The sequence below is a fragment of the Phascolarctos cinereus genome, unplaced genomic scaffold, assembly GCF_003287225.1.
Source record: "Phascolarctos cinereus isolate Bilbo 61053 unplaced genomic scaffold, phaCin_HiC Scaffold_5;HRSCAF=322, whole genome shotgun sequence".
NCBI lineage: Eukaryota > Metazoa > Chordata > Mammalia > Diprotodontia > Phascolarctidae > Phascolarctos > Phascolarctos cinereus.
The window spans coordinates 188,691,908-188,763,996 of record NW_027555958.1 but is presented as its reverse complement, the minus strand read 5'-3'; the positions used below and the strand labels follow the sequence as shown (position 1 = coordinate 188,763,996).

Here is a 72,089-nt window from a genome sequence, read left to right as displayed (position 1 = left end):
ATGTGGCCATTTACCAGCCCCTGCAATATGAAGTCACCATGAGCAGAGGTGTTTGTATACGCATGGCAGAATTCTGGCTCACAGGAGGTCTTTTGAGGTCCTTGTACTCAGGTAGTATGTTCCTTTTGCCCTTCCATGGCTCCAAAGAGATCCACTAGCTTTTTTGTTTTGTTTTGTTTTGCTTTTGTGATGTCTCTTCCTTATTCAGAATCTCTTGCTCCAATATATAGATTGCAGTTGCTGTGACTATGGATATGGTGACTGGTTTAGGAATATTCTGTTGTATTTCCATAGCAATTTATTATGATCACATCTTCTCAACTGTGCTGAATTTGACAACCACAGAAGTCAATCAAAAAACTTCTCCACTTGTTTCACCCACTTAATTGTTCTCATGGTTTTTCTTACAACCAGGATCAAGGCTTATCTAAAGCCACCTTAGGACTCTGACTCAGTTCTGGATCTATTGTTGTCTGTGTTCTATATAATGGCGACTCTAACCCTAATCCTCACCATCTATAGCCTGAGGAATAATGACATAAAAACTTCTTCGAAAAAGTTAATAGCCTAGAAACATTTCTTAGGACACTTAATACTTTTTTCATGATGTATATGTTGGTATGCATATGTGTGTGCTTACATAAGTATATGTGTATAACGTGTGTATATGTGTGTTCACATATATATCAGTTCTACTCTTCATGTGTTTATTGACTTAAATTTCTTGCTTATGTGTTTATGTCAGCCTCATGAGTTTTAAAATGCTGACTACCATAGTACCTTCAGTATACTAATAAACATCATTTTAAAAGTCTCCACCAAAAGTACATTATATGTCCATAGTACTTTCTAATTTCAGTATTAAATTTCTTCAATAACTTAAAGGAGTAATTTTTTAGTTAAGGAAACTAAACTTTATCAAGATCATCAATAAATGGTGGAGTCCTGACTCAATGTTTAATCTGTTCTTAAGTCAGATTACTTTTTCTATTATGCCATGTGGTCAATTCTTAAGTAAACAGTAGACATAAATTAATGGAAGAACTTTCAAATATACTATTTTCAAAAAAGTGCTTTCCTTTCCAAAAAAAGCGGTAGACTCTTGATTTTATCTTTAAATATGAAATAAAATTACAAAAATTTGCTATTGGGAGGGATATTAAAGGTCATCTAATTTTACCTGTACTGGAATTTCATAGACATCTAAAATATCCAAAATTCACGATCATTCAAACTTTATATAAGGACTTTCAGTGAAGCAGAGTAACCTCATGCATTCCATATTTGTGGGACATCTAGATGACACAATGCATAGAGTGCTGGGCCTGTAGTCAGGAGTATCTGAGTTCAAATCCAGCCTCAGACACTTGTTAGCTGTGTGATCCTGGGTAAGTCACTTAACCCCATTTGCCTCAGTTCCTCATCTATAAAATGAACTGAAAAAGGAAATAACAAACCACTCTAGTATCTTACTAAAAAAAATGGAGTCATAAAGAGTCAGACATGACTAATAGACTAACCAACAACATTTCCACATTTGCAAAGTTCTAATTGTTGGGATTTTTTCCTTTCATTCACCAAACATTGGCTATGTGCAACTTCTGCCCACTGCTCCTATATTTCACCAGACTTTCGACTACCTTAAGATGTAGTTCATTTGGGTTTCTACTACTGGGGTGTAAATTATACACAGATGAATGACCAAGTCAGTTGATTTTTATGATCAGAAAAATTTAAGATACATTTGATATGCAGAACCCCAATTTAAATGTAAGACAGTAACGAACCCGACCACTGTGACTTGATGTCTATGTGATGTAATGGTAAAAGAAAAAAAAACATTCTTCTGCTCCACTAGTTTGTTTCCTAGAGATTACAGCCTCATGTACATATTAGCAGAAAGTATACATGCCAGGCCATGCTTGATGTTGTTCAGCTGAGTCCAGGTGTTGAAATAAGTGCTCAAATAAATATGTGTCTTTGGGAGGGGCATATTTTAACTAAGAAAAATTATATTTATTTGTATTAGGTTGTCAATGTTCCAGTATATACATACCTGCCTATTATCTATTCCTTATATTATGCATAATACTATGTTAATTTATGGTAAATATTATTACGTATGAATCTATAATTTATATAATAATATTATATTATCTACGATGTAAAAGAGTGATAACCAGATAGATATAAGATTCTTTCTTTATAAATGTTTAGTAACATCTTTGTTGTTGTAGTTGTATTTTCTTACGTTATTGAGCTGATGTAATGACACTCCTTGACTAGGCTTCCAGTTACAAAAACAGTGATGGATTTATGGAAAACAGTCAACTATAGAAGTAGTATTGGATAGACATAGTGGTCCTCTAAGAATGGCAATGTACAAAATATCAAAGGGTGGAATTGAGAAACAAGGCAATAGATAAGCCCTTGTCTCATGACCAGATAAGTTAAACACTAGAAATATTAAAGCAGAAATTTGGGGAAGATGGGAAAAATGCAAAGTATCATTAAAGCAAATGGTAGATTAAAAGATCAGAAATGGACAATCAAATACATACTGCCTTCCCTTGAATTGATCCATAAAGATGAATTAGTGAAGTTGTGGTGGAGAAAGTTGCTGTGAAATACTTCATGCACCTGAACAAGAGTATGTCACTTATCAGAAAGAATACAAGGTGGGGTTTGAGGTGGGGAAAGACTTCACAGTATTTTTAACTCTCACTATTTATCTGAGACCCAGTCACATATACCAGTCTTCTTCACCTAACTTCACTAGGATGTGTGAATGTTGCATTGAGCTATCTTTTTGCTTTCCTAGTATTGTTCTGTGTTTGATACATATAAATTTGAATAATGGTGATAAAACACGAGACGCTGGTAACCTCTCTGACCCCAGGTTATTAGCCACTGACTAAAAATAGTTGTTAACTTGAGTTCATGAAAGGAAAATAGAGGATTCCTTATATCACTCCTACAAAATCCCTTCTCGCAAGGGGCTCATCTTCTAATAAGGGATTATAACATATCATAAAGGTACTTGCTGTAAGAAAAATTGGAATGCCCAGCAATCCTCAAGATGAGATAGCAAACTGATGGCAAAGTATGCTTTAATTCTATTTCCAATGATAAAACCATATCCATTTCTGATATTACATAATTTGACACCACAGATGACTTTCTTTGCTAAGTCATCTATAGCTAAGGCTAATGAAGAGGTAGTAGTTGCAGTTGTAAGATCAGATTTTAACAAGTCATCCAGTTATTCCCTAAAGGGTGACTATAGGAGGTGGGCTGGAAGCTGGAGTGATGCTCTATTATTAGCTATTATTTGTAAAGCTCTTAGGTTCACCTTAGTCCAGGTTCTCATCACCCTTGCCTGGATTGTGCCTCTGCCCTGAAAGAAATGCTACCTTCCCTCTTAAGCAAAGAACAGAATGAAGGAGCAGAGAATGGGAGATAATAAGCTTTAAAAAAAAGTTGAAAAGAAGTAGCTCATTAAGAGTGACTAGTATTTTCTAAATGGAGAATGAAATTAAGTCTTCAGTCAAATAAGTGGTGGGAGGGATACTGTGGAAAGTTAAGGAGAGAAAGAAAGATTGGGAACAGCCAACGTGAAAAGTAGGTAGAAAATCAATCTGAGAGGAGTAAAAGGACTGTCTTGATGACAGTCATCTGGGCAGCTAGGTGGCACAGAGGATAGAGTGCAAGGCCTGAAATCAGGAAAACTCATCTTCCTGGGTTCGAATCTGGCCTCAGACATTTACTAGCTGTGTGACTCTGGGCAAGTCACTTAACTCTGTTTGCCTTAGTCCCTCATTTATTGTTATTATCATTTGTCCTTTGTTCTTGAAGAGGACCAATGATATCAACAGAGTGATGTGGACTTGCAAGTGAATTGGATTTAAGTGAAGCAGGGCTGTGCAAAGTCATCAGCCTCACTCTCTCCTCCAGAATCTTCAGCATCCAGTAGCAAGACATAAGTCAGGATGGCTGGCAACGGCCCCAGAGGCAATGTGGCCTTGGCTTTCTCAGATCTAAGTTTGCCTGAGGCAACACCTATTCAGTGATTAAAGCCTAGATGGGAATTAAGGCAAAAGATGGCCTAGTTTGCCTTCACAAAAGAATCAGTATGGAGTGGAAGAACCTCAGAGTTTCTGGCCAGAACAGAAACAATTGCTGTTTATATTCCCCCTTATCTATAAAATGAGCTAAAGAAGTAAATGGCAAGTCACTCCAGCATTTTCGCCAAGCAAACCCTAAATGGGGTCAGGAAGAGTTAGATATGACTGAAATCACTGAATAACAATAACAAAAACACAAATCCAGTTTGCAATTACCATTCTTGAAGAATGGGAAGATAATCATTTGTTCATTGGAGGAGGTTTCAGGTCAGCCTTGGAATTAGGAGCCAAGGTTAATATCTTTGTGTAACCACTAGAAAGTAACATTTCTCTGAGTCTCAGCACCTTTTTTTTATAAAATTGTAATCATTCTACTTGAACTTCCTACCTCACATATTCTTGTAATGAATAATTGATATAATCCATGAAAGGTTGAAAGATATTGCTATTATAATAATAGTTTTCAAAGTAATGATATTATTCAGAAATTCACAGATCCTTTGAGATCTAGAACATCCTTTAAAGATTATCTACTTCAGTAAATCTGAAATTTTTTTGTGTAATGAGCCCCTTGGGCAGCGTGGTAAAACCTGTGAACTCCTCACAACCACTTTATTAAGTGCATAAAAATACATAGGATTGCAAAGGAAACCAAATATACAAAAATGCAATCATCAAAAAATTTATTAACAACTTTGTGAAACTCATGTTAAGATTCTCTGATCTAGATCAGCTCCTTCATTTGACAAATGAGATAACTGAAAGAGACAGAGGGATTTTGATTTACCCAATTTCATACAGTGGGCCTGACTTAAGGTCTCTTGACACCTAGCACACTTGGCTAGATCATTTGGCATCTGTTTCTTTTCTCTGAACAGACAGTTAAGAGAACCCCCCAGCATGGCCCACCTCACCATAGTAACAAGATTCCTCTTCATGGACTTTTTCAACATCTTCGAGATTCAAGCTTTACATGCCATGTTCTTCTTATTAATCTGATGGCTTTGAAGGGGAGCCTGCTCAATTTCACCTTCATCACCATAGATGGACACCTCCATACCCTCGTGTACTTCTCCCTGAACAACCTGTCCTTTTCAGATCTTTGCTATAGCTTCTCAATCTCTTTCTTAGGGTGTATATTATAGCTTCTTTTAGTAATTTTCTTTTCAGTATCAAAAATTTTCTCCTCACATCATTGTCATATGACAACTATTTGGCCATCTGCCAGCCCTGAACATGAAGACCTCATGATGAGAGCTATGTGTGAGAATGGCAGCTGATTCTTGGTTCAGGGAAATTGTGATTGGGGCTACATAAGGACTGTAAATTCTCTTTGCTTTTCTATGGCTCAAAGGATATCCACAAGTTCTTTTGTAATGTCCCTTCTACTCAGGATCTTGTGTGTGTGTGTGTGTGTGTGTGTGTGTGTGTTTAATGCAGTTGATATGATCATGACTACTGTAACTATTTTTTAATATTATACTTTATTTTCATGGCAAATATTTTCACATCATCTCAACTGTGCTACAGATTACAACTGCAGAGGTTCAAAACAAAAGCTTTCTCTACTTGTCTACCTCACCTCTTCATTTTCATGGTTTTTATGATAACCTCTGTCATTACTTATCTAAAGCCAACTTGGGACTCTGACTCAGTTCTAGATCTGTTGTTGCCTATGTTCTATATAGTAGTGCCCCAAATTCTGAACCCTGTCGTCTATAACCTGATGAGCAAGTATATAAAGACTTCTCTGAAGAAGCTCATATACAAGAAACCCTTTTAAGAGGGATTAAAAACCAAGTTGCTCCAATGATCATAAAATAGAGTAGATAGATTCTTGTGTGTATGCATGTATATATGTATATAAATAACAGAGTGAAGCTTTTTCAAAGGAATATTTCCTTCCAAATATATGTTTACAAATATATAATTAACAAATATACAAACTTATTCCTAAATACATGGGAGGCATAATCCCCCTGTACCTTCACCACTACTTCGATCTCTGTGGAATAGGAGAGGTTTTTTAGGTTCATGACTTAGCTCATTTCCCGTAGAGCACAACCCCATTTCCAAGGCCAAAACTACCCTCAAGCTCAAGTATTGGTACCCTGGATTCTCAAGGTTTCCATGCTGACAGGGTTAGTGAGACTATCTCACCTGTAATCCTGGCTTCAAGGTCACCAAGGCTCAAACTCCCTGATCTATGGGGATTGCCTCCAGCACATGAAACTGAGGAGAACACAGAACAGAAACAAACACCTCCCAGACCCATTCCTAGGAGCTGGAATATAACAGAGAGAAAAAGAGAGGGGATACCACACTAGGCACATCAGATAAGTTGCTGAAAGAGCATAGCAGAAAAGATGGGGAAAGAGTATAGCTGAAAAGAGAGCAAACTGCTCAGTCTCTCCAGTTTTAAGGATTCAGGCAGCCAATCAAAGGAGGTGAGCATAGCAGAAAAGATGGGGAAAGAGTATAGCTGAAAAGAGAGCAAACTGCTCAGTCTCTCCAGTTTTAAGGATTCAGGCAGCCAATCAAAGGAGGTGACCAAATCAGCATGGTAGGAGGATACAGTGAGCTCCACTGAAGCAAAGCATGCTCAAGAAAAGCCTGGGCTACACACACGCACACACAAATGTGTATTATTTTTATATGTGTTGGTGTGTATATACACATATATGTGGTTTATACGCATATATAATATAAAATATTCTATTATTATACACATATTTTAATACTTATCTACATGTGTGTATGTGATATCAAATGCCAAAGTGTATTGCTATTTAAAATTCTGACTTTCAGAGGATCCAGATCATACTAATAAATACAATTTTTGAAATACATATACCTGGAAAAGTGGCCAAAGGCACTTTACATGGCTACATGCTTTACCATAGTTAGAGTATTTTTGCATTCCTATATTTGATCTCAATAATCCTAATAGAAGTTAGGAAAGGTATTATTACTGCCATTTCATAATTAAGAAAACCAAACTTTTTCAAGTTCTACAATAAGTAGAAGAGTCAACTCAAATACTGTGTCAGATTAATTTTTCTATTATTCCATGAATCCCATAAATTAATAGAAGAAATGTCAAATATGTTATTTCCAAATAAATACTTTTTTTTTCAAAAGGGTTATGGTCTCTTGACTTTACGTTCAAACTTAAAACAAAAGCACAGAAACTCAATATTGAGATAGATGTCAATAACCTTCATTTGAACTTGAACTACATCTAAAATATCCACAATCAATGGTCATCCAATTTTCACTTGAGGAATTTCAGTGAGGCAAAATACGCTGATGCAAAAAACAACCCATTCCACATTTGCAAAGTTCTAGTTTTCCTTACATTGAACCAAACTGTAACGTCTGCTCATCACTCCTTTTTCTAATAATCCTTTCATTACCCTGAGATATATGGTTCATTTGTTCTTATATTGGGGGCAAAATGCAGTCATACGGTGATTAAGTCAGATATGTGACATGCTCATACGAATTTAAGAAACATTTTATTGTAGAACCCTATTTTGGAGAGTAAGAATAAGAACTGAACAAGAAAACTGTTCTCACCTCATAACATGATTAACAGTATGCTGTAACTACATTTAGAAAAGACATTCTTTTGCTTGCTAGTTTATTCTTGTTTTTCTCCATAGATAGTGCAGCCCTATATCCACAGTGGCAGAAAGTAGATACCTACGCAGAAGCATGCTTAAAGTTATTCAGCTAAGTCCCTGTGAACAAAAGGTGTTTAAAATCATGGGAGGATATACCTACATAAAGGAGATTTTAAAATAGAGGTATTTATATCAAATTGCCCAATTTCAAGTGTGTATAAATATAACATATCTTTCTACTATTACAAATAATATATTTTATTAATTTATATTATATAAATCATATGATACACCTACATAAAGGAGATTTTAAAATAGAGGTATTTATATCAAATTGCCCAATTTCAAGTGTGTATAAATATAACATATCTTTCTACTATTACAAATAATATATTTTATTAATTTATATTATATAATTATATATGAATATACAATTTCTATTATGTTATATAACAGTACAAATAGGAATGTTGCTTTCTTTTTATAAGTTTAATCTAATTTTTCAGTTATAATCCTGTTATTTTAAAAGCGATTTTTTTACTAGACTTCCCATTATCAAAAAAAAAAGTTATGGGTATAGAGAAAACAGCTACCTGCAAGGCCAGTCATAGACTCACACAGTGACCCTCAATAATTGCAATGTCCAAAATATCCAAGTATTTGTGAATGGAGGAAACAGATAATGCATTCTATTAAAGCACAAGTTTATTTCTGCATATCCTTAATGAGAGCAATGGGTCTTTCATGAATTTCTTTTGATGTATTTTGTGAGTATATGAGCATAGATAATAATAATGACTAACATTTATATAGCACTTGCTATGAGCTAAGCTAAACTGCTAAGCATTTTATAAGTATTATCCCATTTGATCTTCACAACAATTCTGGGAAGTAGGTGCTATTATTATCCCCATTTTACAGATGAGAAATTGAAGCAAACAGATGTTGAATGAATTACCCAGGGTCACACAGCTAGTAAGGGTCTGAGGTCAAATTTGAACTCAGATCTTTCTGACTCCAGGCCTGGGACTCTATAAATTATACCCCCATATCCATTGTACCATTTAGCTGCCTGGAGACAGATGGGTATTTTTACTTATGCAAGATTAATCAGAATCCAGAAGGGAGTTATTCTCCATTCTTCCTTCTTCATAAAAAGGTAGTAAAACAGACCATAAGAAACAGAGGTTATTTGAGAGTTAGTTCTCCAGTTGACAATAAATTTGCATTTCAAAATGGCTGTTCTGAGTTACTGGTGGCATAGTCTTAATTCAAGTGGAAAATTTGGCTTCATATATATATAATTGAAATTTTATGGAACAAATCCCAATACAAGAATATAGATAGAGAGCAACATTATTCAGAGAATTAAAAAAAAAGCAGAGGAATAAAAGGGTTGGCACATGAAGGAATAGTACATCAAGGATGCAAAGGGAAAAGTAGTTTAGAGTACATAGGGAAAGATAATGGAGAAAAGCATTTTGTGTGAAAAGTGTTCTATGAATAATCCAGCAAAAAGAAAAGTAACAAGGAGTTTAGGGAATTGATACAGCTGCATGACATGGTATTCATGAGGGTATTTCATTTAGTAAAACATCTGTAAGAGCTTTCCATCTGACTGTCAAAAGAAATGAAGTTGATGATATCATGACTCCTTTCTATGACATGATAAGTGTGTACTATATACCAGGAACTGGGGATGCAAAGACAACAAATGTGTCAACTAATTGAAGTTAAAAAAAACTATGTCTTTCTTTTGACAAATTAAAAATTATAAACAATAACAATATATGTATGGTATCAGTAACAATCATTCTTCTCTGTAAACTTTCCTAACACTTACAAAGGTATGCATTTTGTTCCTGGGATTATTTCTTTTTATGGGAGTGGGCAATTAATTAGTAATTTTCCATGGAACATGAATTTGAGGGGTTTGGCAAGGAATAAAATGAATTTTAAATTTAATCAAATAAACATTTGGATATTTATGGTTTTTTATCAACATGAGGCCTAGGATCTAGGGATGATTGAATCCTAAAATATTCCACACTCACCAGGAGTCATACAAATAAGCTGGCAGTAGGTTCAGGAGCTTGAGCTACTTGGGGACTTAGGGCCCATGACACAGAATGGCTGTAGGAACACTCTAGAGAACTCCAGCTCTTTCATCCTCTGAGGATGCCCAAAAAGTACAGGTCTTACACCCCTAAAGGAAAATAAAATGATGCAAGCGTATGGCAAGTATTTCAACATCAGAAGAACTGAGTGGGTTCTAAGAAACTTGATTATTTACAGATACTTTAAATGCTACAACCAAAGTGGAAAAAAAAAGTATTAATCATACCTAAGACACTAAGGCTATGTACTCCAGCAAACTTATAGTGAGTCTAGGAAATGGTGGGGTCATACTGGGACAAGAAATTAGAGAAAGGGTCAGCAGAATTTTTTGTTTCCGCTTAGTGTAACAATTGGGTATATGAATCTCCTCCAATTTTGAAGAATTATTCCACCTCCACATAATCATATTGGATAATGTATGGAGATCTCATGGTCTGACCCTTAAGCAATGGATTGAAGAAATAAATGGATTACAAGGTATGAACTTCCATTTTCTCTTGTGAAACTATATATGCAACAGTATCTTTATGACTAAGATTATAAAAAGTCAGTCTGCCATCGATCTGAAATGACAAGAAATATGAAAGACCATATGAGTAAATGTAGAGAGTAATATGACAACTTATATTGTGATTGTAAACAAGGTCTCAGGCTTCAAAATAGGGCAAAGTGTAAGAAATATTGAAGAGAAGGTGAAGAGGACTGATTTAGAGATCTTCCCACTTCCAATTTATTCTCTCCTAAATTTTAGCACCTTCTCTTCTCTACCCTCTAATAGTACAAATCCCTTATGTTGCTCCCTTGCTACCTGGTCAGACTTCAGAATTGGCTCCATTCCCCCCATTTATCACTCTACCCACTTAGGACTAACTTTATTCATGCTGTCTCCACTTTCAAAGTTATACAGCCTTTCTCAATTCCTTCAAAATATTCATTCTGACACCTGATCTCAACCAGTGCAAAAAAAAAAAAAAAATTAAAAACCACAATCCAACTTAGCTATCTTTAAAGAGGTAGGAAAATTTCAGGTACTCTAAAACAGTAAAATTAATCATTTCAGGAAGTTTGGGATTATATGATGGGGCACTCTAACTATTCCAAATGCCCCTTAAGGCCTTTTACTGAAAAAAATCACTTAAAGGCTGACTCCAATCAATCAACAAGTATTATTCAAGTTCTTATTTTAGATCAATCATTGTTCTAGGGATACAAAGACAAAACTCAAAACAATCCTTGCCTTCAAATACCTTATAGGCTATTTTAGGGGGAAGGGAGCAGGATATACATATATAAATATATAAAAATCAATATCTAACAGATACCAGGCAATTTCAGAGGAAAAAGCAAGGAGATGGTTAAATTGAGAAAGAGCTTACAGGGTTATGCATTGGGGATTATTCTGTTTTGGCAGAGGTGGGCAATTAATTCACAATTCTAGATGGAACATAAATTTGGGGGCCTTTGAGGTAGAAGAAAAATGAATTTTAAATTTAATCGAATGGATACCAGAATATTTGTTTTTCTCAAAATGAGTCACAGGTCTACTAGCAGGATTAAATCCTGAAGTGTCACAAAAACCCCCAGCAATTGTGCTAATAAGCTGGCAGTAGGTTCTCAATGGGGGACTTTAGATAAGACTTGAAAAATTGGGAACTCTACTCTACTGAACTGAGGAGGAAATGCATGCCAGGCATTGAGAAGAGCAGTGCAATGTCCCAGAGAGGGGATATGATATGCCATGTAAGAGGAAGGGTAAGAAGGCATTTGGGGCTTGACTGTGGGGGCCTAGAGAAGAGTGATGTGCAACATGGCTGAGAAGAAAATTTGAGTCCTGATTCACCAAACGTTGCCAAACAGAGCAGTTTGTATTTGATCCTGGAAGTATTGGGGAGCCCTTGAAGTCTGGTGAGTAGGGTAATGTCACGCTCACATTTTGCTTTAGAAAAGCCAGTTTGGCAGTTATGTGAAGAATAGATTGTAGTTGGGATAGACCTAAGACTGGGACCCCAGTTAAGAGGTTATTTAAAGAGTCTACTGCTAGGTAATCAGAGACTAATTAGGTGGTAGCTGACAAAATGGAAGGAATAGAGACAATGTGGATGGTAGATAGAGATGTGATGATAAAAGGCACAAGATGTGGAAACTTATTGGATTTCTGTTGTAGGTGAAAGTGAGGGAACAAGAATATCAGTAATGTTCTGAATCTGGGTGATATAAAGAATGAATGCTACCTTGATAGCAGAAACTTCAGAAGCAGAGGGCTCTTTTGGGATAATGGATGGGAAGGTGAAAGTGATAGCGATAATGATTTCTCTTTTGAACATGTTAAGTTTGAGCTATCTATAGGATATCTACTTTCAAATGTCCAACGGTTTATGGTTCAGCATTGGTGCTCAGGAAAAAAACTAGGTCAGAAATATAAATGTGGGACTGGTCATCACAGAGAAGATTAACAAACTCGTATTAACTGATAACATCACAGAGATAGAGGATACTGAGAGCTTAAAAGAGAGCTTCAAACAAAAGCTTGGCAACAACCCACAATTAGAAAAATATATTGTGAGGATTACCTAGCAAGGAAAAGTACCAGTGAGTCACAAAATGGGTGGAAAGAGAACCAAGAGAGGGCATAGTCAGGAAAACTCAGAGAAGAAAGACTAGGAGAAGAAAGTATTAAATAGTTTCAAGGACTGCACATGGATAAAGAAGAATGATGACTGAGGAAATGTCATCAGATCTATCAATTAATAAACTATTAGCGACTTAGGAAAAGATAGCTTCATGTGACTAATGAAGTCATAAAGCAGATCATAGAGGGTTTAGGAAATGTTAGCATATAAACAGTGGAGTCCAAAGTGTAGACAAAATAGTTCTAGGACTTAATTTGAGAAAGGGAAGGGATATATGGGAAGATAGTTTGTTAAGGATTGTCAGATCTGATGAGGGTCTTTTAAGGTTGGGAAATTTTTAGGTATGTTTAGGAAGCAGGGAAGGAACTGATAGAGAAAAAATAGAGGGGGGGAAAATGGAGTCATTGTAGTCAGGAGGGGAAATGTTCAAGAGAATCATTGTTTCACCTTTGTCACAAGAAGGGCCTCCTGACATCTTCACCTTCATCAGAGAAGAGTAAAGGGGGAAAGAATAGAGGATAATATCAAGGAACTATGAGTGAAAATGGAGAGAAGAGGCATCTCACCAAAGATAGCCTCTTTTCCTAAATGAAGGGTGAAATGAACATTTCACTTATTTTTTGCAAGGAAAGAAGATAAATTGAGGAGATGGTGGAAAGTGTGATCAAAAATCAATTTGAGAAGTAAAGGAGATTGACTTGCTAAAGTGAGGAACCAGTTTAGGTAAGATAACTAAAATTGGTAGTGGACCCAGTTAGAACAATTTTAACTTTCATCAGTTCCATCCCACAGGACCTAGGAATGATCAGAGGAGGCGGATGGTAGGAATAATCAAGTTTGGTTTTGTTGGGTGTAATCTATTAGCCAAAGGAGAAAACTGTTAAAAAGAAGAGGAAATTGGTTAAATGTAAGGTCACAATTAGGAAGGTAAGAAAGGTCACAATAGGGGTGACTGCTAAGGAAAGTAGTAAAGGATGTAAGGACTGGGAGGACCAGGGAAGACAAAGAATAGGTTCATGAAGAATGATGCATGCAAAAATTGGGCATTTTACTAAGAATATCAGAATTTCAGTCAAAAGTACACTTTTAAAATCAATACTTCAGATTTTAAAAGGCCTATAGGTTGAGAAAATAGAAAATCCCTCTTCCTGTCCATTCCTCCTTCTCTGTATCTCTTACCAATAAATATGGAGTATCTCCTTCAACAACCTAAATATTTCTGCCTGAAGAAATCCAACCCACTGTCTAAACAACCTTGCGCTTTCTTACACAAACCACCCACATTAGCACATGAAATGGAGACAGAAATACATATGTATGTATGTGTGTATACAAAGCTCCATATAGCATGAAGCTGTCCCTGATCCTGTCTGAAGTAAACTCTCAATCTCACATCTCCCTGGACTCTGTTACGATCTTAAGAATTTATTTCATTCCAATTTGTATTGAAATTCTTTGGATATCTTTCTTGGCACCTGAGAGACTAGAAGTGCCTAAAGGCCTAGGACTGGACATTGTTCCTCTTTTAGACTAGACAGGTCTAGAAGAAATTTTTATACACAGAAGATGACTGATAAAACTTCATTGAAAAGTGTTTCAAAAACACACTTATCAGTAATTCCTTTTGTTTGTGTAATAAAGCACAGATTGGTTTCTGCATATTCTTCATGAGATCAGTAGTTCCTTTGGATATACCTTTTGATGTAATTCATGAGTTTCTAGAGATAAATAACAATAACAATAATAGCTAACATTTATTTAGCTGCTTACTATGTTCCAGGCTCTTTGCTAAGAGCTTCATCATTATTATCTCATTTTACCTTCACAACAATCCTGGGAGGTAGGTATTATTATTCCTGTTTTACAGATGAGGCAACTGAAACAAGCAGAAATTAAATGATTTATCCAGGGTCCCACAGCTAGTAAGTATCTGAGCCCAGATTTAAACTCAGGACTTTTAGATTCCAGTTCTGGCAGTCTATCCACTACACCACTAAGCTTCCTCTAAATACATGGGTATTTTAACTCAGGCAAGACAACTCAGAATCCAGAGGGATAGTTATTCCACCAAAGATGGTAGGACACCACAGACAGAGGTGGTTTGGGAGTTAGCTCTCCACTTGACAACAGATTTGCAAATCAAGATGGCTGTTCTGAGTTACTGGTGGCACAGTAACTCCCTTTTGCTAAGCGAGAGCATAAAATTAAATGGCCCAGGTTGGTGTCAAATCCACTGCCTTTCTTTGGTGTAATGAGGCTATCAATATGACAAATCTTGGTTGGGTGAACTATCCTGGGCAGTGGACATCATTTAAAATTGTTAGAGAATCTACATCACCTTTATTCTTGATAGAATAGGAAGAAAGCTATTTGTTCATGAAAAGAAAGTCCAGGTTTGCCTCAGTATAGGAACCTGGAGGAGCTTTCAAGTTGGAATCAGAAGCCCATGTTAGCATCCAAGTTTCTCCTATGACCACAAGAAAGTCACAATACTTCTCAGAGTATTAAGTGTCTTATGTTCAAAATGGCAATAAACTATTTGAAAAATCTACCTCACTAGGTACTTGGAATAAAAAGTTGCTCAGATCCTTAAAAATCATACAATTTAGAGAGGTACTACTATTGTCAAGTTTTTAAGTTCTTTTTTTTTTCCTTTTTAGGCAATTGTGGTTAAGTGACTTGCCCAGGGTTACGCAGCTAGTAAGCGTGTAGTGTTTCATCTGAGGCTGGATTTGAACTCAGGTCCTCCTGACTTCAGGGCAGGTGCTCTATCCACTGCCCCACCTAGCTGCCCTTGTTTTTAAAGGTAAGGATATTATTCCTAAAAACATAGGTCCTTTAGAAGGTAATAGAGCCCTTAAAATCATTTAGTTAAGAAGTTCTTAACCTGTTCTGTGTCTTGGGCCCCTTCTGGTAAAGCTAATGGAGCCATCTTCAGAATAAGATCGTTAAATACAAAAAATAAAAGAGATTTCAAAAGAAACCTTCTTTAAGTGTTATTATTAAATTTTGTTTTTAAATCTAAATTAATGGACCTAAAGTTAATATATTTTGATATAGTTTCATCTACTCATTTAGCAAATGACCAAGCCAAAGTAGACAAAGGGACTCTGATTTACACAAGGTCACAGTGTAGGCCTGAACTAAGATATGCTACTCAGCACACTGATTGTTCTCATCATTTGATAGCTGCTTCTTTTCTCTGTGCAGACAGTCAAGAGAACTCTCGGAGCATGGCCAACTTCACCATGGTGACAGGATTTCTCCTCATGGGCTTTTCCAATATTTGGGAGCTTCGGGTCTTACATGCCATGCTCTTCTTGCTGATCTACCTGGTGGCTCTCATAGGGAACCTGCTCATCTTCACCCTCATCTCTCTTGATATGCACCTCCACTCCCCCATGTACTTTTTCCTGAAGAACTTGTACTTTTTAGATTTTTGTCTAATTTCTGCCACAGTCCCTAAATCCATTGCAAATTCCCTGAGCCACAGCTATTTCATCTCTCTGTTGGAATGTATAATACAGCTTTTTTTAGTTATTTTCTTTGCATCATCAGAGCTTTTTCTCCTAACAGTAATGTCCTATGACCGTTATGTGGCCATCTGCCAGCCCCTGAACTATGAAGTCATCATGAACAAAGGGGCTTGTGTAAAGATGGCAGCTGCTTCCTGGCTCATTGGAGGTTTGTTTGGGGTCCTATACACAGTTAGCACATTCATTTTGCCTTTCTGTAGCTCCAATGAGATACATCAGTTCTTCTGTGATGTCCCTTCCTTACTCAGAATCTCTTGCTCTGATGTACATGTGGCACTTGACGTCACTATAGGTATTGGCTTCAGTTTAGGGATTCTCTGCTGCATCTCCATTACTATCTCTTATGGTCCCATTTTTTCAACTGTGCTGAAGATTCCAACTGCAGAGGGTAGGTCAAAAGCCTTTTCTACTTGCCTACCTCACCTCTTTGTTCTCATGCTTTTTATTACAACTGCAGCCATGTCTTATCTAAGCCCACCTTTGGACACTGACTCAATTCTGGATCTATTGTTGTCTGTGTTCTATATAGTGGTGCCCCCAACCCTGAACCCTGTCATCTATTGCTTGAGGAACAAGGATGTGAAGACTGCCCTAAAGAAGCTCATAGCCTGAAAACACTCTTCAGCGAATTTTACCCCAAAGCCTTTTCCATGATTATGTATATGCTTTTTTTACAGTTATTTTTACTTTTATTTATTTTATTTTTAATTTATGAAATAAAACAAGTGTTTCTATAACACAGTAGAGCAAAAATAAAAGATCATTGCACATAAAACTGCAAATCTATTATGTACTTGCTATTCTTTTTAAATATACAAAGTTATCATGTAAATTTTTGTTTCTTTCCTATTTTTTCTTGCCTCTCCCACCCTGGAGATGGCTACCATTAGATGCAAATATGTATGTGTGTGTATACACACACAAGTACATACATACATACACACACACACATACACATATGGAAAATCATTCTATACATACTTCTATTTATCTGTTCTTTCTCTGAATGCAGATAGTGTCTTTTTTGTAAATCCTTTGTGGTTAATTTAGGTATTTATAATAATCAAAATTACTTATTCATTCAAAGTTGTTCTTAAAATGATATTGCTGTTACTACTACACAATATTCTCTTGGTTCTCCTCATTTTTGCTCTTCATTATTTCATACAAGTCTATCCATGTTTTTCTAAAATCATTTCTTATGGTACACTAGTGCAGCATCATGATCATATGCCATAACTTGTTCAGTCATTCCCCAATTGACAGGGCATCCCTGCAGTTCCTACTTCTTTGCCACCACAAAGATAGCTGACATAAATATTTTAGAAAATAAAGATTTTTTTTCCTTTTTATTTAATCACCTTTGGAAACACACCTAGTAGTGGTATTGCTGGGTCAAAGGGTATAGGCAGTTTAATAACTCTTCAGGCATATTTCCAGTTTGCTCTTCAAAATGGTTGGATCAGTTCACAGTGCCACTAACAGTGAATTATGGTCCCAATTTTTTGACATCCCCTCCAACATTTGTCACTTTCCTCTTCAATCATTTTAGCCAATCTGATACGGATAAAATGGAATCTCAAGGTTGTTTTAATTTGTGTTTCTTTAATCAATAATGATTTAGAGCTTTTTTTATATATGACTATAAATTGTTTTGATTTCTTCATTGGAAAATAGCTTAAATCCTTTAACCATTAATAAATTAGGGAGTGATTAATATTCTTATATATTTGACAAAGTTCTTTATATATTTGAGATGGGACCTTTATCTGAGAAACTACGTATAAAAAGTGTTTTACCAATTTTCTGCTTTCCTTCTGATATTGATGACATTTGGTTTATTTGTACAAAAACTTAATCGAATGTAATCAAAATTATCTATTTTTCACCTCACTCTGATCTGTTTCTTATTTATTTATAAATTATTCTTTTATCCATGTCTGATAACAGTATGTTTCATGTTCTTCAAATTTTCTTATAACATCTCTCTTTATATCTATTTCACGTGTCCATTTTGACCTTATCTTGGCACATGGTGTAAGATATATTGGTCTATGCCTAGTTTCTGCCACACTGCTTTCCAGTTTATTCAACAATTTTTACCAAATGATGAATTTTTATCCCAAAACCATGTCTTTACATTTGTCAAATACAAGATTACTTTGTTCATTTGCTGCTGCAAATTGTCTGCTCTGTTCCACTGATACCTTTCAATTTCTTAGCCAGTTATCACATAGTTTTGATAATAACTGCTTATAGAATAGTTTAAGATCTAATACTGCTAAACCCTCTTCCTTTACATTTTTATTAGTTCCTTTGATATTCTTGAGTTTTTTGTTCTTCCAAATGAATTTTGTTATTTTGTTTTCTAATTCAGTAAAATATTCTTTGGTAATTGAATTGGGATTGCATTGAATATATAAATTATTTTGGATAAAATTGTCATTTTTATTATGTTGGCCCTGCCTACTCATGAACAATTACCATTTCTCTAATTATTTAAATCTGATTTTATTTGTAAAAAAGCTTTTTAAAATTTTGTTTATATGATTCCTGGGTTTGTTTTAGAATATGTATGCCCAGGTATTCCAAACATGTTCTATACACACACATGCTTTGGGAAGAAAGAAAGAAAAAAAGAAAAGAAAAGAAAGGAAAAAAAGAAGAAAAAAGAAAAAAGGAAGGAAGATCAGTAGTTTCTGTTATATGCTTACTGACAAACTCTAGCCTTATGTCTATGTCAAGGTCATTAACTATAAAATGTTGTCTCTTACATGACCTATGAATTGTTAATAAATTGTTTTCAAAGTATATACATTCACATAAGTAACCAAAATTATACCAAAATTGTACATTTCTATAGGCCTTTATATTTTTGGAAGGGCTTCAACAACTTAATATCTCATTCCTATACTAATCATAAGAAATGCTATTTTACTATTAAGGAAATTGGATCTCCCAAAGGTTAAGTGCCTTGCTCAACCACACGAAGTCAGAGTCATGACTAGAAAACATGTTTTCTGTTTCAAAGACAATTTTCTTTCCCCCAGTAAATCATATCATGAAGACAAGGGTTAAGCAAAAAGCTCTGGATAGGCTTTTGTTTCTTTGGCCCAAACTCAAGGTAACTCCCAGTGAGGAATCTATTAATGTAGTCTTAGAAAACTAATTTGGGAGGTGAGAGCTTAAGTAACTTGCCAAGGGTCACACAATTAGTGTCTGTTAAAAACAGGACTTGAATCATTAAGTGGGCTAACTCACTATTCACAGTTTTTATGGTCTACATAACTAGCTGTTGGTAGGAATGATTAAAGCCTGCAGATATAAACATGGCTTGACCTTTCCCTTTAAGGAACAGTGACAACAAAGACAGTTTCGATCTAAAGAATTATTCCCAGTAGAGCAGCATCCCTCACAGCCGTGGAGACGTTGATGCCCAAGAAGAACCGAATTGCCATCCCTTTTAAGGAGGGAGTAATGGTAGCCAAGAAGGATTTCCACATACCAAAGAACCCTGAGCTGGCAGACCAGAATGTGCACAATCTCCATGTCATGAAGGCCATGCAGTCTCTAAAGTCTCATGGCTATGCTAAGAGCAGTTTGCACGGAGGCATTTCAACTGGTACCTCACCAAAAAGGGCATTCAGTACCTCTGAGATTACCTTCACCTGCCTCCCTAGATAGTGCCTGCCATGCTCCACAGAAGTAGTCCTGAGACAGGAAGGCCAAGGCCCAAAGGTCTGGAGGGTGAGCGACCTGCCAGGCTTACTTGAGGTGAAACTGACAGAGACACATATAGACAAAGTGCTGCTCCCCCTGGTGCTGACAAGAAGGCTGAGGCTGGGGATGAGTCAGCAACAGAATTCCAATTTACAGGTGCATTTGGTCGTGGACATTGTCAACCTCCTCAATATAACTGTAGAGATATGTTTCATATAGGATAAAATTTGGGGAAAAAAATTATTCCCCTAGACCAGCATCTTGGGGGTGGGTAGAGGAACAAAAATAGATAAAATTCTACTTCAGTACCCTTCTATCTCAGAGAAAAAAAAAAGAGTGCCCAGTTTCATATCCCCTTTTCCTTTTCCCCTCAAGGCAAGAAGCAAAATTCCCTTTAGAGGAATATGGGCAAGACTTATACTGACATAAAAAAAAGGAATGGCTGTCTTACTCTAGTGACCCTAACAGAAGTTCATAATTAACTAATCAAAAGGCTTTAAAACAAAAAGTATGATGGAAAGAGAAAATTTCACATGAATATCCACAAAGTATGACCAAACAAGAGAAAGATAGGACCATGGGAAGTAAAATGGATAATTTTGATTACATTAAATTAAAAACAAGTTTTGCACAAACAAAACTAATGCAGCCAAGATTAGAAAGAAAGCAGAAAACTGGAGGGGGGAATTTTAAAGCAAGTTTCTCTGATAAAGGCTTCATTTCTCAAATAGATAGACAATTGAATCAAATTTATAAAATGTGAGTCATTCTCCAATTTCTAGTCAAAGGATATGAATAGGCAGTTTTCAGAAGAGCTATATATACTCATATGAAAAGACTCAAAATCACTACTGATCACAGAAATGCAAATTAAAACAAAGCTGAAGTACCACCTCACACCTATCAGATTTACTGACATGATAAAAAAGGAAAATACCAAATGCAGGAGGGGATGTGGAGAATGGTGACACTAGCACATTGTAAACTAGTCCAATCACTGTAGAAAACAATTTGGAACTATACCCAAAGAGCTATCAAACTATGCATATCTTTTGACCCAGGAATACTAGGTCCAAATCTCAAAGAGACCAAAGAAAAAGGAAAAATACCTCTATGTACACAAACATTTGTAGCAACTCTTTTTGAGGTGGCTGAGATTAAGATTGACCCTGTATCATTTTCTTATTGATCCTATTTACAGTTAACTGATTTTGTCCTGTAACAGCTTTTGTCCCATAACTGCTTAAGTCATTTAAGTTCTTTGTCTCTGAACTTAGCTCAGAGTTCAGCTGTCCTATAATGGGTTAAGTTTAAAATCTAGCTTTCTTGCTTCAAGGAATTTTGCTAAACTTGGGGAATGTGTATGAACAGAAAGTGAATTGGGCCTGATATCTTTACTCCACCAAGCTAGCCTTCAGGGATCTCTGTTTTCTGTTCAAACATCAGAGCTACTTTCTTGCACCTGTACTCAAACAATGAGCACTTCTTAGTTTCATGAGAGAAGTGGGATCATTGCTGTCCTCTAACTATTAAACTTTCAACCAATCATGTTGTTCCCTTTGCCTCAGTTCTGTAACCAATTATGTTGTGCTTAATTCCATGATATCATCTTCTCTTTTATTCTGTACTCACCAAAACCTATATGATGGGAACTGTCCTCTTGCTCAGGATCTTTGGCATTAATAGAGGCAATACACTGACCCATTTATTGATGGGTAGAATGCCTCTGCTAATAAATGTTGTCGTGTTCAAAGATCTATCTCAGTTTACTCTCTTATTAAAATTCAATCACAACATGGCAAAGAATTGGAAATTGAGGGAATACCCATAAATTGGGAAATGACTGAAGAAGTTATGGTATGTGATTGCTATGGAATACTATTATGTTGTAAGAGGTGGGGGGGAGAGAAAAAAAGAAATTTACATGATTTTGTTGTATATTTGGAAGGAATAGCAAGTTGTGCATTGGACTTGCAGTTTTGTGTACAATCATCTATTTTGTTGTACTATGTTACGGAAATGCTTGTTTTATTCCTAAATTAAAAATAAAATTGAAAAAAAGAAATGATGAGCAGGATGGTTTTAGAAAAACCTGGGAAGACTTACATGACCTCATGCAGAGTGAAGTAACCAGAACCAGGAGAACATTGTACACCATAACAGCAATATCATACAATGATTAACGGTGAATGACTTAGCCATTCTGATCAATGCAATGATCCCAGACAATTCCAAAGAATTTATGAAGAAAAATGCTAACCATCTCCAGAGAAAGAATTAATGGATTCTGAGTGCAGATTGAAGCATAATTTTTTCACGTCTTTATTTTTCTTGCTTTTGCAACATAGCTAATATAGACATCTGTTTTGCATGATTTCACCTATTACATTTCTTGCCCTCTCCAATGGGTGAGAAAAGGCTGGAGTAATGGAAAGAATTCAGACCTCATTTCTTTTAAATAAAACTTGTTAAATAAATTAATAATAGTTTTTTTAAAAATATATCCATGAAGCTAGATGCCATAGAGCATAACTAAAATGAAGAAAGAAGGATAGTACTTGAGATCCTAAGAAGGCCACAATACAAGATCCAGGAAAGACATGGGAAAATTTTTTTTTCATGGAGTAAAGCATAAGTTCCCCCAGAGTTAAGCAACAAACAAGATCAACAAACAAGAGGTCATAATTCAAAGTGGAAAGCTGACTCCATATAGATAACTGAAGCTTTATGGCATGATTCCTATTATTGGAATATGACTAGAAAGGGGAATGTATCATTCAAAGGATGAAAAAGAAGAGAAATAAAAGAGATGGAGCACAGAACCTTAACAAGTAAGAAGCTCTACTCAAGTGCAGAAATCAAGGACCTAGAAGGAAGAAGAATGGTTTAGAGCATTTAGGGAAAGATCAGTGGAGGAAATGTTCTGTATGAACAGAATCTGCTATGAATAATCCAGACAAAAAGAGAAAAGCAATGAGGAATTTAGGAAATTGATTAAAAAACTGACACAGGAGCTTCATATGCCAGTGGTGTAGGGACTTTAATAAGACATCTGCTAAGGCAGACATTTTGATCTGTATCAAAAGCAATCAAGTAAATAACTTCATGACTTCTACCCCATGTTCAATAAATGCCTACTATGTGCCAGGCACTGGGAATACAAGGACAACAAATGGGCCAACTTTTCAAAATTAAATCATACTTCTTTTCTTTTTTTTTCTTTTAATTTAAATGAAAATTTTTTAAAAAAAGATTGTAGGTAGTACCAGTAATAATCAGTTTTCTGTATAGCTTTTCCTAACACTTACTAAGGTATGCATTTTTGTTGTTGGAATTTTCTTTTGGCAAGGGAAAGCGATTGATTCATAATTCTCTGTGGAATGTGAATCTTGGTGGGGAGGTGGAGCTTGGAATAAAAATGAACTTTAAATTTAAGCCAGTGGACACAAGGATATTTATGTGGTTAGCAACATGAGACATAAGATATCATAAAGTCTTAAAATGTCACTCAACTCCCAGGGGTTGTACTAATAAGCTAGCAGTAAGTTCTCATGCCTACGCTACTCAGGGACTTGGGGCAAATGACATTGAATGGTTGTAGGAACACTCTGGAGAACCCTTGTTCTATGATCCTCAGAGGATGCCCAAAATGAGAGGGCTTGCATCCCTAAAGGAAAATAAAATGATGCCAGCTTCTGCCAAATATTTTAGCATCAGAAGAAATACTTACTGGGTTCTAAGAAACTTGATTCTTTATAGATAACCAAATGTCAAAGTAGAAAAGTATCAAATCATAGACAAGGAGAAACTAAGGCATCCTACCCCAGTATACTTGCAGTGATGCTAGGAAATGATGGGGTCATACTGGGACCAGGAATTAGAAGAAGAATCAGCAAAAATTTTTGTTACCTCTTCATGTCATAATTGGGAATATGAATCACCTTTACTTTGAAAAAATTCTCCACCTCCACATAAGCATATTGAATAATGTATGGTGATCTCATAGTCTGACTCTCAAGCAATGGATTGAAGAAATAAATGGATTACAAGGTATGAACTTCCACATTCTCTTGTGAAAAAATATATATGCATCAGTATCTTTATGACTATGATTATAAAAAGTTATGCCACTACTGATCCGAAATGTGAAAGAAATATGAAAGACCATGTGAGTAAATGCAAAGGTTGTTTCTGACAGCTTGTATGTGTGACTATAAACATAGTCTCAGGTATGAAAATGAGGGTAAAGTGTGGGAGAAATTGAAGGAAAGGTAGAAATTGCTTTAGAGATCTTCCTACTTCCATTTCCTCCTAAATTTTGGTATTTTCTCTTCTCTACCCTTTAATAGTACAAATCTCTCATGCTGCTCCATTGCTACCTGGTCAGACTTCAGAGTTGGCTCCCCTCTCCTAATTTCTACCTTACCCATTAACTTTCTTTGTGCTGATTCCAGTTCCAGAATCAGACATCCATTCTCAATAGTATTCCTTCAAAACATTCATTCTGGCACCTGATCTCAAGCCAGTATCAAAGAAAAAAGAGCATTTAATGTAATTATTTTTCATCATATAATTTCCGGTAATATAAAATAGCAAAGTTAAGCATTTCATAGAGTTTGGAATTATATCATGAGGTGCATTTACCTTGCCACTGTTCCTTAAAACCTATGACCTAAGGAATGACCTATGAACTAAAGGCTGAATTTAATCCACCAATAAGCATAAATTAATGACTTTTGGTCAGTCATTGTTCTGGGGCTACAAAGACAAAAGTGAAAACAGTCCTTGACTTCAAAAATTATATAAACTATTTCAGAAAGGCAAGATATATATATATGTATATAAGTATATTAAAAAGAATATCAAACAGATGCAAGGGGACTTCAAGGGGAAAAGCAAGGAATTGTTTAAAACAGAAAAGAATTCATGTAGAATGGGGCAGTTTATATTTGGTCCCAGGAGCATTAGGGAACATGAGTGGAGTAGGGCCATGCTCAGATTTTGCTTTAGAAGAGCCAGTTTGGCAGCTATCTGAAGAATGGGTTGTAGTGGGGACAGACCTGTCCCCATTGAGACTGGGACTACAATTAAGAGGGTACTGAAAGAGTCTAGTGATAGGTAATCAGAGACTGAACTAAAGTGGTAGCTAAGTAAATGAAAGGAACAGAGACAATGTGAGATGTGGAGACAGAAAGCACAAGATGTGGAAACTTACTGGACATCTGTGGTAGGTGGGAGTGAGGTAACAAGAATATCAGTAAAGCTCTGAATCGGGATGACTGAAAGAAAGGGACTTGATAAAAGTAAGGAACTTCAGAAACAGGGGGCTATTTTAGGATGGTGGGGAGAGGAGAGTGAGAACACTTAGTAGAGATAATTCCTTTTTTTGAACATGTTGAGTTCGAGATTTCTATAGGACTTCCACTTTGAAAATGTCCATTAGGCATTTGATGATGCAACACTGGTGCTCAGGAGAGAAACTAGGTCAGGAAATATAGATGTAGGACTCATCATTATAGAGAAACTAGATGAACCTATGTGAACTGATAAGGATTGAGGAAGAACATAAAGGAGAGCTTATAACAAAACTTTGGCATCTACCCACACTTTGCATGTTGTAAAAATGAATCAGCAGGAGAAACTAAGAGTGAGTCATAAGATACATAAGAATAGAACCAAAAGGGGCAGCTAAGTGGCACAGTAGATAGAGCACCAGCCCTGCAGTTAGGAGGATCTGAGTTCCAATAGGGCCTCAGACCAACATTTGACACTTACTAGCTTACTAGCTGACCCCGGGCAAGCCACTTAACCCCAATTGCCTTTAAAAAAAATTTTTTTAAAGTAACAGAACCGAAAGAGGGCAAGGTCAGAAAAATTCAGAGCGCTAAGAGGAGGAGGTGGCCAGCAGTTTTAAATACTGCATGGAGGCTATGAAGAGTAAGGCTAGAGAAAAGGCAATCAGATCTATCATTTAACAAATTAATTCGTTTCTCAGGAAAGGATCATTTTAAGTGGCTGATGAGGTCATGTAGCAGATTATAGCAGAGTTAGAAGTGTGAGAGGACAGTCAGTGGAGTCCAAAAGTGTAGGCAGCATTATTCTAGACTTATGGAAGAGAGAGATGGAAAGATAACTTGTATTCAAAGATCGTAAGGTCTAATGAAGTGTTTTGTTTTGTTTTGTTTTGTTTTAAGAGTGGGGAAAACGTAGGTGTATTTATAAGCAGGGGAGGAGGAACCAGTAGATAGGGAAATTCAGAAGGAGAGAAAAGAATGAAGATAATAAAGACTGGATGGGAAAGGATCAAAGGTATGGGTAAAGTCTGACCTTTGTCTGGAGATTTGTCACCTCACATCATCATCAAGGACTAAAGGAGGAGAGAATGGAGGATGTTACGGAATTATGACTGAAAAAGAAGGTGAAAAGAAGAATCTCACCAAGTATAGTCTCTATTTTCTAAATGAAGTATGAAATGAAGTCCTAACTTATAAGAGTTGTCAATTAAAAAGAATTGGGGAAATTTAAAGAGAGTAGATAAGTTTGGGAAAAGACAAAGTAAAGAATGTGATTTTTTAAAAAATGATTTGAGGGGGAAAAAATGAATTGCCTTGTTGAGATTAGATAATGAAAATTGGCCATGGGGCTAATTAGTAGTTTTTGACTTTCATCAGCTGCATTCAATAGCACCTAAATAGGATTAAAGAAGGTGAATGCAGGAGTAATCACAAGTTAATTTTAATGGATGTGATCTGCAGTTATTCAAGAAAGCAAGTGATTCAAGAGAAGACAAATCGATTAAGTATAGTGTCCCCAATAAGCACAGGGTCCCAATTAGGAAAGTTAAATCAGAGCAGGGAGATTGCCAAGGAAAGTACTGAGGAATATGAGGACTGGAGGTCCCAAGGAAGACAAAGAACATGATTAGGGAGAGGAAGGCTTTGAAATTTTAGTAGAAATACCAAAATTCCAATTGCAACTACACCTCTTAAAGTCAATACTTAGGATTTTAAAAGGTCTTTATGTTGAGAAATAGAGAATCCGTCTTTCCAAACTTGACCTTTCCATTTCTGCTTCTGTGTATTTACTAGCAACATACTTGGAATATCTCCTTCAAAAATCTAAATATTCCTGCCTGAAGATATCCAGCCCACTGTTTAAAACCCACCTCACTGCATAAGGTTCTGTAATACAGTATACATACATGTGCATGTAGATATACATACATATGTATATGTGTGTGTCTTTCTGTCTGCCAGAAGCTAATTCTCACTCTCACATCTCACTAAACCCTTTGTTATGCTCTTATGCTTTATTTCATTCTAATTTGTATTGTAGTTATTTGCAAATATTTCTCATCTCCCTAACGGTCCAGAAGGTTCATGAGGCCTATGATTAGGCACTGTTGATCTACATACCCTATACAGGTCTAGAACAGAGCTTTGTATAGGGCAGACAATTGATAAAACTGTTGAAAAGTATCAGTGAAACATGCTTATCAGTAATTCCATTGTCTTGTGTGCACAGTACAAGTTTGTTTCTGTATATCTTTAATGAGAGTAGAGGGTCCTTCAGGCATATATTTGCATGTTAACTTATAAGTTAATGAGGATTTATAATATTAACAGCTAACATTTATATAGCAATTGACATGTGCTTGGTACTATCTTAAGAGACTTATAATTACTATTTCACTTGATCCTCACAACAACCCTGGGAGGTAAGTGTTATTATTATTTCTGTTTTACAAATCAGGAAACTGAAGCAAGCAGAAATTAAATAATTTGTCCAGAGACCCACAGCTAATAAGTGTCTGAGCCTGGATTTAGACTCAGGTCTTCATAACTATAGGTCTGGCACTCTATCCATTGCTCCACCCCACTGCCTGGAGATGGATGGGTACTTTAACTCAAACAAGATGAATCAGACTCCAAAGGGGCAGTCATTTTCCATTCTGCCTTCATCATACAAAGAAAATAGAACAGACTCACCACAAATAAACATGATTTGGGAATTAGTTCTCCAGTTGGGAATTAGTTCTCCAGTTGACAATGGATTTGCATTTCAAGATGGCTGTTCTGAGTTACTGGTGGCATAGTCTTTGATTAAGGGATAATATAAAATTAAAATGGCCCAAGTTGGTGTCATATCCATGACACTGACTTCATTTGCATAACAATTTTATTATTCTGGGATAATAAGGCTGTCAATACAACAGTACCTTGGTTGGGTTACTATCTTAGACAGTGGACATCATTTCAAATTGTGTGAGAATCTATCTATATCATTAACATTTTGAAGCATGGGAAGAAAGTCATTTGTTGATGAAGAGAAAGCTCAGGTTTGCCTCAGTACAGGAACCTGGAGTAGCTTTCAACTGAACCTTGGAATCAGAACCACAGGGTTAGCAATCAGGTTCTGACAATTCTTGTATGACCACTAGAAAACCCATAACTTCCCTGAGATATGGCATCTTATGTCCAAAACTGCATGATGCTACTTGACCCATCTATCTCACAGGGTTCTTGTGATAAAAGTGCTCTATAACTCTTAAAATTCATTTACTTTAGAGATACATTGCTATTGTTAGCATCTTTTTCAAACTGTGAATACTATTCCTAGAAACACAGAGCCTTTGGAATGGAGAAGAGCCCTTAAAAATCACTTAGTTCAGGAATTCTTAACCTGTCGTGTCCCGGGCTGCTTCTGGTGAAGCCTACCACTTCCTCCTCAGAATAGTATATTTAAATATATAAATTAAAATACATAGATTACAAAGGAAATCACCCATAAGGAAATATAATTATCAAAATGTTTTTTTAATTCATGAATGCAGGGTTAAGACTCTCTGATATAGTTTCATCTTCTCATTTAGCAAATAACCAAAGATCTGTGATTTTTATAAAATCACAGAATAGACCTGAACCAAAGTCTCTTCACATCCAGCATACTGAGTCTTCTCATCAGTTGATAAATGCTTTTTTTCTGTTCAGACAATCAAGAGAACTCCTCGAGCATGACCAACCTCACCATGGTGACAGGATTCCTCTTGATGGACTTTTCCAATACCTGGGAGCTGCGGGTCTTATATGCCATGCTCTTCTTACTGATGTACCTGGTGGCTCTGGTGATGAACCTGCTCATTTTCACCCTCATCTCTCTTGATGAGCATCTCCACTCCCCCATGTACTTCTTCCTGAAGAACCTGTCCTTTTTAGATCTTTGCTTTATTTCTACCACACTCCCTAAATCTATCACAAACTCCCTGTGCCATAGCCATTCCATTTCTTTCATGGGGTGTGTATTACAGTTATTTTTAGTAATTTTCTTTGCAGCATCTGAGCTTTCTCTCCTCACAATAATGTCCTATGACGCTATGTGGCCATCTCTCAGCCCCTGCACTATGAAGTCATCATGACCAGAGGGACTTATATGAAGATGGCAACTGCTTCCTGGCTCAGTGAAGGTTTGTTAGGGGCTCTGTACTCAGGTAGTACATTCACTTTGCCTTTCTGTGGCTCCAAAGAGATCTATCAGTTCTTCTGTGATGTCCCTTCATTGCTTAGGCTCTCCTGCTCTGATATACATATTTTAAATGTGACTTTGTCTATTGGGATTACTTTAAGGATTCTCTGCTTTATTTCCATAGCTATCTCTTATGGTCACATATTCTCAACTGTGCTGAAGATTCCAACCACAGAGGGTCAGTCAAAAGCCTTCACCACTTGCTTGCCCCATCTCATAGTTTTCATAGTTTTTATCACAACAGGTGTCATTGCTTATCTAAAGCCACACCAGGAACCTTACTCAGTTCTAGATCTGTCATTATCTATAGTCTATACAGTGGTGCCCCCAACCCTGAACCCTGTCATCTATAGCCTGAGGAACAATGATATCAAGACTTCTCTGATGAAACTAATAGATGGGAAACACTTCTCACAGGGATTAATTTTAAGATCTTTTCCATGACTGGAAAAAGAAAGAAAAGGAAATCAGTTTTGGCCTTTCTGTGCTTATGACTTGAACTCTTTCCTGGTTTGCCTATGTCAAGGTCATTAGTTAGGGAATGCTGTCTCTTAGAGATTGTTAATAAATGATTTTCAAAATTTATACACTCTGAGCAAATAACTTATTTTGACCATTACAAAGTGTGAACCAGCAGGTTGTTGGGGAAGATAGCAAGGTAATCTCATCATTTCCCTGCCCCTATATAAGACTATGCCAAAGTCAATTCTAAAAATTTCAGAGAAATGTATCCTAATTATGTATTTGAGACTTTCCCTACCCAATTATATAATAGAAATTAATTTTTTTTCTTCTTGCCATATTCCTGAACTTTATTTCTGTAGCATGTTGAGTGAACCCCTTTTGGAGGATTTTCAAGAGGACATTTACCAGAGTCATGTTGGATAAAGGCATAGATGTGTTATGATTTGCATGTTTGAAGGATTGTCCATATCATGGACACCCCAGATCCATTAGAGTGCCCAAATTTCTAAGAAACGACAGCCTAGCAAACACTACTGGGTGGCTCTGGTGGGAAAACTGCTCATCTTCACCCTCATCTCTCTAGATGGGCACCTCCACACCCTCATGTACTTCTTTCCAAACAACTAGTCCTTTTTAGATCTATACCTTATTTCTACCACAGTTCTTAAATCTATTTCAAACTCCCTGAAACAAAGCTATTTCATGTCTTTGTTGTAGTGTATATTACAGCTCTTTTAGTTATTTTCTTTGCATCCTCAGAGCTTTTTCTCTTCACAATGATGTCCTCTGACTGCTATGCAGTTATCTGTACATCCCTGAAGTGGACATGATAACAGGGACTTGTGTGAAGATGGAAGCTGCTCCCTGACTCACTGGGGTTTGCTTGGGGCCAAAGCAGTTAATTCATAAGTTTTGCCTTTTTTAGCACCAAGGAGATCCATCAGTTCTTCTGTGTTTTGCATTTCCTGCTTAGAACGTCTTGCTCTGATACATACATTGCATTTGATGTGACTATAACTATTGGGTTCAGTTTAGTGATTTTTTACTGCATTTCCATTAATATCTCATATGGTCCCATTTTTTCAACTGAAAAGATTCCAAAAACAGAGAATTAGTCTAAAGTCTTCTCTGCTTGAGTGCCCCATTTCTTTGTTCTCATAGTTTTTATCACAGCTCCAGCCATGTCTTTTTCCCTTTTCCCCCTCCCTTTTCCCCTTTGATTCCTCAGGAATCAAAGTTTCCATTAAAAGAATATTGGCATTAATCTAAACATAACCATTCATGCCTTCCTGTGAGTCACTTTTAGACAATATGGATATGGATATATACAGTTATCCCTTCCACATTAGCAGGGGTTAGTGGTTTGTTGTCCCCCTCCAAAAAATCTGGAAAATCCAAGTAAAATTTTTTGGCCCTCCCTTCATACCAGAGAAGAAGTTTGATTTTTTTCTTTTTCTTTTACGGGGTGTTTATAGTACCTTATTGTAAAATTTGGGTTAGGTATTTGGTCATAGACTCTGTGTCATCTACTGGCTTTTGAGTATAATCTGTGACTTCCACAAAACTCCCCAAATATTCCCATTTAATTTCTTATGCTGACCCATGATATATTAAAACCATGATGGGGAAAGTTGTGATGTAGAAGGAATAACTATATAACTTACATAGGCAACATACACACAAACAAACACACACATACACACACATACACATACACATACACACACACACACACTTTTCACTCAGACAAGTTCTTTCCTTTTTCTGCAGCTGAGTTTCTGCCTCCAGAAATGAAGGATTTGACCAGCTAATCTTGGAGCACACTCTAGCTTTTTTTTTTTTTGCTGTTGTTGTTGTTGGGGGGTTTTTTGCCTTTTTTGGTGAGGCGATTGGGGTTAAGTGACTTGCCCAAGGTCACACAGCTAGTAAGTGTTATGTGTCTGAGGCTGGATTTGAACTCAGGTCCTCCTGACTCCAAAGCTGGAGCTCTATTCACTGTGCCACCTAACTGCCCCTCTAGCTTTGTTTTGTTACTAGGATCTTAATAGAACATAGCTTAAGACCCCTCTACTTGTCTGGCTGCTTGAGAGAGGGACTACGCAGTTTTTTGTCTACCAGTGTGTGTAATGGCATGTATTTATGCATATGTAATTGAGACTTTTTCCTATCCATTGTGCATAGAAGGCATTGGGAGAAGAGGATATAAGCTTCTTTTTCCTCTAGATCAGTGGTTCTTACTCTGAAGTCATTTTATTTAAAAAAGATCTGATAAGAGCATTTCAGTAAAATTGTTTTTTATAATCCTGTATATTTTATTTTATGTATTTATAAATATTATTCTGTGGAGAGAACAATACACTTCATACTGACAACATGGTCCATGACACACACAAAAAGGATTAGGAATCCCTCTTAGCTCTGTTTCCTACTCTGTCTAAACTTTACCACCATAATTTAGTCACCTATTTACCCTGGAACTTTCCTCAACACTTTTGTTCTTCTCATTCTGGAACATCCCTTCCATGACAATGAATCCATTCTACCACTGGTTTTTAGTTCCTTTGAGGAGCCTCCATTCTGAGGACAGGATCAGATTGGCCATGTTTCATTCCCTTCCTGGCTGTGCATCTGACTTTCTCCAGACTTTGCCATTATGACTCAGATGTCTTCTCAACTGGAACTTCCTCATTCCATCCCTACACTCCAATGATTTTTTTAGATGTTTAAGATCCTTGAGGGCAGTGAATGTTTTCTTTTTGCTTGAATTTGTATCCTAGCACAGACACTGGCACATAGCAAACACTTAGCAAATGATTGATTCTTGCCTGCCTATCTCTCCTGCACTAAGTATTTTAGATGGTAGCCCAGAAATCCGAATAAATCCTCCAAACAACCTAGGAGGATCATGCTGGGTGGAGAGACAGAGAGGAAGAATGTATTGCTCTCCCAAGCCTCTGGACTCACACAGAGTGCTGACTCAGGCAGGAGGCACATTACTCAGGGAAAGAAAGTAAGAGGAAGAAAACTGTGACATCACCAGAAGCCAACACAGAATTTGGGGAAGGACCTATTTGCAAGGGGAAGTTGTTCCTTACCTCTGCAAGATGTGTAGAGTGTAAGGCCTGAGCTGGAATTAAGGGATAATAGAAAGTTCCATAAGTAGACAATCTGGAATTATTTTTTCAAACTGACACTCAGATAGACACATGGCCATGTGAAAGGGAAGAAGTGCTATCAGGTAGAAGCTGAAGTTCAGTGATGAATGGCCCATAGGATGAAAAATATATATAGTGAGAGGAATCACAAATGGAAAGCTGCTAGAATGGAGGTCCCAAGAAAAACAACACTTCAAATCATCAGAGGATCCATGGAACAGAGAATCAATATGTAAAAACAATGCCTAACAAAGCCCAGCCAGAATTCAAGCCTAGGAAGTATACTGACTGAGTCAATATAGGCCACTGAGAAGAAGTTATGCTCACTGTTAGTTGTCATTAATTTCCATGAACTATGATATCACTACCATTTATCTTCCCTGGCAGATAAATAAACTTGCTTGTGTTTCCAGCTTTGTAAGCCTCTATGCTTACATATCAGGAATGGTATGCAGAGTGAGATATTGAAGCTTACATATTATTTGGATGGAGTGGCAAGCCAAGAAAGTGACATCCCTTAAGTATAATCAGGTTCTTTGTGTCAGGAGGGAATTTCTGATTATCGTGTATGTGCTTATTTGTTTCTGCAATAAAACCACAACACTGTCACTACTAAAAGCTTGGGAGTCTTTCTCATGGGTAATAACCTCAGACTGTTTCTGACATCCATTATCTCTTACATCCTCCTCCAAAATAAGTCATTAGCATTCCTTTGGGTCAATGCTGAGTGTGAGAGACAATGCTTTATTTTAGGAGGCGTATGTTTATACCCAGTTTGTATACATATTAGTAAACAATTATTGATGATACATTTCTCTTTCTTTTGGAGAATAACAAAGCAGAGGAAAGGAGAGAGTTGATATTGAAATCTAACCTAGACTCTTCTAGAGCTACTCAAGCACCCAGTTCTTTTTCATTCCATTCTCTGTCCTCAACATATCTGTGGACATCTAGCTTTTTTAAGTCAGGACTAATACTGTGTCTCAGAGAACAGACAACTGTGGGTGAATTGAGAGGGAGGGTGGCTTGGCAGACAGTTTCTCAGGGAACAGTAAGAGTAGGGAGCAAGAATAAGGACTGATCTGTGGTTCCCATGGAAAATAGTTCCCTGATGAGGATGAACAAGTTTGGAGATGCTTTTTGTGGTAAGACAGCTAAAGCACATTTCCCCCCCAATCAACTCATAAATAACTAGAAGGGAATATATAAGTATAGGAGGGACCTCTGAGGTCATCAAAGGCAATTCTCTCATTTTACAGATAAGGAAAAAGAGGCACAGAGACAGCCAGTGACATCCCCAGTGTCACATAACTATGACATGATAAATTTTAAAAGTCTGAGACTGATTTTCTGGGTAATTAATAATCAATTTCTTAATTAGGCTAGCTAATAATCAATAAATTAATGATCAGTGGTTTCTCTCAGTAAGCCTTAATATACTTTTGGAAAAGGGGATGCCCCTGACAGGTGAAAATCAACCCTGATTGGTGAACAATTAATGAGGGGGTGGGCTAAAAGTCTTCAGCTTCTGCTACTAACATAGCTAGATCATAAGACTCAGCACCTCCAGCAATCTGGACAGAGGAATGCACCTGTACCCAGACCACTCTCATTGGTTTTCTCTTTCACGACCCTAAACTCCAATGGAGGGGTGCAAGTACATGGGCTTATTCCCTCAGGGCAACACTTCCTCTAGATAAGACTGTGTTTGCACTTCAAACAGAAGTAAGGTCTCCTAATTGGGTGGGGTTCTGCCCAAGATCAAGGAGCATGTACCCCAAGAATTAAGGCATTCTCCTCCATCAGCCATGCCGTTGAAAGACTGGCTGACTGATCTACAAGGGCTGGTCCCTGAATGAGTAAATATAAAGCCTTTCATCCTAATTAATAATGGGTTATTAATATAATAGAAAATAATAATTTTTCTCAGACAGAAGCAGCTAAGGACCCTGTTAAAGCTAGAATAGGCCCCACTGGGGAGGCCCTGGTTTGGTGTTTTTTCAAGAACTTTGGATCTCTGGACCAGCCTACTACAAAATCAGGTATTGTCATCTAGCAGTCACATGAGAATGTATGTGATAATATATGTGAAAGCACATTCAAAATGACATAATCTCTATAAATCCAATTTATCTTAAACATCCAGTTCAGCCACATTGTTGCCACCAGCCCTACTTGCCATTCATGTCAACTGGCTGCTTGATGAAGCAACTCCTATCCCTAAGACTACTCAATGCAGAACTATTTCTCTTAGCTAGTATTCCACTATATGTGTTATCTCCCTCTATTAGAATATAAGTTCTTTAAGAATGGAGAATCTATCATTTTTGCATTTAAATTATCAGCATCAGGACAGTGTCTGGCACACAATGAAGACTGAATAACTGCTTTTTGTTTCACCGTTTGATTCATTCGTTCATGGCACTACTACTAAGTAGTCCTATGCTTGAAATCCTCTCAGAAAGTAAAAAAAAAACCATCAAGTTGAAAGAGAAGTAAAACGATATGAATAGTTCCAGATAGATTTCAGCCCTTCACACTTGTGCCAATGAACAACTCCAGGTAGCAGCTGAAAGAAAAACTAATCTAAAGGAGATAATGAAAGGAAAGAATTTTACATGAATATCTACTGAGCCAAATGGCATAAAGTATAAGAAGAATCAATGAAGAAAGATTGTGGGAAGGCCACAACACAAAGTCCAAGGGGAAAAAAGAGAAAGAGAAATTTATGGGCGAGAAAGTCTATATCATTAGACAAATTAGACAACAAACGAGGTGAACAAACAAGAAGTCTTGATTCAAAGTGGAAAATTTGACCTCATATATATAATTAAAATTTTATGGAACAAATCCCAATACCAGACTATGGATAGAGAGATATATTATTCAAAGAAAAAAAAGTGGAGGAATAAAAGGGTTGGCACATGGAGGAACAGTTATACTCATGTCAGAAAATCAAGGACCCCGAAGGAAAAATAGTTTAGAGCATCCAGGGAAAGATAATGGAGAAAGTGTTTTGTGTGAAAAGTGTGCTATGAATAATCTAGCAAAAAAAGAAAAGTAACAAGGAATTTAGGGAACTGATGAAGATGCATCATGTAGTATTCATAAGAGGACTTCAATTAGCAAAACATCTGTAAGAGCTTTCCCTCTCTATCAAAAGAAATGAAGGGATAACATCATGACTTCTTTCTATGACATGATAAATGCGTACTATCTGTCAGGCACTGAGAATGCAAAAACAACAAATGTGTCAACTAATCGAAGTTAAAAAACTATGCCTTTCTTTTGACAAATTAAAAATTATAAACAATAACAATCATGTATGGTATCAGTAATAATCACTCTTGTGTGTAAATTTTCCTAACACATTTTGTTGCTGGGATTATTTCACTTTTACAAGAGTGAGCAAATAAGTAGTAATTCTCCATGGAACCTGAATTTGAGGGGTTTGGCAGGGAATAAAATGAATTTTAAATTTAATCAAATGAATATTTGGATATTTATGGTTCTTTATCAACATGAGGCCTAGGATCTAGGGATTATTGAATCCTAAAATATTCCACAGTCACCAGGAGTCATACAAATAAGCTGGCAGTAGGTTCAGGAGCCTGAGCTACTTGGGGACTTAGGGCCCATGACACAGAATGGCTGTAGGAACACTCTAGAGAACTCCAGCTCTTTCATCCTCCCACGATGCCCAAAAAGTAGAGGTCTTGCATCCCTAAAGGAAAATAAAATGATGCAAGCATCTGGCAAGTATTTCAACATTAGAAGAACTGAGTGGGTTCTAAGAAACTTGATTGTTTACAGATGCTTTAAATGCTACAACCAAAGTAAAAAAAAAAAAAGTATTAACCATACCTAAGAAGACACAAAGGTTTTGTATTCCAATATACTTGCAGTGAGTCTAGGAAATGGTGGGGTCATCCTGGGACAAGAAATTAGAAAAAGGGTCAGCAGAATTTTTTGTTTCCTCTTCATGTAACAACTGGGTATATGAATCCCCTCCACTTTTGAAGAATTATTCCACCTCCACATAATCATATTGGATAATGTATGGAGATCTCATGGTCTGATGCAATGGATTGACGAAGTAAATGGATTACAAAGTATGAACTTTCACTTTCTTTTGTGAAACTATATATGCAACAGTATCTTTATGACTAAGATTATAAAAAGTCAGTCTGCCATCGATCTGAAATGACAAGAAATATGAAAGACCATATGAGTAAATGTAGAGAGTAATATGACAACTTATATTGTGATTGTAAACAAGGTCTCAGGCTTCAAAATAAGGGCAAAGTGTAAGAGAAACTGAAGAGAAGGTGAAGAGGACTGATTTAGAGATCTTCCCACTTCCAATTTATTCTCTCCTAAATTTTAGCACCTTCTCTTCTCTACCCTCTAATAGTACAAATCCCTTATGTTGCTCCCTTGCTACCTGGTCAGACTTCAGAATTGGCTCCATTCCTCCCAATTATCACTCTACCCACTTAGGACTAACTTTATTCATGCTGTCTCCACTTTCAAAGTTATACAGCCTTTCTCAATTCCTTCAAAATATTCATTCTGACACCTGATCTCAACCAGTGCAAAAAAAAAAATTAAAAACCACAATCCAACTTAGCTATCTTTAAAGAGGTAGGAAAATTTCAGGTACTCTAAAACAGTAAAATTAATCATTTCAGGAAGTTTGGAATTATATGATGAGGCACTCTAACTTTTCCAATGCCCCTTAAGGCCTTTTACTGAAAAAAATCACTTAAAGGCTGACTCCAATCAATCAACAAGTATTATTCAAGTTCTTATTTTAGATCAATCATTGTTCTAGGGATACAAAGACAAAACTCAAAACAATCCTTGCCTTCAAATACCTTATAGGCTATTTTAGGGGGGCAGGGAGCAGGATATACATATATAAATATATAAAAATCAATATCTAACAGATACCAGGCAATTTCAGAGGAAAAAGCAAGGAGATGGTTAAATTGAGAAAGAGCTTACAGGGTTATGCATTGGGGATTATTTTGTTTTGGCAGAGGTGGGCAATTAATTCACAATTCTAGATGGAACATAAATTTGGGGGCCTTTGAGGTAGAAGAAAAATGAATTTTAAATTTAATCGAATGGATACCAGAATATTTGTTTTTCTCAAAATGAGTCACAGGTCTACTAGCAGGATTAAATCCTGAAGTGTCACAAAAACCCCCAGCAATTGTGCTAATAAGCTGGCAGTAGGTTCTCAATGGGGGACTTTAGATAAGACTTGAAAAATTGGGAACTCTACTCTACTGAACTGAGGAGGAAATGCATGCCAGGCATTGAGAAGAGCAGTGCAATGTCCCAGAGAGGGGATATGATATGCCATGTAAGAGGAAGGGTAAGAAGGCATTTGGGGCTTGACTGTGGGGGCCTAGAGAAGAGTGATGTGCAACATGGCTGAGAAGAAAATTTGAGTCCTGATTCACCAAACGTTGCCAAACAGAACAGTTTGTATTTGATCCTGGAAGTATTGGGGAGCCCTTGAAGTCTGGTGAGTAGGGTAATGTCACGCTCACATTTTGCTTTAGAAAAGCCAGTTTGGCAGTTATGTGAAGAATAGATTGTAGTTGTGATAGACCTAAGACTGGGACCCCTGTTAAGAGGTTATTTAAAGAGTCTACTGCTAGGTAATCAGAGACTAATTAGGTGGTAGCTGACAAAATGGAAGGAATAGAGACAATGTGGATGGTAGATAGAGATGTGATGATAAAAGGCACAAGATGTGGAAACTTATTGGATTTCTGTTGTAGGTGAAAGTGAGGGAACAAGAATATCAGTAATGTTCTGAATCTGGGTGATATAAAGAATGAATGCTACCTTGATAGAAGTAAGAAACTTCAGAAGCAGAGAGCTCTTTTGGGATAGGGGATGGGGAGGGGGAAGGTGATAGAGATAATGATTTCCCTTTGAACATGTTAAGTTTGAGCTATCTATAGGATATCTATTTTCAAATGTCCAAATGGTTTATGGTTCAGCATTGGTGCTCAGGAAAAAAACTAGGTCAGAAGTACAAATGTGGGACTAGTCATCATAGAGAAGATTAACAAACTCATGTTAACTGATAAGATCACAAAGACAGAGGATACAGAGAGCTTAAAAGAGAACTTCAAACAAAAGCTTGGCATCAACCCACAATTAGAAAAATATATTGTAAGGATGACCTTGCAAGAAAAAAATACCAGTGAGTCACAAAATGGGTGGAAAGAGAACCAAGAGAGGGAATAGTCAGGAAAACCCAGAGAAGAAAGACTAGGAGAAGAAAGTATTAAATAGTTTCAAGGACTCCATAAAGGTAAACAAGAATGATGATTAAGGAAATGCCTATCAGATCTATCAATTAACAAATTATTAGTGACTTAGGAAAAGATAGTTTCAGTGACTAATGAGGTCATAAAGCAGATCATAGAGGGTTTAGGAAATGTTAGCATATAAACAGTGGAGTCCAAAGTGTAGACAGAATAGTTCTAGGACTTAATTTGAGAAAGGGAAGGGATATATGGGAAGATAGTTTGTTAAGGATTGTCAGATCTGATAAGGGTCTTTTAAGGTTGGGGAAATTTTAGATATGTTTAGGAAGCCAGAAAGGAAAGAGTAGATAAAGAAAAAGTAGAGGGAGAGAAAAAATGGAGCCATTTTAATAAGGAGGGGAAATGTTCAAGAAAATCATAGTTTCACCTTTGTCAGAAGAAGGGCCTCCTGACATCTTCACTTTCATCAGAGAAGAGTAAAGGAAGAAAGAATAAAGGATACTATCAAGGAGCTATGAGTGAAAAAGGAGAAAAGAAGCATCATACCAAAGATGGCCTCTTTTCCTAAACGAAGAATGAAGACTTCATTTATTTTGTAGCAAGGAAAGAAGATAAGTTTGGGAGAAAAGATGGTAGAAAGCGCAATCAAAAATAAATTTGAGAAGGAAAAGAGATTGCCTTGCTAAAGTGAGGAACCAGTTTAGGTCAGATAACTAAAATTGGTAGTGGACCCAGTTAGAACAATTTTAACTTTCATCAGTTCCATCCCACAGTACCTAGGTATGATCAGAGGAGGCAGATGGTAGGAATAGTCAAGATTGGTTTTGTTAGATGAAATCTTCAATTAGCCAAGGGAAAAAATGAATAAAAAGGAAAGGAAATTGGTTAAATATAAGGTCCCAATTAGAAAGGCAAGAAAGGTCAGAATAGGGGTGATTACCAAGGAAAGTACTAAAGGATATAAGGACTGGTGGGACCAGGGAAGACAAAGAATAGGTTTATGAGGAATGATGCATGCAAAAATTGGGCAATTTACTAAGAATACCAGAATTTCAATTGAAAGTAAACCTCTTAAAATCAATACTTAAAATTTTTAAAAGCCTGTAGGTTAGAAAATAGAAAATCCCTCTTCCTATCCATTCCTCTTTCTCTGTATCTCCTACCACTAAACATGGAATATCTCCTTCAACAACCTAAATATTTCTGCCTGAAGAAATCCAACCCACTGTCTAAACAACCTTGTGCTTTCTTACACAAACCACCCACATTAGCACATGAAATGGAGACAGAAATACATATGTATGTATGTGTGTATACAAAGCTCCATATAGCATGAAGCTGTCCCTGATCCTGTCTGAAGTAAACTCTCAATCTCACATCTCCCTGGACTCTGTTATGATCTTATGAATTTATTTCATTCCAATTTGTATTGAAATTCTTTGGATATCTTTCTTGGCACCTGAGAGACTAGAAGTGCCTAAAGGCCTAGGACTGGACATTGTTCCTCTTTTAGACTAGACAGGTCTAGAAGAAATTTTTATACACAGAAGATGACTGATAAAACTTCATTGAAAAGTGTTTCAAAAACACACTTATCAGTAATTCCTTTTGTTTGTGTAATAAAGCACAGATTGGTTTCTGCATATCCTTCATGAGATCAGTAGTTCCTTTGGATATACCTTTTGATGTAATTCATGAGTTTCTAGAGATAAATAACAATAACAATAATAGCTAACATTTATTTAGCTGCTTACTATGTTCCAGGCTCTTTGCTAAGAGCTTCATTATTATTACTCATATTTAACCTTCACAACATCCTGGGAGGTAGGTATTATTATTATTCCTGTTTTACAGATGAGGCAACTGAAACAAGCAGAAATTAAATGATTTATCCAGGGTCCCACAGCTAGTAAGTATCTGAGCCCAGATTTAAACTCAGGACTTTTAGATTCCAGTTCTGGCAGTCTATCCACTACACCACTAAGCTTCCTCTAAATACATGGGTATTTTAACTCAGGCAAGACAACTCAGAATCCAGAGGGATAGTTATTCCACCAAAGATGGTAGGACACCACAGACAGAGGTGGTTTGGGAGTTAGCTCTCCACTTGACAACAGATTTGCAAATCAAGATGGCTGTTCTGAGTTACTGGTGGCACAGTAACTCCCTTTTGCTAAGCGAGAGCATAAAATTAAATGGCCCAGGTTGGTGTCAAATCCACTGCCTTTCTTTGGTGTAATGAGGCTATCAATATGACAAATCTTGGTTGGGTGAACTATCCTGGGCAGTGGACATCATTTAAAATTGTTAGAGAATCTACATCACCTTTATTCTTGATAGAATAGGAAGAAAGCTATTTGTTCATGAAAAGAAAGTCCAGGTTTGCCTCAGTATAGGAACCTGGAGGAGCTTTCAAGTTGGCCTTGGAATCAAAAGCCCATGTTAGCATCCAAGTTCTAACATTTCTCCTATGACCACAAGAAAGTCACAATACGTCTCTGAGTATTAAGTCTCTTATGTTGAAAATGGCAATAACACTATTTGAAAATTCTACCTCACAAGGTACTTGTAATAAAACATTGCTCAAATCCTTAAAAATCATACAATTTAGAGAGGTATTACAACTATTGTCATGTTTTTAAAGGTAAGGATACTGTTCCAAGAAACATAGAGCCTTTGGAAGGTAAGAGAGCCCTTAAAATCATTTAGTTAAGAAGTTCTTAGCCTTTTTTGTGTCTTCAGCCCCTTCTGGTAAAGCTAATGGAGCCATCTTCAGAATAAGATCTTTAAATGCATGAAATAAAATAGATTTCAAAAGAAATCATCTATGTTTAAGTGTCATTATTAAAATTTTTTAAAATCTAAATTAATGGACCTAAAGTTAAGATATTTTGATATAGTTTCATCTACTCATTTAGCAAATGACCAAGCCAAAGTAGACAAAGGGACTCTGATTTACACAAGTCACAGTGTAGGCCTGAACTAAGATATGCTACTCAGCACACTGATTGTTCTCATCATTTGATAGCTGCTTCTTTTCTCTGTGCAGACAGTCAAGGGAACTCTCGGAGCATGGCCAACTTCACCATGGTGACAGGATTTCTCCTCATGGGCTTTTCCAATATTTGGGAGCTTCGGGTCTTACATGCCATGCTCTTCTTGCTGATCTACCTGGTGGCTCTCACAGGGAACCTGCTCATCTTCACCCTCATCTCTCTTCAGGAACACCTCCATTCCCCGTTGTACTTTTTCCTGAAGAACTTGTCTTTTTCAGTTTTTTGTCTAATTTCTGCCACAGTCCCTAAATCCACTGCAAATTCCCTGAGCCACAGCTATTTCATCTCTCTGTTGAAATGTATATTACAGCTTTTTTCAGTTATTTTCTTTGCACCATCATGATGTCCTATGACCATTATGTGACCATCTGCCAGCCCCTGAACTATGAAGTCATCACGAACAAGGAGGCTTGGGTAAAGATGGCAGCTGCTTCCTGGCTCACTGGAGGTTTGTTTGGGGTCCTATACACGGTTAGTACATTCATTTTGCCTTTCTGTAGCTCCAATGAGATACATCAGTTCTTCTGTGACATCCCTTCCTTACTCAGAATCTCTTGCTCTGATGTACACATCGGACTTGACGTCACTACAGGTGTTGGGTTCAGTTTAGCAATTCTCTGTTGTATTTTCATCACTGTCTCTTATGGTCCCATTTTTTCAACTGTGCTGAAGATTCCAACTGCAGAGGGTAGGTCAAAAGCCTTTTCTTCTTGCGTACCCCACCTCTTTGTTCTCATGCTTTTTATTACGACTGTAGCCATATCTTATCTAAGCCTACCTTTGGACACTGACTCAAATCTGGATCTATTGTTGTCTGTGTTCTATATAGTGGTGCCCCCAACCCTGAACCCTGTCATCTATTGCCTGAGGAACAAGGATATGAACACTGCCCTAAAGAAGCTCATAGCCTGAAAACACTCTTCAGAGAGTTTTACACCAAAAGCTTTTCCATGATTATATGCATGCTTTTTTTTAACTGTTATTTTTATTTATTTTATTTTTAATTAATGAAATAAAACAAGCACTTCTATAACATAGGAAATAACATACAACTTGCTATTCCTATTAAATATATAAGGTTATCATGTAAATTTCTTTTTCTTTCCTATTTTTTCTTGCCTCTCCCACCCTGGAGATGGCTACCATTAGACACAAAAATGCACACACACACGCACATATACACACACAACATACACATGTACAAAATCATTCTATACATACTTCTATTTATCTGTTCTTTCTCTGAATGCACATAGTATCTTTCTTTATAAATTCTTTGTGGTTAATTTGAGTATTTATAATAATCAAAATTACTTATTCATTCAAAGTTGTTCTTAAAATGATATTGTTATTACCATACACAATATTTTCTTGGTTCTGCTCATTTTGCTCTTCATTATTTCATACAAGTCTATCCATGTTTTTCTAAAAATCATTTCTTATGGCACAGTAGTATTGCATCATGATCATATACCACAACTTGCTCAGTCATTCCCCAATTGACAGGGCATGCCTGCAATTTCGAGTTCTTTGCTAACACAAAGAGAGCTGCCATAAATATTTTAGAACATATTTTTTTCCTTTTTATTTAATCATCATTGGAAACAGATCTAGTAGTGGTATTGCTGGGTCAAAGGATATAGGCAGTTTGATAGCTCTTTGGGCATACTTCCAATTTGCTCTTCAAAATGGTTGGATCAGTTCACAGTGCCACTAACAGTGAATTAGGGTCCCAATTTTTTGACATCCCCTCCAACATCTGTCACTTTCCTCTTCAATCATTTTAGCCAATCTGATAGGGATAAAATGGTATCTCAAGGTTATTTTAATTTGCATTTCTTTAATCAATGATGATTTAGAGCTTTTTTTATATGACTATAAATCATTTTGATTTCTTCATTAGAAAACTGCCTGTTGATATCTTTAACCATTTGTCAATTGGGGAGTAATTAATATTCTTATAGATTTGACAAAGTTCTTTATACATTTGAGATGAGGCCATTATCTAAGAAATTATCTATAAAAAGTGTTTTCCCAATTTTTTGCTTTCCTTCTGATACTGGTGACATTTGGTTTATTTGTATAAAAACAATTTAATGTAATCAAAATTATCTATTTTTCACCTCACTCTGATCTGTTTCTTATTTATTCGTAAAATGTTTATCTACCCATAAGTCCGATAAGTAACATGTTCCATGTTCTTCAAATTTTCATGTAACATCTCTCTTTATATCTATGTCATGTATCCACTTTGACCTCATCTTGGTACATGGTATAAGATATTGGTCTGTGCCCAGTTTCTGCCAGACTGCTTTCCAGTTTATTCAACAACTTTTACCAAATGATGAATTTTTATCCCAAAAACATGTCTTTACACTTGGCAAATACTATGTTTACTATGCTTACTATGATTACTATGTTCATTTGCTGCTGCACATTGTTTGTCTACTCAGTTCCACTGATCTACATTTCAATTTCTCAGCCAGTACCAAATAGTTTTGATAATAACTGCTTATAGTATAATTTAAGATCTGATACTGCTAAACCTTCTTCCTTTACATTTTTTTTAGTTCATTTGGTATTCTTGATTTTTTGTTCTCCCAAATGAATTTTTTCATTTTATTTTCCAATTCAGTAAAATATTTTTGGTAATTGAATTGGGATTGCATTGAATATATAAATTAGTTTGGATAAAATTGTCATTTTTATTATATTGGCCCTGGCTACTCATGAACAATTAACATTTCTCCAATTATTTAAGTCTGATTTTATTTGTAAAAAAAAGCTTTTTATAATTTTGTTTATATAGTTCCTGGGTTTGTTTTGCAATGTGTATGCCCAGGTATTTTATATATATTTATTACACACACATGCTTTGGGAAGAAAGTAAGAAAAAAAGAAAAGAAGGAAAGAACAAAAGAAGATGAAAAAGGAAAAAAGTTCAGTGGTTCCTGTTAAATGCTTACTAGTGAACTCTTTCCTTACATGTCTGTGTCAAGGTCTTTAATTATAAAATTTGTCTCTTAGATAACCTATAGATTGTTAATAAATTGTTTTCAAAGTATATACATTTACATAAGTAACCAAAATTATACCAATATTGTACATTTCTATAGGCCTTTATATTTTTAAAAGAGCTTCAACAAATTAATATATCATTCCTATACTAACTATAAGAAATGCTATTTTACTATTAAGGAAATTGGATCTCCCAAATGTTAAGTGCCTTGTTCAAGCACACAAAGTTAAAGTCATGACTAGAAAACATGCTTTCTGTTTCAAAGTCAATTTTATTTCCCACGGTAAGTCATATCATGAAGACAAGTGTTAAGTAAAAAGCTCTGGATAGGCTTTTGTTTCTTTGGCCTAGACTGAAGGTAACTCCCAGTGAGGAATATATCAATGTAGTCTTAGAAAATTAATTTGGGAGGTGAGAGCTTAAGTAACTTTCCACGGGTCACACAATTAATGTCTGTTAAAAAACAGGACTTGAATCATTAAGTAGGCTAACTCACTATTCACAGTTTTTATGGTCTACATAACTAGCTGTTGGTAGGAATGATTAAAGCCTGCAGATATAAACTTGGGCTTAGCCTTCCCCTTGAAGGAACAGTGACAACAAAAACAGTTTGAGTCTAAAGAATTATCCCTAGATCAGCATCTTGGGGATGGATAGAAGAACAAAAATAGATAAAATTATCGTTCAGTACCCTTCTCTCACAGTGTCCAGTTTCACATCACCTTTTTCTTTTCCACTCAAGGCAAGAAGAAAAGTTCCCCTTACAGGAATATGGACAAGATTTATGTTGACATAAAATAAAGGAATGGTTCTCTTTTTCCAGTGACCCTAACTGAAGTTCATAATTAACTAATCAAAAGGCTTTAAACTAAAAAGTATGATGGAAGGAGAAAATTTCACGTGGATATCCAAAACGTATGACCAATCAAGAGAAAGAGAGACCATGGGAAGTAAAATTAATAATTCTTATTACATTAAATTAAAAAAAGTTTTGCACAAACAAAACTAATGGAGCCAAGATTAAAAGGAAAGCAGAAAACTAGAGGGGGAAAATTTTAAAGCAAATTTCTCTGATAAAGGCTTCATTTCTCAAATACATAGAGAACTGAATCAAATTTATAAAAAGAAAGTCATTCTCCAATTTATAAATGGTCAAAGGATTTGAATTTCAGAAGAGCTATACACACTCATATGAAAAAGGCTCTAACAACTCTGAAGTACCACCTCAAGCCTATCAGATTTACCAACATGATAGAAAAGGAAAATACCAAATGCAGGAGGGGATGTGGAGAATGGTGACACTAATGCATTGTTGATGGCATTGTAAACTAATCCAATCATTCTACAGAACAATTTGGAACTATACCCCAAAAGCTATCAAACTGTGCATATCTTTTGATCCAGAAATACCACTACTAGGTCTATGTCTCAAAGAGATCAAAGAAAAACAAAAAAGACTGCTATGCAAACAAACATTTGTAGCAACTCTTTTTGAGGTGGCAGAGAAGATTAAGATTGACCATGTATCATTTTCTAATTGATCCTATTTACAATTAATTGATTTTGTCCTGTAACCATTTTCATCCCGTAACTGCTTAAGTCATTTAAGTTCTTTGTCTCTGAACTTAAACTCAGAGTTCAGCTGGCCTGTAATGGGTCAAGTGTAAAATCTAGCTTTCTTGCTTTGAGGAATTTTGCTAAACTTGGGGAATGTGTGTGAACAGAAAGTGAGTTGGGCCTGATATCTTTATTCCACCAAGCTAGCCTTCAAGGATGTCTGGTTTTCTGTCCAAACATCAGAGCTGCTATCTCACACCTGGACTCAAATAATGAACACTTCTTAGTTTCATGAAAGAAGACGTTGGGTCATTGCTATCCCCAAACTTCCAACTAATCATGTTGTTCTCTATGCCTCAGTTCTGTAACCAATTACGTTACATTTAATTCCATGATATCATCTATTGTTTTCTGTTCTTTATTCTATATTTGCCAAAACCTATATGATGGGAACTGTCCTCTTGCTCAGGATCTTTGGCATTAATGGAGGCAATACATTGACCCATTTATTGATGGGTAGAATGCCTCTGCTAATAAGTGTTATCATGTTCAAAGATCTATCTCAGTTTACCCTCTTATTAAAATTTAATCACAACATAGGAAAGAATTGGAAATTGAGGGAACGCCCATAAATTGGGGAATGACTGAAGAAGTTATGGCATGTGATTGATATGGAATATTATTATGCTATAAGAGATGAGAAGGAAGAAAAAGAAATTTACATGATTTTGTTGTATATTTGAAAGGAATAGCAAGTTGTGCGTATTTGCATTTTCATGTACAATCATCTTTTTTGTTGTACTATGTTATGGAAATGCTTATGTTATTCCTAAATTAAAAATAAAATTGAAAAAAGAAATGATGAGTAGGGTGGTTTTAGAAAAACCTGGGAAGACTTAAATGAATTCATGAAGGGTGAAGTGAACAGAACCAGGAGAACATTGTACATCATAATAGCAATATTATACAATGATTAACTATGAATTACTTAGCCATTCTGATCAATGCGATGATCCCAAAAAGTTCCAAAGGATTTATTTTTAAAAATGCTAACCACCTCCAGAGGAAAAAATTGATAGAATCTGAGTGCAGAATGAAGCATAATTTTTTTCACGGTCTTTATTTTTCTTGCTTTTGCAACATGGCTAATATGGACATCCGTTTTGTATTATTTCACCTATTACATTTCTTGACCTCTCTTATGAGTGGGGAAAGGGTAGGAGTAAGGGAAAGAATTCAGACCTCAATTTTTTCAAATGAATGTTAAAAAATAAATTAATAATATTTTTTTAAAAAAACATATCCATCAAGCTAGATGCCATAGAGCATAACTAAAATGAAGAAAGGATAGTACTTGAGACCCTAAGAAGGCCATAATACATGATCCAGGAAAGATATAAAAAAATTTTTTCATGGAGTAAAGCATCTATACATAAGTTCCTCCAGAGTTTAAGAAACAAACAAGATCAACAAACAAGAGGTCATAATTCAAAGTGGAAAACTGACTCCATATAGATAATTAAAGCTTTATGGCATGATTCCTATTATTGGAATATGACTAGAAAGGGGAATGTATCATTCAAAGGATGAAAAAGAAGAGAAATAAAAGAGATGGAGCACAGAACTTTAACAAGTAAGAAGCTCTACTCAGGTGCAGAAATCAAGGACCTAGAAGGAAGAAAAATGGTTTAGAGCATTTAGGGAAAGATCAGTGGAGGAAATGTTCTGTATGAACAGAATCTGCTATGAATAATCCAGACAAAAAGAGAAAAGCAATGAGGAATTTAAGAAATTGATTAAAAAACTGACACAGGAGCTTCATATGCCAGTGGTGTAGGACTTTAATAAGACATCTGCTAAGGCAGACATTTTGATCTGTATCAAAAGCAATCAAGTAAATAACTTCATGACTTCTACCGATGTTCAATAAATGCCTACTATGTGCCAGGCACTGGGAATACAAGGACAACAAATGGCCAACTTTTCAAAATTAAATCGTACTTCTTTTTTTTTTAATTTAAATGAAAATTTTAAAAAAAAAAAGAATGTAGGTAGTATCAGCAATAATCAGTTTTCTGTATAGCTTTTCCTAACACTTACTAAGGTATGCATTTTTGTTGTTGGAATTTTCTTTTGGCAAGGGAAAGCGATTGATTCATAATTCTCTGTGGAATGTGAATCTTGGTGGGGAGGTGGAGCTTGGAATAAAAATGAACTTTAAATTTAAGCCAGTGGACACAAGGATATTTATGTGGTTAGCAACATGAGACATAAGATATCATAAAGTCTTAAAATGTCACTCAACTCCCAGGGGTTGTACTAATAAGCTAGCAGTAAGTTCTCATGCCTGCGCTACTCAGGGACTTGGGGCAAATGACATTGAATGGCTGTAGGAACACTCTGGAGAACCCTTGTTCTATGATCCTCAGAGGATGCCCAAAATGAGAGGGCTTGCATCCCTAAAGGAAAATAAAATGATGCCAGCTTCTGCCAAATATTTTAGCATCAGAGGAAATACTTACTGGGTTCTAAGAAACTTGATTCTTTATAGATACCGAATGTCAAAGTAGAAAAGTATTAAATTATAGACAAGGAGAAACTAAGGCATCCTACCCCAGTATACTTGCAGTGATGCTAGGAAATGATGGGGTCATACTGGGACCAGGAATTAGAAGAAGAATCGGCAAAAATTTTTGTTACCTCTTCATGTCATATTTGGGCATATGAATCACCTTCACTCTTGAAAAAATTCTCCACCTCCACATAAGCATATTGAATAATGTATGGTGATCTCATAGTCTGACTCTCAAGCAATGGATTGAAGAAATAAATGGATTGCAAGGTATGAACTTCCACATTCTCTTATGAAATAAATGCATATGCATCAGTATCTTTATGACTAAGATTATAAAAAGTTATGCCACCAGCAATCTGAAGTATGAAATGTAAATGTAAAGCTTGTTTCTGACAACTTGCACATGTGACTATAAAAACGGTCTCAGGTATGAAAATGGGGGCAAAGTGTTGGAGAAACTGAAGAAAAGGTAGAGATTGCTTTAGAGATCTTCCTACTTCCATTTCCTCCTAAAGTTTGGTTTTTTCTCTTCTCTACCCTTTAATAATACAAATCCCTCATGCTGCTCCCTTGCTACCTGATCAGACTCCAGAGTTGGCTCCCCTATCCTAATTTCCACCTAACCTATTAACTTTCTTTGTGCTGATTCCAGTTCCAAAATTAGACATCCATTCTCAATAACATTCCTGTAAAACACTCATTCTGGCACCTGATCTTAACCCAGTGTCAAAAAACAAAACAAAACATGTAATTTAATTATTTTTATTATAAAATTTCAGGTAGTATAAAACAGTAAAGTTAAGCATTTCACAGAGTTTGGAATTATATCATGAGGCACCATGACCTTTCCAATGCTCCTTAAAATCTATGACCTAAGGAATCACTTAAAGGTTGAATCCAATCTACCAACAAGCATTCAATAAGCTCTTACTTTAGGTCAGTCATTGTTCTGGGGCTACAAAGACAAAAGTGAAAACAGTCCTTGACTTCAAAGATTTTAAAAAGTATTTCAGAAAGGCAGAATATATCTGTATATAAGTATATTAAAAAGAATATCAAACAGATGCAAGGAGACTTCAAGGGAAAAGGCAACAGGTTGTTTAAAACAGGTAAAAGCTCATGTAGAATGGGGCACTTTAGATAAGACATGAAAAAACAGGAATTCTGGTACACTGACCCCAGGAAAAAATTCATGTCAGGAATGGGGAACAACAATGCAAAGTTACAGAGATGAGAAATAATATGCCATGTAAAAGGAACAGCAAGGAGGCATTTTGGGGCTGGACTGTGGGGGCCTAGAGAAGAAAGAAGTACATATGGCTGAGAAGAACATTTGAATTCTGTTTCACCAAAGATTGCCAAACAGAGCAGTTTATATTTGATCCTGGAAGTATTAGGGAGCATGAGTGGGGTAAGGCCACAGTCAGATTTTGCTTTAGAAAAGCCAGTTTGGCAGCTATGTGAAGAATAGGTTGCAGTGGACACATACTTGTTCCCACTGAGATTGGGACCACAATTAAGAGGGTATTGAAAGAGTCTAGTGATAGGTAATCAGAGACTGAACTAAAGTGGTAGCTAAGTAAATGAAAGGAACAGAGACAATATGAGATGTGGAGACAGAAAGTACAAGATGTGGAAACTTATTGGACATCTGTGGTAGGTGGGAGTGAGGTAAGAAGAACATCAGTAAACCTCTGAACCTGGAAGACTGAAAGAATAGGACTTGATGGAAGTAAGGAACTTCAGAAACAGAGGACTCTTAGGATGGTGGGGAGAGGAGAGTGAGAAGACTTGGTAGAGATAATTCCTTTTTTTGAACATGTTGAGTTTGAAATTTCTATAGGACTTCTACTTTGAAATGTCCAATAGGCAGATGATGATGCAACAACATGCAAGATCAGGAAGTATAGATGTAGGACCGATCATCATAGAGGAAGTAGACAAACCTATGTAACTGATAAGTTTACAAGGAGGATCCAGGAAAAGCATACAGGAGCCTATAACAAAACTTTGGCATCTATCCACACTTTGCATGTTGTAAGAATGAATCAGCAAGAGAAACTAAGAGTGAGTCATAAGATATATAAGAATAGAACCAAAAGAGAGCAGGGTCAGAAAAATTCAGAGAGCAAAGAAAAGGAGGTGGCCAGCAGTTTTAAATACTGCATGGAAGCTATGAAGAGTAAGGCTAGGGAAAAGGCAATCATATCTATCAATTAACAAATTCGTTAGTGACTCAGGAAAGGATCATTTCCAGTGGCTGATGAAGTCATGTAGCAGATTATAGCAGAGTTAGGAAGTATGGGAGAACAGGCAGTGGAGTCCAAAAGTGTAGACAGTAGACTTGGGCTGAGTGAGGGAAGAGAGAGATGGAAAGATAACCTGTCTTCAAAGATTGCAAGGTCTAATGAAGTGAGGTTTTTGTTATTGTTGTTCTTGTTTTAAGAATGAGGAAAATGCAGGTGTGTTTATAAGCAGGGGAGAAGGAACCAGTAGATAGGGAAATTCAGAAGGAGATAAAAGAATGAAGATAATAAATAAAGACTGCATGGGAAAGGATCAATGGTATGGGTAAAGTCTCACCTTTGTCTGGAAACTTGTAACCTACCTCACATCATCATCAAGGACTAAAGGAGGAGAGAATGGAGGATGTTAAGGAATTATGACTGAAAAAGAAGGGGAGAGAAAAATCTCACCATGTATAGTCTCTATTATCTAACTGAAGTATGAAATGAAGTCCTAACTTATGAGAGATGTTGATTAAAAAGAATATGGGGGGGCAGCTAGATGGTGCAGTGGATAGAGCACTGGCCCTGAAGTCAGGAGAACCTGAGTTCAAATCCTGCCTCAGACCAAACACTTGACACTTACTAGCTGCGTGACCCTGGGCAAGTCACTTAACCCCAATTGCCCAAAAGCAAAAAAAAAAAAAAAGAATATGGGAAATTTAAAGAGAGTAGATAAGTTTGAGAAAAGACAAAGTGGAGAATGTGATTTAAAAAAGAATTGCCTAGCAGAGATTAGAAAATCAAAATTCACAATGGGCCCATTTAGTAGTTTTTCCTTTCATCAGCTGCATTCAATAGCACCTAAATAGGATTAAAGAAGGTGAATGCAAGAGTAATTACAAGTTAATTTTAATAGATGTGATCTGCAGTTATACAAGAAAGCAAGTGATTCAAGAGGAGACAAAATCGATTAAGTTTAGTGTCCCAAATAAGTATAGTGTCCCAATTAGGAAAGTTAAGTCAGAGCAGGGAGATTGCCAAGGAAAGTACTGAGGAATATGAGGACTAGAGGTCCCAAGGAAGAAAAAGAACATGATTAGGGAGAGTAAGTCTTTGAAATTTTAGTAGAAATACCAAAATTTCAATTGCAACTACACCTCAAAATCAATATTTAGGATTTTAAAAGGTCTTTATGTTGAGAAATAGAGACTCCGTCTTTCCAAACTTGACCTTTCCATTACTGCTTCTGTATATTTACTAGCAAAAAACTTGGAATATTTCCTTCAAAAACCTAAATATTTCTGCCTGAAGAGATCCAGCCCACTGTTTAAAACCCACCATACTACATAAGGTTCTGTAATATAATAAATATACATATAGATATACATACACATGTATATGTGTGTATCTTTCGGTCTGTCTGCCAGAAGTTAACTCTCTCTCTTGCATCTCACTGAACCCTTTGTTATATTCTTATTCCTTTATTTCATTCTAATTTGTATTGTAGTTATTTGCAAATATTTCTCATCTCCCTAACAGTCCAGAAGTTCCCTGAGGCCTACAATTAGGCACTGTTGATCTGCATGACTGATACAGGTCTAGAACACAGTTTGTATAAAGCAGACAATTGATAAAAGCTTGAAAAGTATTAGTGAAACATGCTTATCAGTAATTCCTTTGTCTTGTGTACAAAGTACAGATTTGTTCTGTATATCTTTAATGAGAGTAGAGGATCCTTCAGGCACATATTTGTATGTTACCTTAAGAGTTTAGGAAGATGTAGAATAATAAGAGCTAACATTTATATAGCAATTATCATGTAGCTTGGTACTGTCCTAAGAGACATAATTATTATTTCACTTGACCCTCACAACAACCCTGGGAGGTAGGTGTTGTTATTATTCCTGTTTTACAAATGAGGAAACTGAAGCAAGCTGAAGTTAAGTGATTTGTCCAGAGTCCCACAGCTAGTAAGTGTCTGAGCTGGATTTAGACTCGGGTCTTCCTAACTATAGGTCTGGCATTCACTGTTCCATTGTTCCACCCAGCAGCCAGGAGATGGATGGATACTTTAACTCAAACAAGATGAATCAGACTCCAGAGGGCAGTCATTCCCCTTTCTGCCTTCATCATACAAAGAGAATAGAACAGACTTACCACAAATAAATATGATTTGAGAATTAGTTCTCCAGCTGACAATGGATTTGCAGTTCAATATGGCTGTTCTGAGTTATTGATGACATTGTATTTAATTAAGGGAGAATATAAAATTAAAATGGCCCATATTGGTGTCATATCCATGACACTGACTTCATTTGCATAACAATTTTATTATTCTGGGGTAATAAGGCTGTCAATACAACAGTGTCTTGGTTGGGTTACCATCTTAGACAGTGGACATCATTTCAAATTGTGTGAGAATCTATCTATATCATTAACATTTTGAAGCATGGGAAGAAAGTCATTTGTTGATGAAGAGAAAGCTCAGGTTTGCCTCAGTACAGGAACCTGGAGTAGCTTTCAACTGAACCTTGGAATCAGAACCACAGGGTTAGCAATCAGGTTCTGACAATTCTTGTATGACCACTAGAAAACCCATAACTTCCCTGAGATATGGCATCTTATGTCCAAAACTGCATGATGCTACTTGACCCATCTATCTCACAGGGTTCTTAACTCTTAAAATTCATATACTTTAGAGATACATTGCCATTGTTAGCATCTTTTTCAAACTGTGAATACTATTCCTAGAAACACAGAGCCTTTGGAATGGAGAAGAGCCCTTAAAAATCACTTAGTTCAGGAATTCTTAACCTGTCGTGTCCCGGGCTGCTTCTGGTGAAGCCTACCACTTCCTCCTCAGAATGGTATATTTAAATATATAAATTAAAATACATAGATTTCAAAGAAATCACCCATAAGGAAATATAATTATCAAAATGTTTTTTTTAATTCATGAATGTAGGGTTAAGACTCTCTGATATAGTTTCATCTTCTCATTTAGCAAATAACCAAAGATCTGTGATTTTTATAAAATCACAGAATAGGCCTGAACCAAAGTCTCTTCACATCCAGCATACTGAGTCTTCTCATCAGTTGATAAATGCTTCTTTTTTCTGTTCAGATAATCAAGAGAACTCCTCGAGCATGACCAACCTCACCATGGTGACAGGATTCCTCTTGATGGACTTTTCCAATACCTGGGAGCTGCGGGTCTTATATGCCATGCTCTTCTTACTGATGTACCTGGTGGCTCTGGTGATGAACCTGCTCATTTTCACCCTCATCTCTCTTGATGAGCATCTCCACTCCCCCATGTACTTCTTCCTGAAGAACCTGTCCTTTTTAGATCTTTGCTTTATTTCTACCACACTCCCTAAATCTATCACAAACTCCCTGTGCCATAGCCATTCCATTTCTTTCATGGGGTGTGTATTACAGTTATTTTTAGTAATTTTCTTTGCAGCATCTGAGCTTTCTCTCCTCACAATAATGTCCTATGACCGCTATGTGGCCATCTCTCAGCCCCTGCACTATGAAGTCATCATGACCAGAGGGACTTGTGTGAAGATGGCAACTGCTTCCTGGCTCACTGGAGGTTTGTTAGGGGCTCTGTACTCAGGTAGTACATTCACTTTGCCTTTCTGTGGCTCCAAAGAGATCTATCAGTTCTTCTGTGATGTCCCTTCATTGCTTAGGCTCTCCTGCTCTGATATACATATTGGATTAAATGTGACTTTGTCTATTGGGATTACTTTAGGGATTCTCTGCTTTATTTCCATAGCTTTCTCTTATGGTCACATATTCTCAACTGTGCTGAAGATTCCAACCACAGAGGGTCAGTCAAAAGCCTTCACCACTTGCTTGCCCCATCTCATAGTTCTCATAGTTTTTATCACAACAGGTGTCATTGCTTATCTAAAGCCACACCAGGAATCTTACTCAGTTCTAGATCTGTCATTATCTATAGTCTATACAGTGGTGCCCCCAACCCTGAACCCTGTCATCTACAGCCTGAGGAACAACGATATCAAGACTTCTCTGATGAAACTAATACATGGGAAACACTTCTCACAGGGATTAACATTAAGACCTTTTCCACAACTGTATGATTGCTTTATTTAAAAAGAAAGAAAAGGAAATCAGTTTTGGCCTTTCTGTGCTTATGACTTGAACTCTTTCCTGGTTTGCCCATGTCAAGGTCATTAGTTAGGAAATGCTGTCTCTTAAAGGTTGTTAATAAATGATTGTCAAAATATATACACTCTGAGCAAATAACTTATTTTGACTATTATAAATACCCAAATTAACTATAAAGGACATATGAAGAAAGATGCTATCTGCATCCAGAGAAAGAACTGATGAATAGAAATATGTAGCAAATAATTTTACATATATATATGTATGTATATATGTATACATATATACGTATAGATACACACATACACACACACTCTCACACACACACACACATATATATATACACACAAACACACACCTATTTGTGTCTAATGGTTACCAGCTCTAGGGTTGGGGAAGAGTGAGGGAAGAAAAAAAGAAATTTACATGATAACTTTGTTGTATATTTAGAAGGAATAGTAAGATGTACAATTTTAAGATGTCTTAAGGGGCCTCCTCTTCAAAACTTTTGTCTCAAAAATAGAATTTTCATCAACACACTGATAAACTACAAATCAAAAAAAATGAAAGTAATATGGCTATCTTCATGTATGTGAAAGTAGTATGGAAATCTGTTTTACATGATTTCACATATGTAATTGATATATTGCTTATCTTCTCAGTAGGAGAAGGAGGGGTAGAAGGGAGGAAGAGAATCTGTAACTCAAAATTTAAAAATAAAAAATGTTTAAAGTAAATAATATGTTTTAAAAGAAAAAGGCTAGCTATAAATATCTATTTCTAATTAGCATACTGTCTGGAACATAGGTATTTAATAAATCCTTTAGCTATATATTTAATAATCCACAATATAGCACTTCCAGAGACACTTCAACATGAAATTCAATATAGAAAGCCAACCCCATTTTAATTTGCAACAAACCAGTCCATTTTTAAAATATCATTCCTAGAGTCCCTGTGAAGTCATGAATTTTGTTCTTACAACAAATTTAGGGAGTAAGAGACTCTTTTTATTTCTTTATTTTATTTTTTTTTCTTTTAACTGGCCAGATTAAGAGGAAAGAATGAAGAGTAGACTGAATTAATGTTCCACTTGAGCCCAAATAGCAGACACTCTGGAAGCTTAGAAACTTCCTAACAAAAAGCTCCCATTTCATTTTAAATTAACTCCAATCTTATTAGGAGCTGCTTTTTTCTTCTCCCTGAACAACTTTTATCACATATAGATAAAAAAGATGAAACAAGAACACTTTTGCCAGCACTCACTCATTGCTACATCAGAAAAAAAAAACCTAAAATAATGAGTTAACTTCTTTTCTCTTTGATCTATTCCAGGTCTTTACCCTTTCTTTCCTCATTGGAAAAGAAAAAAAATATTTTTGTTCTGAATTCCTCTGGGCATCCCAATTTAGCCCTGGAAGGCTTTCAGAGCTAAATTGAAAATTGAACTTTTTCTATCACACAATGTTAAATTATTTCAAATGCATATATATGTGTATATACCTACGTGTGTGTGTGTGTGTGTGTGTGTGTGTGTGTGTATTACACTGAAATTTTCCTTGCAAGTATCTGAGCCCTGGTGTTTTATTTATTCTTTGTCTTTCTTTTAATTAAAGCAAAATGGGTATTTATTTTCTTATTGTTGTCCCTTACTTGGAACTTTCATCTCCTCTAATCGCAATATTTTATTTAGATGAGCGAATTATTCCTAAGGGAAGAACCATACCTGGCATGCTAATTTAAACCTCAGAAAGTCCATGACCATAGTCTATACCTATATGATATTCAGGTGTCCCCTTTGCTAAGGCAGGCAAAACTTTTGAACTTAGAGCTTCCTTATCTCAACTCCCACAGGCTTTTTTTAATGTATTAGAGGAAGGAAAGGGGGGGGGTAAAGAAGTTATTTATTTGCCTGAGGTTATTCCCTAAGATAGCTGGGCAAAGAATTCAGTACTTCCTAGGAAGAGAAGAAATTGAAATGGGCCCCCTCTCCACATTTAAGTAAAAGAAACAAAGTTTTACACCAGGTTTCTATCCCTTATAATAAAAAAGTGAGGATAAGGAAAAGTTCCTATTCTTTGATTCTTGAAGGTCTATCCCTACGTCTTACATTCATATGCATGATCACTGCATGGACACAGGTTGTTTGATGCAGGTGATACTGACCAAGTCCCAATTCTAAGCAACAGTTCATGGATTAAACAGGAAAGTATTCCAAATATGATGATTTGGGCAAATAGGACACACCCACTGATAGGAATAAATCATTCCACACAGAGGAAATTTAAGAGCAACAGAAATAAAAATCACTCAATCTGCCAGACTCTAGCTTGACAGCGATTTTGTAACAGTTCATTTGAGGGAACATATTCACTAACCCCACATTTTCCTTACCTTCTGGCCTAACCAGTCAATCTAATAGAATAAGCAGAACAAGATTGGTTGGCATCATGTAAGAAATAGACAGGCACAGACTCTTCACTGACACCCTAAGTAGAGATTTCCCATGTTCTCTTACCTCTTCAAGTGGCCTATTAGGGATTCAGTGAATAGTGATCTGTTCTATCACTAGCTTTTGCTTAGAAAGAGAAACAGAAGAAAGGACTGGAGCCAATAGTTGGAAAGAAGACTTGTAGAGTTAAGTACTTTGAAGATGGAATAGTTTTAGTGAGGATGATGCATAGATTGTGAATACCCCCAATGGATGGGGGAAAGGTAGGAGAATTGGATTCATAATGCTTGATTAGTTTAAGAAACTGTGAGGTCAGAACACTTAAATATCAGAAGTATCCAACTTCCAACTAAGATGGGTGCTTAAACCAAAGCAGGCAGCCAAGCTCCCACAACCTTACACTAACAAAAATGCAAAAATAGTACTAGATGAAATAATGATCAAGAAATCCAACAGTAAATTATTTTTTCCACAAAAGAACTGCACAAAAAGACATGCAGAAGCCCACTGGCAATAGGAAGGGGGTCTTCCAAGCGAACCAAGCTAAGTTAAACAAGCCAGGATCCCACAACTGGAATAAAGGTCTGCCAGAGACACTTTAACTTATAAGATCTTGTATTTAGTGACAACTGCAGTTGAAATCTCTTCCAAGAAAGCCCCAGGGTGATCAGAAACTTAAAACACTAACAGTAGGAGTAATTGATGCACTTTGCCTACCTACACAGCCTCACTCAGACCACAACAGCCCATGTTGTTAGTCCCTGAGAATCTCTAGTACTCTATCTTGATATGCCATAAAGGTTCCTGAAGATTCAATACTCTGAACCTCCAAAATCTGGGGGAATCTGACCTCTGTAAGTAGAGATCCACATAGAAACTCAGATGATGTAGGTTGAGCTCAAGAAAGGCTTACAACTTCACCCAAAGGGAAAGTAAAAAGTATGGTCCTGGCGCAAGCACCAATTTAAGAAATAAAGCTGGGGAGAGAAGTAAGAAGATACAGACCACTACAAAAAATTATAACTCAATAATAACCAAAAATCCAACTTAGAAAGAAAAAATATTTGTAACTGCAAAAGAAAAAAAATCAATGGAGAAGAGATTTTTAAGCATATATGATGAAAAGACCAAAGCTAAGTAGAAACTTTGAAATGAAACAAGAGTCAAGAGAAACAAGAAAAGGTAAATTTACTTGAGTAATTAAAAGGGGCTGTAAAATCTCATAGAGTAATAAAAACAACTGTCCTTTTAGAACCTTAATATATACAAAATGGTTTTGTGAGAGTTAAATTTTTAAAAAGAGGGTGCATTGATTCTGTTCTGAAGATTTTACAAGGTAATAGAAAAGAGAAGGTCAAAGGAATACACCAGCACCAAAAGAAGGAAGAAGGTAATTGAACCTTCCACTTCTCAGAAATAGGATATGTAAGAAGAATATACAAATATGAATGAAGAAATTACACAAGAAGCATCAAGTGAACTTCACTCTTAACTGAGCCAGAAAAAAGAGGCTCGAATACATGCAAAGAATTACATATAGAAATATAGTAAGCTCAACAGAGGAATTAGCATGGGTAAAAAGCAATGAAGGATATGAGGGAGGATATTATCAGAAAAAGTTCCAAGTGAAATAAATGTCCTAATCCTGATAGGGAGATGGAAATGGAGGGAGGAAGAGAGAAAACAAGTATAATCTAAGAGGGTACTGTAGATTGCTTCTTAAATGATTGGGGAACAAATTATAATATAGGAATGTAATACAATATTATTATGCCATAAGAAATGCAGGGGGAGGATTTCAGAGAATCCTGGGTAATATGGACTGATGCAGAATAAAGTTATTAGATCAAGAATAATTTATACAAGGAAGATAGCATTCATTGTAAACAACTTTGAAAGACTGTAAAAATAAGTTTTTGATGTCCTTATTTTTTAATCATCATAATATTACCTGCTGTCCCTTTTCCTTCCCCTTCCAGAGCACCATCCCACACAACAAATAGTATTTTGGAAAGAGAGAGACAGAGAGAAACAGGGAAACAGAGACAGAGACAGAGGGAAGAGAGGTAGAAAAAAATCAGCATAACTAATAAACAAATTGAAAAAGTCCAAAATCATGTGCAATATGTAGACCTCCCACCTCCATGAAGGAGATGGGTTGATGGTATCTTTTCATATTTCTTTGTTTCAGTCATGTTTGAAGTATTTACTCAATACCGGAGAAATATTAACACATGAGTATGTGTCTCACACAACATTCGCCTTTATTACATGTAATTTTTATTGCATCATGATCTGAAAAGGATGCATTTAATATATCTGCCTTTCTGCATTGGATTGTGAAATTTTTATGCCCTATTACATGGGCAATTTCTGTGTAGGTGCCATGTACTGCCAAGAAAAATGTATATGCCTTTCTGCCCCCATTCAGTTTTCTCCAGAGGCCAACTATATTTAACCTTTCCAAAATTCTATTGATCCCCTTCACTTCTTTCTTATTTATTTTCTGGTTAGATTTATCTAGTTCTGAAAGGGAGAGGTTGAGGTCCCCTACTAGTATAGTTTTACTCTCTGTTTCTTCCTGTATCTCCCTTAACCTCTCCTTTAAGAATATGGATGCTATACCATTTGGTGCATATATGTTTAGTAATGATATTACTTCATTATCTATGGTACCTTTTAGCAGTAGGTAGTTTCTTTCCTTATCTCTTTTCACTAGATCTATTTTTGTTTTGGCTTTATCTGAGATAAGGATTGCTACCCCTGCTATTTTTAGTTGAGCTGAAGCATGATATATTCTGCTCCAACCTTTTACCTTTACTCTGTGTGTATCCCTCTGTTTCAACTGTGTTTCTTGTAAACAACATATTATAGGATTATGATTCATAATCCACTCTGCTATATGTTTTCATTTTATGGGAGAGTTCATCTCATTCACATTCACAGTTATGATTGCTATCTGTGTCTTCCTCTCCATCCTATTCCCCCCACTTCCCTACTTTACTTTTGTCTCTCCTTTCTCCCTTTCCCTCCTTGGTAGTTTCATTTTCAACCACTGCCTCCTTCAGTCTGCCCTCCTTCTATTCAATCCTTCTCTTTTCTTTTCCCTTTCACCTCCTACTTCCTATAGGGTGAGTTAGATTTCTATACCTAACTGATGATGTTATTCTCTTTTTTGAATCAAAATCTGATGACAGCAAGGTTCTAACAATGCTCATCTCCCTCCCCTTCTTTCCCTCTACTGTATTAGGTTTTTGTTCCTTTTCATATGATCTAATTTATCCTTGCCTGCCTCCTGCTTTCCTCTTCTCCCAGTACAAACTCTTTTCACCACTTAATTAGATTTTTTACCATAACATCAAAGTCAATTGTCAACTTATATCCATATCCTCTGTAATAATGTTACTTCATGGGGAGGAGGAGAGCAGGGAAAGAAGGAAGAGAGAGAGAGAGAGAGGGAGAGAGAGAGAGAGAGAGAGAGAGAGAGAAGAGAGAGAGAGAGAGAGAGAGAGAGAGAGAGAGAGAGAGAGAGAGAGAGAGAGAGAGGAAATTGGAGAAGAGACACAGAGAGAGGGACAGAGAAAGGGAGAAAGAGAGAGAGAGAAGGACAATCTCCATGATCTAAGTTTCTCTAGAACACTAAGAAACCAAAGCATATATATGCTTGGATTTCTTGCTTCTGTCTTGTTGATGTGGCTAGTATTCCCAGGATTACATTGAATAATAGTGGAGAGAGTAGACCTTTTTGCTTTACTCTCATATTTATTGGAAAAGGTTCTACTGCATCCCTATTACATAAACAAAATTGATGATTTTGTTAAATACAATTTTTTTAATTTTTTCTGTATCGTTATATTGTTTGTAATCATTGCATATATTGTTTTCTTGGTTATACTTACTCTTTTTTTTGTCAGATCACATAGATCTTTCCATGTTTCTTTGTATTTATCACATTCATCACTGCTTACAGCATAGTAATAATTAAATACATTCAGGTAACACAATTTGTTAAGCTTTAGACTTCTGCTTCCAGGAGCCAAGATGGTGGCTTAAAAAGGTAGTAGCTCTCACCCTCCCCTATCAACCTCTGAAAACACAAAAAATATCACCCCAGAAAAAAAAAAAACCTGGAACAGCTGAACTAGAAGAAAGACGGGGAACAGCAGTACTGCAGCCCATCAAACGGGTCTCCCAGTGCCTCAGCAAAAATAAGGGAAGCAGCATTACAAAGGGCCCCAGGCAGATAAGCACCTTGAAGTGTTCATCTGAAAGGAGCTGAAGAAAGCAACCTAGAGTCTTCCTAAAGTCCCAGCCTTGCCGATTTCAACCCAAACCAAGGTAAGCTGTCAGAACACTACAGCTTCCAACTGTCAACCAGGAGGAGATCCTGAAGCCCAGGTGGTAGAGCAGAAAAACCAACACCTGGACTCCCAAGTGCCTCAGTGAGGGAAGGGGAAGTGGTAGAAACCAGCTCAGAAAATCACCAGGTGCCTCAGCACTCTACCACAAAGGAATCTCCAGTGCATTAGCAGAAACGAGGGAGGCAGCATTGCAAGGGGCCCCAGGCAGATAAAAACCCTGCAGCACCCATCTAAAAGGAGCTGAAGAAAGCTAAAGGAAAGGAAAAATAGGCAACCTAGAATTGCCTTAAAGTTGCAGCCTTGCTGATTCCAGCCCAACACAAGGTAAGCTGCCAGAACCATACAGCCTCCAATTGCCAACATAAGAGGCCCCAGCACACAAAGCCAGTGACCAAGACCTAGGCTCCCAACACAAGAAGCTTGGGTCAGTGCCCTCTGTTCCCCAGCAGGAGAGCTCAATCTCTTTAAAGGCCAGGGAATAAAGAAACCATGAGTAAAAAGAAATGTACCATAGATTCATATTATGAGAAGAGTGAAGATCAAGACAGAAATTCTGAAGAGGACAACATTGTCAACAAACCCACATCTGCAACATCAAAAGGGAATATGAACTGGTCTGAAGCCCAAAAAGCCTTCTTAGAAGAGCTCAAGAAGGATTTTAAAAGTCTAATGAGAGAGGTAGAAGAGTCCTTAAAAAATACAATTGGCCAATTGGAAAAAAAGTACACTGAAGAAAACAAGTCCCTAAAAAACACAATTGGCAAACTGGAAAAAAAAGTACACTGAAGAAAACAAATCCCTTAAAAATACAATTGGCCAATTGGAGAAGGAAGTACAAAAACTAACAGAAGAAAACAATCTGTTAAAAACTAGAATTGGACAAATGGAAACTAATGACTCTATGTGAGAGCAAGAATCAGCCAAACAGAAACAAAAAAATGAAAAAATGGATGAAAACGTAAAATACCTCATCAGTAAAACAACCGACCTGGAAAATCAATCCAGAAGAGACAATTTAAAAATCATTGGACTACCTGAAAATCATGATGAAAAAAGAGCCTGGACAGTATCTTTCAGGAAATCATAAAGGAAAACTGCTTGGAAGTCCTAGAACCAGAAGGGGAAATAACCATAGAAAGAATACACTGCTCATCACCTGAAAGAGATCCCAAATTGACAATGCCAAGGAATATAATAGCAAAATTCCAAAATTACCAGATGAAAGAGAAGGTGCTGCAAGCCGCCACAAAGAAACAATTTAAATGTCATGGAACTACAGTCAGCATTACACAGGGCCTTGCAGCTTCTACATTAAAAGACCATAGGGCGTGGAATATGATATTCCATAATGGCAAAGCAGCTTGGATTGCAACCAAGGATCAACTACCCAGCAAAAATAAGCATGATTTTTCAAGGAAGGAGATAGATATTCAACAAAATAGGGGACTTCCAAACCTTCCTGATAAAAAGACCAGAGCTCAACAAAAAATTTGATCTTCAAGTACAACATTCAAGAAAGACATAAAAAGGTAAATGGGACAGAAAGATACAAACTGTTGTTAATAACAGCAGACTGTTTACATCCCTACAAGGGAAGATAACACTTGCAGCTCTTGAGAACTGTATTGTTATTACACCATGTTAAAGGAGTATACATAAAGGGGGTGGATATTAGTTGACTTTGATGTAATGATAAAAAAAAATCTAATCAAGTGGGTTAAATGGATCCAAGTAAGTGGATTAGTCTGATCTTAGAAAATGTACTGAGAAAGGAGGAGGCAGACAAGGGTAAATTACATTACAGGAAAAGACAGAAAATCCTATTACAGCAGAGGGAAAGAAGGGGGTGAGCATCGTTTGAACCTTATTCTCATCAGATTTGGCTCAAGAAGGGAAAACATAATCAGTTAGGTATAGAAATCTAACTTGCCCTATAGGCAGTAGGAGGGAAAAGGGGAAAGAAAAGGGAGGGGGATAGAAGGGAAGGAAGAAGCAGTAAGGGTAAAGGGGAAGAAAAGGGAAAGGGATAATAGAAGAGAGGAGAGACTAAAGAAGGAGGTGGTCAAAAGCAAAACACTAGTGATGGGGAGAAAGGAGAAAGAAAAGCATAAATGGGGGGGAATGATGAAGAAAAAGACACAGACAGTAATCATAACTGTGAATGTGAATGGGATGAATTCTCCCATAAAACAGAAGCAGATGGCAGAATGGATTAAAGACCATAATCCTCTGAGTGAAGTGAGCAGAACCAAGAGAACGTTGTATACAATAACAGCCATGTTGTACAATGACTAATATTGATAAACTTAACCCTTCTCAGCAATACAACGATTTAAGACATCTCAAGGGCCCTGTGATAGAAAATGCTATCAACATCCAAAGAAAGAACTACTGAAGTTGAATCACTATCTTTTTTTCCTTTCTGTTGAGCTTTGTTTCCTCTTTCTGAAGGTTCCTCCTATTGGTTTTAATTTTTACTTACAACTTCACTAATGTGAAAATATGTTTAATAGGAATGTAAATGTACAGCCTATATCAGATTGTGCATCATCTTGGGGAGGGTGGTCAGGAGGAAGGGGGAGAAAAATTTTAAACTCAAAAGCATATGGAAGTGATTGTTGATAAATCAAAATAAATTAATAAAATAAATTTTTTAAAAAATTTGTTAAGCTTTATCCCAGTCAATGAGCCTTTGCTTTGATTCCAATTCTTTGCTATCACAAAAAAGTGATGTTATAAATATCTTGGTGTACATTAGGCCTTTTTTTCTTATCAGTTGCTTCCAGAGGCTATAACTCCAGTAATGGAATCACTTCATCAAAAGATATGGAGATTTTAATCATTTTATTAGTATAATTCCAAATTGCCTTCCAAAATGATTGTACAATTTCATAGCTCCACCAATAAAATATTAGTGTGCCTACCATTCCACAACCCCTCCAACTTTGACTATTGCCATTTTTTACCATCTTTTCTAATTTGGATAGTGTAAGGTGAAACCTTAGGTTTGTTTTGATTTGTATTTCTCATTATTAGTTATTAGGAATGTTTTTTCATGTAGTAGTGAATACCTTGCAGTTCTTCTTTTAAGAATTATTTGCTCATATTCTTTGGCCACTTAAATTTCAAAAATGTTTTTCCCATTCAACTGCTTCCTTCTTATCCTATTAATCCTATGCATTAATTTTATCTGTAAAAAAGCTTTTCAGTTTTAAGTAATCAAAGTTATCTATTTTGGCTTTTGCAATTGACTCGCACTAATTTGATAAAGAATAAGTGTTCTACATAAGGTACTTCAGGCTCACCTCAGTGACAAGATGGAAATGGAGGACTAGACATTATCTCTGATCCTTAGAACCTTTCACACCTCTTTACATACCAAATTAAAGCAACTCCAGCTATCTCCATGGTTTAGGACACTAAAGAAATCAAAAGAAAGTTTAAAAATCAATTAACTAATACCTAACTTGAATTTACTCAACACCCTCTCTGCCTCTGTCCAACATATTACCAAGAGCAAGGCTCCACTAACCATCTGATTCACAAACTCTCAACACAATGAAACCCCATACCCTGGTATGTGATCTGCTTCTCTTCTAATTATGTATAGTATGATCTTTAATATTAAGGTCATGTATCTATTTAGTATGTATTGTGGAACATGGTGTAAGATGTTGGTCAAAGCCTACTTCCTATCAGACTACTTTCCACATTTCCCAGTAGGTTTTTTTTAATCAAAAAAAAAAGTTCTTTCCTAGGTAATTTGTATTCTCCACTTTATCAAACACTAGGTTATTGAGTTGCATTGTTTCTAACTCTCTCTTTTCTAGTCTGTTCCACTGATCTACCTCTTTATTTTTTAATGAACACTAGATGGTTATGGTACTTGCTGCTTTGTAATATAGTTTGTGATCTGGAATTGCTATTACTAGCTTCATCCCTATCTCTCTTCATGATTTCATTTTTTTTTATTCCAGAACTTTTGTTTTTCCAAATGAATGTTGTTATGATTTTGTCAAGTTGGTTGTACCATTTGTTGATTCTGTGAGTTCCTCAACATAACCATTCCAAAGGGGTTAGTAAGTTCTCCTGGGAGGTTCTTGAAAGTGGAATACAAGGGACACTACTTCTGACATGTAGACGTGCAAAGTGAATTGCTATAAGAGATGAGGAAATTAGGGAAACCTCAACTAAGCCAAGTAGGTAAACATCCAGGGAGAAAAGGATGTTTTCAGTAAATAATAAAGCAAACATTTGTCCTTCTCCAATCTGGTAGAACTCTCCTCTTCTAACTGATATTTCAAAGATCGTGGACTAAGGCACTAAAAGTACATCTGTGCACCTCCTTCAGCACCCATAAATATTATTCCTCTGGGCCAGTTGCTAACTGCCCTCAGTATTCCTTTATTTACTTTGAGTATCAAATCTACTACACATTTTGTTCTGTTCTGGGGTGGGTAACCTGTGGACAAGAGGCCAAATGTGGCCTTCTAGGTCCTTGGGTGTGACTTTTTGACTGAGTCCAAGTTTTACAGAACAAATCATTTTATTAAGGGGATGTGTTCAGTAAAGTCTGGATTCAGTCAAAGGGCCACACTTGAGGACGTAGAAGGCCACATGTGCCCTTCAGGCTATAGGTTCCCCACCCTTATCTGTCCTTTCTGGTGAAAAACTCATTCTCTTTGGCCAATAATAAAGGAGTAAAATAAAAATAAGGCAGCCCCACCTCCTCTCTATGGTTCATTATCATAATCTTATCCAAGTGAAGTGGTAGGCCTTTCCTTTTCTTGATCCTAGTCTTTTTATCCATATGATTTAAAAAACAAACAAAAACTTTCCAACATCTTTAGCTTTCCTTGCAAGCCTCAGATTATTCTCAGTTTTAGCACTCCTGACACTATTTTGATAGGCAATGAGGTCCTTTTATATTCATTCTCTTACATCATGCTTCTACTCATGCTTCATCTTCTAGTCACACTTTTTTTTTATCATCACTTTAATAGTTTTACTTTGTATTTTCAAAATGCCCTTCTGGACAGCATCCTATGTCTCATGGGCTGACTTTTAGGAAAAGACATTATGGCAGAAAACTTTTATGTAAATACCTTTAGACAGATTCTTCTCCATAGATGATCAGGAAAATGGAATCATATTACATAAATTTATGATAGTCTGAGTTATGATGGAAAGCTATTTTTTCACTTTTAGTGATATATAACTACCGTGAAGTTAGATCAATAGAAGCTAGATATATACATTTATGTATACTAATATCAATAGATAGGTAAAAGGTAGGTAGGTAGGTAGATAGATAGATAGACAGACAGACAGACAGATAGGTAGATAGAAAGAATATAGACAGACGGAAAAAAATCCTAGTTTCACCACTTAGTTTCAATACCAGACCAGCAATGATCCTTTGGACCTTCCAAAGTGGATGTATTGCACATATCTCAAATTCAACATAACCTCCAAACCATCTTCACTTCCACACTTCACTATCTGTTTCTGTCAAAATCACCATTATCATTCCAGTCTCTCAAGTTGGTAACTACAGCAATATCATAGGTTCCTCATCTTCATTCAATTACAGTGATGGGGGGAAGCATTTGTTAAGTGTTTACTATGTGCAAAGCACTATTCTGAGTAATGAAATGCAAATAGAAAAACAAAACAGCCCCTCTTCTCAAGTAACTCATAATCTAACACATAATAGGAGGCTTTAGCTACAAGGAAAGAAAAGGCTCAGTGGTCCTTAGGGCACAAGAGCAAAGATGGTAAGGGGTCTTCTTTAATGTTATTTCCACTGATAAAAGCATATTCACTTCTAATATTATACCTTTGGCTGTGCCAAAGGTTTTTTTTTTATCTGTAGCTATGGCTCCTAAGGAAGTAGGTGCTACAGCTTCTGCAGAAGCAGTTGCCACATCTTATCTCCACAAGGGTTATTCTGTGAAGGGCAGCATACAAAATAGGCTGGAAACAGGGATGATGGTTTAGTGGTTGATATAATTTCCAAGGTTCTTGAGCTCAAGTCTAGGACTATCTCCATCCGTGTCTTCAGGGTAGCAGTTTGACTTATCCGACACATGAAGATACTTGTTTTTTTTCAGAGCACTTTTCTGTCTCAGTTAGGCTGCCTGTAGAATCTATTGCTAAATCTTCTGCCTCCACAAAAACTCTTGAATCCAAACCCTTCTCTCTACCCACACAGCTATAACTTTAGTTCAGATCCTCACTACCTTGGCCTAGATTACTATAACAACTTCCTACCTGGCTCCCTAACTCAAGTGTCTCACCACTCCAGGACATCCTACACAGGACTGCCAAAGAAATTTTACTTGTGCAGAAATATGACCATGTAATTCTCTACTCAATAAACTTTAATGGCTTCCTATTGCCTCATGGATCAAAAATGTAAACTCTTCCATTCAGTTTTGGAAGCACTTCATGAAAGACCTAGATTCCACAAATCTTTCTAGGCTTATTGGATATTATCAGCCTTCTCATACTTTAATGATACAATAGAACTGTCTTTGTAGTGGCCATACCCCATACCTTAAATGTACCCTCCTCTTATCTATGTCTCAGAGACCTTTCTCTTTCTTTTAGACACACCCAAAGTACCATCTTCTAAATAAAGTTTCTCCTGATCCCTCTATGCTAGTGTCTACCACCACAAACAACCTGGTATGTAACCATTTTGTATACATTTGTATTTATTTCCTTTATATTTATGCTGTTCAATCATGTGAAAACTTTCCCCAGCAGAATGGGCAGATGAGAACAATTTGTTCCAGTAGCCATGAAGGTGACTGCAGCAGGCACTGTGGTGTGCTTCAAGCTTGGTCAGACACTGAAAATGCCTAGGTCATCCATTATGTCCTAGGCCAACACCAGGCACCTTGGCTTTTGTCCTGCCACTGAATTTCCATGACTCTGGAAGAAAGAGTGAAACTGATGAATTTGTGCAAACTCTGCCTCACAAATCCAGTTTGTGAGCAAGTCATCACCTGAGATATCATTGGTCGTTTTGGAAAATGAAGAATAAAAAACAATATCAACATTATACTTATACACATATTTTGTATCTCCCTTATCTTCCTTCTGAGTAGAGACTGTGCCATTTAATACTTGTAGACCTAGAATGTAGCACAGCATCCAGTATATAGTAAGTCCATAATAACCATTTATTTTCTTCAGTATCTTGGGGGGTCTCCTTTAGCAAGCTGTTGACTTGTTTTTCATGATTTTCTTACATCACTCTCATTTCTCTTCACAGTTTTTCCTCTACTTCTCTTACTTGCTTCTCAAAATCCTTTTTGAGCTCTTCCATGGCCTGGGACCAATTCATATATTCCTTGGAGGCTTTAGATGTAGGAACTTTGACTTTGTTGTCTTCTTCTGGTCATATATTTTGATCTTCTTTGTTACCAAAGAAAGATTCTATGCTCTGACTTTTTTTTTGTGAGGTTTGCTCATGATCCCAGCTAATTACTTGAGTTATAAACTCTTTGTCAAGGTGGGGGTCTGCTTCCAGTGTGGAGAATGTACTGTCCCAAGCTTCAGTGGTATTGTGCAGCTGTTTTCAGAGATATTTCCAGGGACCTGTAAATTTTTCCATTCTTCCAAGGTGGTACGATCAAGGGCAAGGTGTTTACTCCTTTCCTGGCCTGTGCTCTGGTTAATGAGTGACCACAAACACTCTTTTCTGCCTTGGAACTGTGAGGCAGCCTCCTTCTGCACTGCCACCAAAAGTTCCACTACCCCAGCACTACTCTTCATCCCACAATGGTCACCCAGAACCCGCGACCCAGATCCAACCATAGGCAGAGCAAGAAAATCTGGCCTCAGCACCAGCAAAGAGATCCTTGCAATCCTCCTCTCACCAGCCACTCAATTCTCCCTCAATCTGTGGGCCAAGCTCCAGAAGCAGCCGCTGCCCCACAGCTGTGCTGAGACTGGGGCCGGGACCACGCTTCTCTCTCACTGCAGTCACAGAAATACTGAAGAAAACACCTTAGAAAACAGTAGGTCAAATGGAAAAAGTAGTACAAACTTCACTGATGAGAATAATTCCTTAGAATAGGGTGGCTGCAAGCTAATGACTCAATGAGATATCAAGAAACAATAAAACAAAGTCAAAAGAATGAAAAAAATAGAAGAAAATGAGAACTCATCAGAAAATAACTGACTCAGAAAATAGATTGAGGAGAGTTAATTTAATATTATTGCACTACCTGGAAATCATGATCAAAGAAAGAGCACAGACATAATATTTCAAGAAACTATAAAGGGGCACTGCCCCAATACCCTAGAACCATAGGGTAAAATAGAAATTTAAAAAATCCACTGATCACCACCTGAGACAGCCCAAAATGAAGCTTCCCAGAAATATGATAGCCAAATTTCAGAGCTTACAGGTCAAAGAGAAAATACCACAAGCAGCCAGAAAGAAACAATTCAAATATCATGGAATCACAGTCAGGATAGAAAATACTGCGAGCAGCCAGAAAGAAACAATTCAAATATCATAGAGTCACAGTTAGGATCACAGAAGACTTAGTAACTTTCACGTTAAAGGAATGGAAAGCTTGGAATATGATATTTCAGAAGGCAAGAGAACTGCGGTTACAACCAAGAATCACGTACCCAGCAAAACTGAATAAAATCCTTCAAGGGAAAAATGGATAGTTAATGAAATAGAGGGTTTTGAAATATTCCTGGTGAAAAGACTATAGCTGAATAGAAAATTTTACTTTCAAACAAGACTCAAGTGATGCATAAAAAAAGTAAACATGAAAGAGAAATCATAAGGAGCTCAATAAAGTTAAACTGTTTACATTTCTATATGGGAAGATGATACATGAAACTTCTATGAACTTCTTATTTATAGGGAAGTTAGAAGGATTCAACAAGGACAGAGGAGGCAGAAGTGACTTGATTGTGTTGGGATGATGTAAAAAATGGATAGGAGAGAAAACACAATGGCCTGGGAGGAGGAGAAAGGAAGAGATAAAATGAGCAAAATTTATCTCAGTAAAAGAGACACAAAAGGAAGAGCTTTTAAAGTGGAGGGGGAAATTGAGGGGGCAGAAAATTCTTGAACCTCACTCTCTTGGTTCAAAGAGGGGGAAAATATACACATCTACACATATTTAATTGGGTATGGAAATTTATCTTACTCAACATGAAAGTAGGAGGGGAAGGGAGTAAGAGAAAGGAAATAGAAGTGATAAAAGAGAGGGTGGGTAAAGGAAGGCAGTAGTAAGAAGCAAAACAGACTTTAAAAGAGGAACAGGATAAGAAGAAAGAGAAAGATAAACAAAAGAAAATAGGATGGAGAGAAATTCAGTTGCTAATTATAACTGTGAATGTGAATAAGATGAATTCATTATGAAATGGAAGCAGACAGCAAAACAGATTTTTTAAAAAGAATCCAATAATATGTTGTTTAGAAGAAACACACCTGGAAAAGAGAAACATACACAGAATTAAAATAAGGGGCTGGA

At 36.5% G+C, this 72,089-nt stretch overlaps 2 protein-coding genes and 4 pseudogenes across 2 annotated transcripts; all 6 read left to right on the top strand.

Annotated features, from left to right (window-relative positions):
• The window catches only part of LOC144457653 (olfactory receptor 14A2-like), a 923-nt pseudogene extending 352 nt beyond the window's left edge, over positions 1 to 571 (top strand).
• A 15,160-nt stretch (positions 572 to 15,731) lies between these two features.
• LOC110200282 (olfactory receptor 14A2-like) lies at positions 15,732 to 16,646 on the top strand. Its single transcript, XM_020975511.1, has one exon. The coding sequence runs from the start codon at positions 15,732 to 15,734 to the stop codon at positions 16,644 to 16,646; it is 915 nt and encodes a 304-aa protein (XP_020831170.1).
• Positions 16,647 to 19,466: 2,820 nt separating this feature from the next.
• On the top strand, positions 19,467 to 19,978 carry LOC110200272 (small ribosomal subunit protein eS10 pseudogene; annotated as a pseudogene).
• Positions 19,979 to 28,767: 8,789 nt separating this feature from the next.
• On the top strand, positions 28,768 to 29,720 carry LOC110200273 (olfactory receptor 14A2-like; annotated as a pseudogene).
• Positions 29,721 to 42,261: 12,541 nt separating this feature from the next.
• Positions 42,262 to 43,157, top strand: LOC110200274 (olfactory receptor 14A2-like; annotated as a pseudogene).
• Positions 43,158 to 54,771: 11,614 nt separating this feature from the next.
• Positions 54,772 to 55,749, top strand: LOC110200275 (olfactory receptor 14A16-like). Its single transcript, XM_020975506.1, has one exon. It carries the CDS (start codon positions 54,772 to 54,774, stop codon positions 55,747 to 55,749), a length of 978 nt encoding a protein of 325 aa, XP_020831165.1.
• Positions 55,750 to 72,089: the final 16,340 nt, after the last annotated feature.

Excerpts from the sequence above, each read along its gene's own strand:
- LOC110200282 (XM_020975511.1), top strand. The coding sequence starts at position 15,732 with ATGGCCAACTTCACCATGGTGACAGGATTTCTCCTCATGGGCTTTTCC.
- LOC110200275 (XM_020975506.1), top strand. The coding sequence starts at position 54,772 with ATGACCAACCTCACCATGGTGACAGGATTCCTCTTGATGGACTTTTCC.